At 38.1% G+C, this 72,089-nt stretch overlaps 1 protein-coding gene across 7 annotated transcripts; it reads right to left on the bottom strand.

Moving 5' to 3' along the window:
• Nucleotides 1-11,818: 11,818 nt before the first annotated feature.
• LOC107761923 (uncharacterized) lies at nt 11,819-38,657 on the bottom strand. 7 transcript variants are annotated; one of them, XM_075243590.1, is made up of 14 exons: nt 38,453-38,656; nt 38,243-38,355; nt 36,087-36,186; nt 30,199-30,342; nt 18,226-18,356; nt 17,205-17,432; nt 16,445-16,623; nt 16,075-16,175; nt 15,130-15,291; nt 13,945-13,994; nt 13,786-13,843; nt 12,526-12,643; nt 12,331-12,441; nt 11,819-12,251 (listed from the first exon to the last, which is right to left on the bottom strand). In XM_075243590.1, the coding sequence occupies exons 4-14, from the start codon at nt 30,319-30,321 to the stop codon at nt 12,172-12,174; spliced, it is 1,341 nt and encodes a 446-aa protein (XP_075099691.1). In that variant the 5' UTR covers nt 30,322-30,342; nt 36,087-36,186; nt 38,243-38,355; nt 38,453-38,656; the 3' UTR covers nt 11,819-12,171. The 7 variants fall into 7 exon arrangements, with proteins under 7 accessions (XP_075099691.1, XP_075099692.1, XP_075099694.1 ...); XM_075243591.1 differs by having other exon boundaries at nt 17,205-18,055; nt 38,453-38,655; XM_075243593.1 differs by lacking the exon at nt 36,087-36,186 and having other exon boundaries at nt 17,205-18,068; nt 38,453-38,657.
• Nucleotides 38,658-72,089: the final 33,432 nt, after the last annotated feature.

Genomic DNA, 72,089 nt, shown 5'->3' on the forward strand with positions numbered 1-72,089 from the left:
CTGGTTGGTTTTACAGTCTATTGCTTACGGTGGGAATTAGAGAACCTGGTTTTCTATACATTTTGGTGGACGTTTAGTTTCTATCACATAGGAACCCACATCATATCGGTTTCTCACATTTTGTGTGTATGCTATCAATAGAGAAAGATGAGAGGGAGACCTTTAGGGGGTGGATCTATATCCACATATTGCACTGTATATAAAGACTCGTGCATTGCACGGCAAAAACCTCATGCCAAATCAATAGTAATATCATAATTATCACAATATTCGTATGGCAACGACCTCGTAGCAAATCAATAATAAAATTACACTATCCGCACAGCAAAGACCTAGAACCATATCACTAAAAAGTATCACAGCATCCGCCGGTAAAGTTCTCATACCACATCAATAACAATATCACAATATCCGCACGTCAAAGATCTCATCCCATATCAATAACAATATCATAATATCTGCATAGTAGAAACCTCGTGCCACCACCTCAGTCTATATCCGAGAACCATATGAAGTGATGTATGCCTTTGAATGAGAGATAAGAATATATGTTGCACATGGACTAAGAAAAAACCATGCATGGATTTCCGCATGTATACAAGGGATGCCCCAAATAAGTCATCCAAATAATCAGCATGCCCAAAATAAGCATTAAAAGTCATTTCATAGTCTTTAACATGGATAAGGAAACTCAAATAGTCATACATACATTTAAGGCATAATACAAGAATAACACGTACGGGTGTGTGTTGATTATATACATGTAATTACGCCTAAAATAAGTATAACAATAACCTAAAGAATAGCTCATCTTATTCAAAATAAGGTACCATTAGCATCAACATTAGATTCAGCATGGTCTATCATACTCACGTAGTCAGTTAATTGAGTAAACATAAAATCAAATAGAACACACAACCAAATAAAGCATAAAGTAGTCTAGAATCTACCCTCGATCATAAATATTCATGGCACATGTATATACATTCATCAGCTCATATATACATCATCCCCTCATGTAGCATACAATATCAATTAGTAGGAAAACCCCCCTCAACCAAAGTTAGGAAAGACACTTACCTCATCTGGGCTAGTCCAAGGCTCCAAAATCACATTTCCTTTATAAATCACTTCTAACCGGCTTAAATCTAGCCAAACATCAACCAAGGAATTCAACCAATTCCAGAGAAAATGACCCCAATCTATATAGCTTTGACTTTGAAGAATTTTTAAAAAGTCAATACGGACTCGTGTGCCCGAAAATCGGAATCAATACCAAAATTCTATGACCCATAACTTACTGAGTCTAAATATGTAATTAGATTCCAAAACTGAGTCCAAATCAGTACTCATATTTCTAAAATATACTTTTTTAAAGTGTTGGCATAACTCCAATTTCCATCTCAAAATTTCATATATTGGGTGTTAATAGTTCATGTAGATTCTAGAAATAATACAATAAATGAGTAGAAATCACTTACCCCAAAGTCTTGCATGAAAATCCCCCAAGCAAAATCTCCCCTCTCCAAGTCTAGGGCTCAAACTATGAAAGAATAGGTCAAATCCTGAAATAACATCTTAAATTAGTCTGGCCAGGGGTACCCTTCGAGATCGCGGTAGGGGCCCCGCGATTGCGAAGCACAAAAGCAACTTGTTACACTGCCACATCTTCGTGAACGTGATGACCAAGATATCTAATGCAGAGGGAACATGATATACCTTACACGAATGTGATACCCAAAGTCCCACCTTCCTACACATCTTCGCGAACGCGATCTCCTCACACGAATGCGATGTACCAGTCCTCCCAACACTACACAAATGCGTTCCACCAGACGTGAACACGAAAAATATAGCTCCTCCATCCTACTTCTTCTACGCGAATGTGAGAACTTCCTCGTGGACACGATGCATTACTTGACACCAGCAAAACCAGCAATGCAACCTCAACCGAAATGGTCTGAAACCACCCTGAATCACACCCAAACCCCTCGAGACCCTCTCCAATCATACTAACAAGTTCAAATGCATTATTCAAACTTATCCAAAAGCTCGAAACAACACAAATAATGTCAAAATTAAGAACCAAAGATCAATTCAATCACTTAACTTTTAAACATTCAAACATTCGATGAATGCGTCCGAATCACACTTAACATTCCGGATCATAATCAAACATTGCACACGAGTTACACTCAACAAAACGAGACTATACAAGGTCTTAAAATCACAATAGGAGTCTAATAACACCGAAGTCAACTCCCGGTCAAACCTAGAAACTCTCCAATTCTTTAAATTGCCAACTTTCGACAAATAGAGTTAAAATCTTCTAGGAACATCCAAATTCAATTCCGAACATATGCTTATGCCAGTAATTACTATACAAACCTATTTAAATTATCTAATCCAGATTGCAAGGTCATTTACTCAAAAGTCAAATTTTTGTCAATTTTCCAACTTAAAGCTTCCAAACTGAAAATCACTCTACCAAATCAATCCTGGACCACTCAAAAATCAAAACTAACCATGCACGCAAGTCATAATACATTACATAAAGCCACTCGAAATGTAATAGAATTGGCCATGTCAAGTAATCGCCCATCTGTTCCCCTAGATTCCTAATGATCTTGAAGTTTCCTCCGAGGAGTTATGACTGTACAAAATAATCATACGAACCTACTGTAATCGTTAAAACAACGATCCAAGGTCATTTAAAGTTGATCTTTGTCAACTCTATCCATTTTCAAGATCAAAAATCAAGCTTTCTTAGAAAAATCACATTTAAACTTTCCGCAAAACAAAATAGACAATACACGCAAATTATAAATCATAAAATAATGCTATGTAAGGTCTCAAATCATAAAATGGGAAACTAAAACTCAAAACGACCTATCGGGTTGTTACAAATACAAACTCTTTAAAGATGTATTCAATCTATTCCAGCAACACTCACTCAAAATAAAGTAAAAATTTGACTTTTTTTTTATAAATAGTTAATTGGCTAATATTTGTAGCATTTGACTAATATTGGCACTATTTTAAGAATCGGCTAATTTTTGTACTAATTTGCTTATTTGCTAGTCCAATCACTTTAGACATGGCAAATAATGGCAGCATGGAGGGTAAATTTCACAAATGGTCATATAACTATGACTTTTTTCCACCCAAAAATCATATAACTATGACTTTTTTCCATCAACGTCACATAACTATGTTTTCTCACACAAAAATCATAAAACTTTTTCTAACTCACACAAAAATCATACTGATCGGAAAAAAAAATTAGTAGTATCTTATAGGTTTTTATTTTTTTTCAATCTAATAAATAATAATCCAGTTAAATAGAAATGATTCAACCCGACCTGGCCCGCCCGACCCAATACTCATATATATAAATTAAAATAATAGTAAATACTTCAAAACATGATACATCTATCTTTAATTTTTTTAATATTTTTATTTAAATTGATAGTTTTTTTATTTCAAGTTCTCTCTAATTATACATTTTGTTTCTTTATTTTCTTGTTAGAATCTCATGCATTTCAAACTAATTTTTTATGAGGGAAGAACTCACTTTTCGTATTATTTAAGTTACGTATATGGGTATTGGGTCATCTTAGATTGGGTTATTCGTATTTTAAGGGAAAAATATAAAATTAAACGGTTGTTCGAATTTGCTAGCCAAAATAATTATAGAATGTGTATGGTATATGTATATAACACACACACACACACACATATATATATATATATATATTATTTTATGGCTATTATTTTTAGGAGAGACCAAAAATATACCTATATTTCTTCTATTTTAATTGGGTAATTATTTATTAGACTGAAAATAAAAAATAAAAAACGTAAAATAAGAAAATACTACCGAAAAATTTATTTTCTGACCACTATGATTATCATATAAGTTAGTGAAAATTTATGATTTTTTTGTGAGAAAATAAAGTTATATGACTTTGGTGAAAAAAGTTATAGTTATATAACCATTTGTGAAATTTTTCCCAACATAGATTAACTAGTTAGAAGAGGAACAGATAGTATGATCATAAATGATAGTAGACGATAATCATGCAATTTAGCTAATATTTACACTCTAATTTCATCGCACTTATCAATGTTTGATTGTAAAAGATAACAAAATGCTCTAATTAAGAGTTTTATGCTTTGCAGGAGCCATTCCGAGCTAGGAGGAAGCTAAAAGAGTATTTTGGAGTCAATATGGAGATGGAAGGCCAATCGGAGGATAACACGATCAAAAACGAGAAGAAAGAGCAAGGACCAAATCCGTCGTCAGATCCGCCGTCGCAGACAGAAGTTGTGTCAATTTCGCGGTCTATCTATGGTCCATCCGCGGCCGCGTACTGGTTGATGTGAGCCAAAAAATGCAAGGTCAATTGTGTAATTTCCAGGACAACTCTCCTTGACCTATAAGAATCCCAGCTCGCCCAAAAAGAGGAACTGGAGGTTTTTGAAGGCAAGAAGCTAGGCGAAAGATTCGGCATAGAGTTTTTACCTTTCTTCTTCTTGTTTTTATCGTTGATCATGAATTCTATCGTTATGATTGTGAAAACAATTTTGCATAGCTAAACTCCTAATCTAGGGTTTTGATGAAACCTCTTGGAGGATGAATTTCTCATTATGATAATATAGATTTTGTTTGCCGTGAAAATGGTAATAACAATTAGATTTAATTATGTGGTTCTAAAAATACGTGATCTATTTTTATGTTAGTTGTTAGGCAATGGATGCTAAGTAAAATATTAGAAAGCAAGATTATAGTTTAGAGACGATATGATAACCAAACCGGACGGCTGGAGATCGGGGCCTCGAGCTGTCGTATACGAGGCCTCGGGGTCGAGTTGGGTGACCAGCTTAGAGCGATCGAGGGAGGACTAACAGTTATGAGAGATACGATAATGGATCTTTATGATAAATGATGAACAATAAATAGAACACAATGAATATAAGCAATAAATGGAAGTAATGAGATCAAGAGAATATGTTATTGAACAAAGAGAATGTTCTGGTATATTTAGTATTGAATATCAAGTATCTACAAAATGACAAGGATCTCCTTTACAGAGATATGGGGCTAGTATACCCATTTAATGCCTTGATTTGTTTTTGAACTAGTCCACTAAACTTTGTCAGCTCTATTTATGCACCTTGGGAACTCCCCAATTTTTCACCATAACCGCCGATCTATACTACCCCGAGGTCGGGCATCGATAGCCCCTCGGGGGTGAATTTAGATCATAGCCTCGAGCCTTTAAAAATGTGCTTACGAAACATTGTAATGACGGAAAATTGGACCCTCCGATTTTACCATGTACAGATAATCCTCGCGTTTCTTAGAGTGGAACGATAAGAAACGATTTTGATACCTATCTCTTCGAACTTCCAGCGATGATGTCATACTTATGACGTAGGCCTTTGCGATAACTGAGGCATCCCATCGGTTCATCTTCCCGGAATTATTCAATGCACTGCCAATTCTTATTCTCCAAAGCGATAATATCGCCGCCGGTCTAGCTTCAAAAATGCATCGATTGCACCTGCCGATACGTCTTTCAAAGACATTGATGGCGCTGTCGGTTATGCTGTTACACTTCCTATAAATGGAAGCCTCTTGGAACCAAGTCTTCATTCAAATGTTCTTCAACAACGTTTCATCCTTTTCTTCTCGTCATCCTTATCCATTGTTATTTCCTATGTTTGAGGCTTGTGGCCTTATGGTCACATAGCGGGTTCTTATCAGTTACGTCATGGCCTTTTTCCAGGGCCTTCCCTTACCGAGCGAGATTGTACTGACTTGTTGTTGTTGTTTTTCACCTGAGATGATGAGAGAGAAATATCAAATTATCCTCGTATTAGAGGATATGTGGACTATGAACTTCCACTCATCTATCTTAACTACCCGGTGCGGCGCCTCACTCCTTTTGCTTTCCGTGGAGTGAGGTGGTACTATCTGCTAACTGTTGCATCCCACACCGGTGAAACGTCTCAAGAAGTGGCTTCACAATAGTAGTGCTGGAAAGATCCATACTCGCCAGATTTTTTGCCCAGCCACTTCTTCATCCCTCTCCGCTCCTTCATATTTTTCTTCTTCATCTTCTCCCTTGAAGATGCCATTTTGAAAGATCGAGACGGATCCCCCGAGGAGATGGTGCTCGAAGATACTGCCGCCGAGGATGCACTCCGAGAATATATATACTTTTTTGCTTCTTTGTTTCTGTGTAAGGACCCCTCGTGGGATTTTGTAATCATATGTAAGGATCCCTTGTGGGCTTTTGTCATGATGGTTTACTAAAACAAGGATATTTCTTCGACTTGTCTCTGATTTATGTTGAATTCCCTCTTTATTTGAGTTAGTGAAAAATCTGAGCATGAGACTCTACCGGTTGGCCCAAATATCGGATCAAGGCGCATGTATTCCCTCGGTTCTTGATTGGCCGATATGGTTTTCCCTAAAACACTTTTCCGTCTCTCGGACCAAGCCCGGATTAATCTGGTATACACTTAGGCTTCCGAAACCGGCGACTTTGAATCAAGTGAGAATGAGGCCTCAATTCTTAGAACCAACATAGCTTTATTTAGATCCCATTGGTAGTTCCCGAGGGAGAATTTTCTCGAGTGTATGGGAATAAAGATAGCCCCAGGACTTTCACAGACAGTCCCCGAGTGAGATTTAGCCAAAGTTCGGAGGCCCGAAAAAACATGATTTGAACTTAGCGTGAAGGTGGCCCTACAACTTCATCAGTAATTTTTGAGTGCAAACTAGCTCGAGCTCGGGTGGCTCGATGACCAAGGAATCAGGTAAATGACCCGCATTTGCAATAGCAGAAACCCTCAAGGCAGGATGCCACCTCGAGATTGGGCTTTTATATAAGCAACTCTTTTTTATAGCTTAACTTTCATTTTTGTAGGGATCCTCGAGATCGGGCACCATCTCGAGGCCTGTAATGATATTGATAGCTCATTAGGGCCTTTCTTCTTTTTGACGGAGGTCCTCGAGATCGGTTACCATCTCGAGGCTCATAATGATATTAATGGCTTCTTGGAGCCTATCTTCTTTTTGACAGAGGTCCTCGATATCGGGTACCATCTCGAGGCTTGTAATGATATTTATGGCTTATTGGAGCCTATCTTCTTTTGGATAGAAGTCCTCGAGATCGAGTACCATCTCGAGGCTTGCAATGATATTGATGGCTCTTTAGAGCCTTTATTCTTTTTTAACGGAGGTCCTCAAGATTGGATACCATCTTGAGGCTTGTAGTGATATTAATGGCTTCTTAGGGCATGTCTTCTTCTTGGCGGAGGCCTTCGAGATCGGGTACCATCTCGTGGCTTGATTGATGTGGGGGTCTCTGACCCCAAAACATCGTATGGCGGTGTCAAGTGTATGACATGGTTATGAGATGACCGAGGCGATCCCGCTGACATATCTTCCCAAAGAGATGAAGGCTTTAGCCAGTATTTTTAATTGGCCACTGAGGCAGGCAGATAGTCGCCCATTTCTCCATATATAGGGTTGTTTTCGCCCTTTTGAAGGTTCCACTACTCTAAGTAGTTATCATCTTTTGTAGAGTTCCCCTTTCTTGCGTTAGGTCCTCAATCATTTCATTTTGATGCCCTTGCTCAAATTCTCGCTCCAGTTCTCTAGTTTTACCACAGTCATGACTGCTATGTTAGGGTCCGCTCAGCAAGAAGAAGGGAGTTCCGCCTCTGGTTCCCGCTTGCTTGGCAGTGTTCCATCGGTGCTAGGCAAGTCATCCACTACGTATTACTATCACAGACTTGGAGACAATAGTTGATGCCTTGGCCACTCAAAATTCTAAATCAGAGAAGAAAATCATGGGCTGGTTTCATGCTCTAGGGAGGGCATGTCACTTAGACCCCGGCACTATTTCTGATCAAGACTGATCTTCCAGGGAAGTTCCTTTGCCTCGCATTACTTTCTATTTTATGAAATGAGGGCATGACATCTTTTTAAGTATGGGGTGGGGGTTACCTCGTTGGTATGTTGTGTATATATAGGAATGTAGCTTGATTCTAGTTTGATTGTAGTCTTTGGTTAATTTGATTGTAGTCTTTGGTTAGTCTGATTTTGGTTTTTGGTTAGTAGTCTAAATGTGTGAATGTGTGAAAATTTTAAATTTTCGACTTGTCCCGACGACGGATATCACTCGACGGGTTTCTTGAGGGTCTAAGTCGATATAAAAAAAAGTTTTTCTTTTGTAGGTAGTGTATCAATTACCCCTTGATTTTTCTTTTGACCGCGGTTCTTTTCCAAGGGTTTTTGTTTGAACCGGGTTAGTTAGTTTTTATTTTTATTTTTAATTAGGTACTTGTGGACTAAGGGATGATATGGAAGGAGGATCCCTTAACGTCATTATGCCTTGAATACAGTAGATACTTTAGTGTGACGCTTAGGCTCAGTTGTTGATTCTTATTAGAGTTCCTTAAATTGTATGTCCTTAACTTGGCTTAAGTACTCTAACTTGAGTGTTTCGATGATCCAATCTAGAGTGAGTCATGTGCCATGTGTGTGTGAGGATTGTTGTATTATGTGCACTGCATTGGATGCTTAGAACTTACCCCATATGTTTACCAAGCAAAATAGTAGTTTGTTCAGTCTTGGAAATGATATAGGCGTTTCTTTGTAAATCCAGATATATATATTTTGCCCGCCTAATTGTTATGTATCGTAGTTAACCCCTTTGAGCATGTAATTATATTTCTTTTGACAACCACATTACAAGACTTACCCATTTGTTTGAATTAATCATCTATTTAAATCTTTTACCTCTCATGAGCACTTGAATTGGTATGAACTTTGTAAAAGCTAAAGTATGGGGTGGTTGGTTTGGATTTTGAGTAGAACTAATAAAATAAGGAGAAAGTACATTGTTTTGAGAAAGTAAGAGCCACTTGAACTGGAAAAAAATATATAGTTGAATTGTTGTGAAAAATATTCCTTGATAAGTGGTGGCTCTAATTAAGAGTTTTATGCTTTACAGGAGCCATTCCGATCTAGAAGGAAGCTAAAAGAGTATTTTGGAGTCAATATGGAGCATGGAAGGCCAATCGGAGGATAACACGATCGAAAAGGAGAAGAAAGAGTAAGGACCAAATCCGCCGTCAGGTCCGCGGACAGAAGTTGTGTCAAATCTGCGGTTCATCCGCGGCCGCGGACGGGTTGACGTGAGCCAAAAAATGCAAGGTCAATTTTGTAATTTCCAGGATGACTCTCATTGACCTATAAGAAGCCCAGCTCGCCCAAAAAGAGGAATTGGAGGTTTTTGAAGTCAAGAAAAGGCAAGAAGCAAGGCGGAAGATTCGGCATAGAGTTTTTACCTTTCTTCTTCTTGTTTTTATCATTGATCATGAATTCTATCGTTATGATTGTAAAAATGATTTTGCATAGCTAAACTCCTAATCTAGGGTTTTGATGAAACCTCTTGGAGGATGAATTTCTCGTTATGATAGTATATAGATTTGCCATAATCTTTTCTCTATTTGTTCAACTATATTGTGATTGCTGTTGATTGAAGGGTCCTCAATTGGCTGTACCTATTTAGTATGCATTACTCGGTAGAGAGTGTATATTTAGGTAGTTTTTGAAGAACACGACTCCTAATGTATATGAGGGATCAATACGAAGGGTTTAAAGGTGGGATTAGGGATAACAAAACCTTAGGTGCAATCTAAGTGAGGTGTAATAATAGCCAGCTAGAATAACTCGGGATAGTGCGTCTAGTAAATTGTCGTAATTACTCAGGAGAGAGTTATGGTAGTCAAAGTGCTCATGATCGATAGAGAAGACTTAAGCAAATTTATAGCAAACATAACGGAAAGGATTCCGACAAGAGGGGAAATCAGAACCTTAGACCATTCCCAACCTTGTTTACAAACTGAGCTAGTTCTTAATTACTACACTTTTATTACGTAATATTTAGTTAATAAATACCAAATTTGTTACTCAAATATCTCTGAAGATGGAATACGTGAATTTCTGTGAGTCCAATAGCTGTGATTGATAGGTTAATTCCATGTGGGATTCGACTCCGGACTTGTTAACCAAAATATATTTGCAGCGACCTCTTTGTCCATTTTATATGGCTTAGTTGGGCGTGATCAATACACATACACTCAAGAATGTACATTAGACAATGAGAAGTATAGCATCAATAAATTTTAGGAAATTATGAAAAGGGCTCTTGCTTCGGAGCGATATACCTCTATAAAATCTGAGAAAATATTTCATTACAGTCAGGCGATAACATATACGAATAAACAACTTAGACCATCTCCAACCCATCGAACAACACGTTGATGCGTACTTCGAGCAACGCGTTGACGCGCTGGGTATTGCTCATCCCGCCCATTATGTTATTCAAGAAAAAGAATACAATGTGGGTTATTATTTAGCTGACGGTATATATCCAAACTGGTCTATTATTGTGCAAACTATTCGTGAGGCACGTTCTCAAAAGAAGAAATATTTTACGATGAAACAAGAATCATGTCGAAAAGAGTTGAACGTGCATTCGGAGTTTTGCAATCTCGTTTTTCAATTATTGTAGGGTCGTCACGTTTTTGGAGGAAAGAAGTGTTCCATGATATATTAACTACATGTATTATACTACACAACATGATAATTGAGGATGAACGAGATCTTAATGCACCAATTCAAGATGCTTGGGAAGGTCCAACTCCAACAGTAAAAATGATAGTAAAGAAAATTACCGATTTGAACAATTTTTAGCTTGGCACAACAACAAAAATTAAGGACAAAGATACTCATTTTGCACTACGTATTGCATTAATAGAGCATTTATAGGAGCGACATACTAATCTTGTAAGTTGAATATTTATGTAAAAATTAAACTAAATTTTACCATAGTGTAATATTTATTTAATTATATCTTATCAATGATTTCATTTTTATTTGAATTATACATTAATATGTATAATGTATAATATTTGCTTATAATCTATATTTATTTAAAAATTAAAGGTATAAAATAATCTTATATTAAATGTTTATATAAGAAAGAAATATGAATTATATGGGATAATATGTAAAAAAAAAGAAAAAAAAAAGGATTTTGTTTTATAAGAAAATAATATAATATAGAAGAGAGAGAAGAATATAAAAGAAATATTTTTTTTAGTGTAAAAAATAGTGTAATTAGTTGGAGTTAGCACCATTTTGATGTTTACATTATTTTGGTGTAAAAAATGATGCAATGGTTGGAGGTACCCTTACAAAAAAATCTCCGTACGCAAAACCCACTAAGTTTTGGACAATCAACACCTAAAATTTACTTTTTGTTTTTTTCATCTCACTTGGCCCTTCAATTAACTTCTAAAATGCACTCATTTAGACACTTTGATTAAAACCCATTGATATAAATTGGTGCAAAGGTGCATAAAATCCTTTTTACTCGTAAGAGAAGTGAACATTTAACAAACTTTTTAAACTATTCCGTACTGCTCCCGCGTTGACTCAACTTTTTTTCCTTCATCTTTTTTTTTCTTCTCAAATATAGTCCTCCAACCTAAACTATCACAAAAAGTGAACGCTAAACGAGTTTTTGGCAAAAATCATCCTTAAACTATGGCTCAAACCAAGGGTACATCCTTGTCTTATCCTAGTAAACAAAAAACATCCTTATACTATTTAAAAAGTTGCAAGAATCATCCTTCCGTTAAATTTTATCACAAAAACTAACAGCATCGTCAAAAAGACCATGTCCATCACGTGCCAATAATGCTTGATAAGCCAACATATACAGCTGCATTTCCAGAAGATATATGATCAGCCAAAGCAACTAAAACAAATTAATCTAATAAACAAATCCGGTAAAACTCTGCTTCAGTTACAACCTACAATCCTGGATTTTTAAAGTTCTAGACGCCTACTCTTCTGTTACATAATATGAGAAGGAAGAAAGTCATTGAGGCAAGCCCAATTCAGTCTCAGCTCCTAATTTCAGCTATAGTCGATTTCATTAATGTCGACGAGCTTCCGTATTCTGTTTGTCAGTTTCCATTCATCTCAGGTGTACGCTGTGCATCCATTCAAAACCAGCTGATAGTCATATGTGCAAACTTCTAAAAATTCCAAGTAAGAAACCACCAAGAACACATGCCTCAAGGCCAGTCCATGAAAAACAACCCTTCTTCAGATCCAAGCCATGCACCTTGCTTATGTCTCCCCACTCCCTGGAGACCTGTCAGAAATTGGACATTTGCTATCATGGGAAAAGAGATGTATTGTTGGAGGGATATGGACGCAAAGACTGGTAATACCTTCAGTGTTTGGCCAGCATACGACTGAGGGAATCGTATCCATGAATTTATCTTCGAATAGCAATTCACCAGATTTGATACTCCATAGCCGCAAATGATAGTCCTCTCCACCTAACAAGAATATCTTCAGAAAGTAGTTCACATTTTTCTCGTACACTGAGAAATAAAATACAAGAGTCATAAAGCCATAGCTACCTGACATGACAATTGTCTCCGATGGGTCAACCCCAACCTGTATTCTACTATGAGAATTTTTATTTCCCTCATAAGATTGAATGGCTCCCCTCATTAGACGATGATCATAAAGCTTTATCTGGACATATGCCAATGTTACAAAATAACCACACATGCAAGACAGACTAATTAAGTGATCCATTACTCATTGCCAAATCACTCAATTTAAATGCACCAAGGCATTGACACGTAGTCGCATAACACACTCTCCTCCTATAATAATCCATTCAGCTTTTGACAAGATATTCAAGTTCTCGCACAAGCAGGAAGTAAATAATATCAATGTTTTAGCAGGAAATGCAACAAAGGAGAGAATTTCTGAAGGAAAACCAAAAAGAGTCAAACAACCACTCAAAGAAAGTCTAAATATAGAACTACTAGGTAAATACTAGCACACCGGGATCCATGACCAGTAGTCTCTCTCTGTCTCTGTCTCTACCTCTAGAGAAACTAAAGAATAATGGATAATAATCATAAGCTTCTTGGCACCTAAGGAAATGTGATAATTTACAATTCAGGAGTGCACAACTACATTATGTGCAAAGAGACTAACTAGTTTCCTGGTATTACCTTATATAAAAAGATCAATTCTTCTGGAGCCCTTTAACACAAACATTTAAGCGACAGGCTTGTGTGGGATTTCAGGCCATCAAGGTACTGAGGAAACCCTTCAAGGATGGTTTCTTAATTCTTCACATATTGCATTAAAGTATGTTTTATTTCACTCATCTGGAGAAAAATTCTGAACCTAGTCAATTCTCTAGTCACACAAATATCAGGAGAAACAATGTCTAATATTACTCCCTCCGTTTCAATTTAGATGAGATAGTTTGACTCGGCACAGAGTTTAAGAAACAAAAAAAGATGACTTTTGAAGCTTGTGATCTTAAAAGCTTAAGCGGTAAAAGCTTTGTGGGGCCATGATATTTGTGTGGTTATAAAGCTTCTCATTAAGGGTAAAATAGGTAAAATGAAGAGTTTAAAGTTAAATTATTTCCAAATTCAGAAATGTGTCATTTATTTTGGAACAGACTAAAAAGGTACCTCATCTAATTTAAAACGGAGTGTTTTTTTTTTACAGTTTGAAAGAGCTAAGGTTGATAGAGAGCAGCAAACTAGATGGGCTCTGGCACTGGAGGATAACAATCAAGTTAAGGATTGGAAAGACAGCCCAGAGAACGAACAAGTACATGGTCAAAGGAATCATGCTAAGACACTAACCGATCCGTCCATAGAGCTTGCCAGGAAACATTGATCATAAAGTTTCAAAGATGCCAAACTGCAACATCAGAAAAGGGACAAATATCAAGAAACGTTGTGAACGAATTAAACAAAGAAATTACAGATGCTCATGTAATATTGCAAAGAAAGCTCACTAACCAACAGACAGATGAAGGCATAGATATTGTGTTGTACATCTTCCCTTTGATCTGCACAGACAAAGATATCCACCAATTTGTATAAGCGTTCATTTACAAAATATGGTGCTTTCGTAAATTCATCAAACATGAAAATCTAAGTGGGCGTTTGGACATAAGAATTGTAAAATTTCAAAATAGGGTGAAAAAAAATTTCAAGTGAAAATGATATTTGAAATTCAGAGTTGTGTTTGGACATGAATATATTTTGAGTTGTTTTTGAAGTTTTATGAGTGATTTGGGTGAAATTTTTGAAAATTAATTTTTTGGAGTTTTACAAATTTTCGAAAATTTCCAAAATGCATCTTCAAGCGAAAATTGAAAATTTTTATGAACAAACGCTGATTTCGAAAAAAAGTGAAATTTTTTGGAAAAAAGGGAAATTTTCTTATGTCCAAACGGGCTCTAAGATTATAGCAAAATACTCATAGCCTATGAGGCCCTTCCTAAATGAAACTGATATTAATACAGGAGTCTTCTTGAAGTAACTGAACAATTCTCCTGTTGAGTACTACCATTACTGCAACATTTGAGAAAACCAATGCAATGACGATGAGTTTGACATGTACAAATGATATAAGCTTTCATGTCACTGCTCGAAGAGTTGGAATATGGATTCATAGACCACAAGGCCCTACCTAAATGAGAACTGATATTAATACCAGGAAGTGATTGGTATCTTGTTGAACTAACTGAATAATTCTCCCCTTGAATACTTCCTTTGCTGCAACATTAGGGACACTTATACCAATTTCTATAATCAAGTATGTTCAAATGATATAAGCTCCTAGTGATGCCTTTACTTTTTTACTTTGTCTTACATTAAGCATTGTAATTTGCTTTGGTTGTCTTGACTTGATATCCCCTTAAAATGACTTTGTTATTTCTCAATGAATGATTGATCACCCAATTATAAAGTGGGATTTAACTTCATGCTTCAGAATTAAACTCGAAACATCCCAACAATTGTGTCCTGTTTCAAAAGGAACTCTCAAAATGCTCATCTTCAAGTGTTAATATAACTTGAACCATGTCCATAACTTGAAACAGGTGATGTTCATCATTGCTCTGGCAAATGTGGAGGGCTGGAAGGCAGTTCACAGAAAGAAAAGAATGTACACACTCTCCTGACAAAAGCATTTGATACCTGGAAGGGATCTCTAGCAGAGCTTCTACCCATAGTAGAATGCCCCTCAGGATGGGACGGAATTCTATTTTGTGGAAGTCTACCAGAAAAATCTCCTGGTTTTTGACGGGTGTCGACGGCCAAAATCGTTCCATTTCTTAGCCCACATAAAACAACATTTTCCTGAAAAAGAAAAGAAATATCCTGAAAACACGATGTAAAAAACATCACCTCCATGATGCATAAGAAATGTCACAGCTGATTCCAAGGGACACTTCTGACAAATTTCACAAAATTCATAAAGTGAATGGCTTGTTGCAGACGACTGACATGTTTGAAGAATCTAGGCATATAACACATTCATAACCGCGGGTACCACAAAAGGAAGAAGATCATCATAGCCTTACTAATCACGAGTATCCAAGAAGAAGAAAAGGACCTTATTTTCTTTTCAAAGAAAAAGGACGACAGCCAGAGATCCTATTGTCCCCACCCCCACCCCCACCCCCACCCCCACCCCCAAACCCAAAAAAAAAAGACCCGCCGCAATCCATAAAAAAAAATATTAGTTCTTAGAAAGTTTCGGTTTTGCACAATCCCTACAATAACCTTGTTCTGAAAGCGACATTCCTTTCTTACTAACTACATTTTCTTAGTGGTTTCTCTATGAAAATACGACAATTTAGTTTCCAACAGATACATAAATGAATGTGACAATGTGCATAGCTATGCATTGACTAATTATGTAACTCTACTCTAGCAACTAAAGTTAATCAGAATTACCTATTTGGATTACTAATTCACTAACAAACAAAAAATTTACGTATCTTCATGTATTTAAAATTTTCTCAAGCGTTTGTCAATATGAAGGTTCGCAAGATTATAACTTCTGTTTTACAACTTATTGCACTTTACGTTGTAATAATAAGTACTTAAAGCACAAAGGATGAAGTCTGAGACATTTACCGAATTATCAAATCGTATGGAGAAAACGTCGCTTTTAGACCGACAAACCCAGGATTTCACTCCTGTTTCTATGTCCAATATTGCAGCTCCTCTATTGGTTCCTATATAACATTTAGCAAGATATAAGAAAGTACCTTTTTTTCCTGGAACTTCAAAAAACAAAGCGGGACAAATAAAATAAACAGACACAGCTCATAGTTCTATCTAAAAGTACTACTTTAAATGAGAGAAAAGCATGGTAAACCACGTAAATAGTAAACATGAGAATCGCATTATGAAGACCAATCCTTCTCAAAGTTGGATTTCTGTATTAGCAATGGGGCTTAATAAAGTACTTGCAAAAGAAGGAATAACAAAGTACAGAACTTGCCTACTACTGCTCGTTTCTGATCATGACTACAATCTGCTGTCCAAACTGTATGGTCAAATGAAGTAATCTCAGAAATTCTTCTTCTAAAAGTTGGTATGGTTGAACTAAAATCTAGTGGTTCACTAAGGTTCAGAATGTAGACTGTTCCACCAGATGCTTCAGCTCCCAGCGTAGTTATACTGAGCTCTAGCATTAAGTCTCACAAGTGTGACAAGAACAAATTATTGTTACCTTTCTCCGAAAAAAGAAATAAAATAAGAAAAAAGAAACAGTAACAAGAACATAAGATGTCCATCCCATTTTAGTTGTCCGCACAAATAGGTTGTCTTACTTTGAAAAGGTATGGACTTTAGAACTACTTTAGTACTGCAATATACAAGATGTGACAAAAAGTAAATGGAAAAAATAATATTTATAGAGAGTGAACAACATTTCAAAACAACTCAAAAGGTAAGTAGATAACAACCATCTTTTTGCCGGCCCGAGTATTAAAAAAATGGATCAAAGAAAGATGAAATAAATGCTTTGCACCAGCAAACATTAAAGTACCTTTATTAAATCTACACAAACAGGCAAGTAAAATCTTATATACCCGACTTCAAAGAGTAGATAAACAAATGTGTTTGTATGAGTCACCAAAGACTAAAATCAGACCATCCTACTTACTTTATTATTATTGAAGACGACAATATAACAATGAGCAACCAAACATATTTTATGCGGCTATGTATTATTAATTGCTAAACCCGCAAAAGGATACAAAACATTCTTTGAAGAAGTTTCACTGAAGGATGCAGGATGCTTTTGAGACATCTTTATACAAGATACATTCGATGGCATATGTATAAAAGCTCCTGGAGGTCTCCAGAGATGTCCTGGTGAGTCACAGTATCCTTCTCGGTATCCGACTTTTAGAGGCCAAACACGATCCGGCAAGCATTTTACCCCTTGATTAAATCCTTGTTCAACCTTTCCAACTTCAAATATACTGTGAAAGCACCGGACTTCAAAACAACGCATTGGAAAATATGTTCCATACTTTTTATGAATTTTCAAATAGAAATTATCTATAGAGTAGTGGTTAGAAGTCATGCTCCAAAAGAAACTGCAATCACAAACTTTAACGTACATATCTCATTGTAAAACACTTGGCATGAGAAATTGAACATTATAATTTGGTAAAAGATGCAAGATCGACTTATCAACTGAAGTTGAGTACAGATTTTGCTTTATCATGAGCCACATTTAAGTACTTTATATGCTAATGCATAATCTAGAACATACTGTAAACCTCCCTATGCAAATAATCACTTGTCATAAGGACATCCAGCTTTAAAAAGTCCACTAATTTATATGGGACAACTCAAAGAAATGAAGAAGTGCACAAAGATGGAAAGTATGTGAATGGGAACCCCATTACTAAACGTGAATCATGAACCTTCCAAATTAATTCGACATCAATGTTGATCCAATTAACTAAAAATAAATTTTAAGGCATCACCACTTCCCTGACAAAAGGTGATATTCACATGCAAATCCAGCTCCGTAGCAATTCTTTAATTCTTAGTACAATGCAGCAGCTCAGAAAAAGCATGAAACCTTTTACATATCCTGAACAAGGAAACTGGGAATACGCTATTAGACTCTTCACTCTTCAGACTGATGCATGGTATTATTCAATTATAAAGCAACTCTAAACTATTGGATCCATACTCCTAAATAATACGCATCCAACTCCATTCGGATTACTCTCTTAGCTTCAATCATAACAGAAGACATACCACAATGAGCCATTCATGCCACCTGTCAACAGAATATCAGTGTTCAACAGGCCCTCTGCCAAGTTTATATCAACAGTCAGGTTCTCCAAAGCACTGTCAACTACTCTTTGAGTCCCATCATACTTCGAAATCTGAATGCATAACACATATTTTTAGATAAAAATTGACTGCAGTGCATTATAGCGCATTAATAAACCGAAGACAAGGACAATGAGCAGTTGGAAAAGCGCACGGATACAATATATTTCCCTTACTATTGATTGGCTTAATTTTTAGAAGATTTTTCATTTTGTTTAATAGTTTGGTTATAGGGATTTGATAGTTGTTGTTTTTTTTTTTGGATGAAGTAAGGTGTTATCATTAAGAAGGCATCAAGAAGACGCATAAGCAAACAAAAGTTACAAAGAGAGGTGATTGTTAGCTCTATAAGTACAAAAAACTATGCTAGGATCAGAGAGCTAACAAAGTCCAAAAAGTGATCAGTGCTATTTACAGGGGTCATGAAGTTACAGCTAAAAAGACTAACCAAACATCTAGCCTTCATGAAGCATGCTGGAGTTAAGACACCATCAAAACATCTGCGATTTCTCTCTGTCCAAATACACCAAAAAATAGTTGCTAGGGTCATTTTCCATATCCTTCTGATGGCCTTATCAGCTTTCCACAAAAACCAGCTATCATAGGCTTCGTTGACTGACTGAGGGGTGACCCAGGATAATCCAAATATGGAATAAAAGAAATTTCATAAGTCAGTTGCAACTGGACAATGAAGGAATAGGTGGTTTATGCTTTCTGCGTTATGGAGACACATGTAGCATCTATTAACTAGTATAATGTTTCTCCTGGTTAGATTATCCTGAGTGAGACATGCCCCTTTCAATGCTGTCCATGTGAAACATATTACCTTAGTAGGCAGTCTGGTCTTCCATATGTGCTTCCAAGGCCAATTCTGTAATATCCCATTTTGAGAGCAAATGAGATTGTAACCGGCTTTGACCGTGTATTTGCCTTCCTTCGAGCTTCCCCGAGTGATTTTGTCTGGCTGTTGTTCTTCAATGTTGTAGCCTTCTAAAGCTTCAAAGAGTGCCAGTAGATCATTGATTTCCCAATACATCTTTCCTTCCAGGATTTCACATGCATTCCATTGCCAACTTTAAAAATTACATTCTCAAAGAACTCACTCCAATTTCTGCTAATATTTTTCCATAGGCCAACCCCATGGGGGGTTGAGCTATTTTTGGTACACCAATGGCTTTGCATTCCATACTTGGCATCAATGACATCTTTCCAAAACCCATTCTCCGGCTGACCATACCTCCATAACCATTTCCAGAGCATACATGTGTCGTGAGCTTTTAGGTCCCTGATGCCCAAACCTCCTTGTGACTTTGGTTGAGTGACCTTCGACCACTTAACCAAGGAAATTTTATGGGTTAGGCTATTCCCTTCCCATAAGAATCTCCTTCTGAGTCTATCTAATTGCTTTAAAACTGAGCATGGGATAGGGAATAATGACATGTAGTATATTGGGATGCTATCAAGAACACTATTTATTAATGTGAGCCTGCCACCCATGGAAAGGTACTGCATCTGCCAGGAAGAGAGCCTTTTCTCAAACCTTTTTATTACTCCATTCCATATGCCAACTGACTTGTGTTTAGCTCCCAATGGAAGGCCTAGGTAGGTTGTAGGGAAAGTGCCCGTCTTGCAGCCAAGAATCTCAGCCAGTTCAGCTAGATTGGAGACCTCATTAACCGGATATATGACGCTTTTCAACATGTTAATGTGTAGGCCAGATAAAACTTCAAAGATGAGCAAAGTAAGGTTGAGGTTGAGAACCTGTGACTTCTCTGCCCCACAAAATATTAAGGTATCATCTGCAAACAATAAATGTGAGACTATCACTGAGTTTTCTAAGGTCCTTCCCCCTTGAAAACCTTGTATCCATTGCAGCTGCTTTGCTTTTTCAAGCATTTTAGTTAGTCCTTCCATAGCCAATATAAAAAGGAAAGGGGAGAGAGGGTCTCCCTGCCTGAGGCCTTTTTGTGGAGAAAAAAATCCAACAGGACTCCTATTAACCAAAACAGAGTATTTCCCAGTGGTAATGCTGAATTTAATCCACCTTTCACTAAACCCCATTCTCCTCAATATGTTGATTAGATAGGGCCAGTTTAATTGATCAAATGCTTTCTCAATGTCTAGCTTGCAAAGAATACTCGTGCCTCCATTTTTGATTCTCCAATCCAAGGTTTCATTAGCAATTAAGGATGCATCCATGATCTGCCTGTTTCTGATAAAAGCATTTTGTTGGCCTGAAACTAGCTTGCCAATAACCTTCTTGAGTCTCTCAGCCAGTATTTTAGAAGTTAGCTTATAAACACTGCTTATTAAGCTAATAGGCCTGTAATCTCTTAACTCAATTGCACCTTTCTTTTTAGGGAGAAATGCAATGAAGGAAGCATTGCAAGACTTCACCATATGGCAATTCTGGTGGAAGTGGCTAAGAGCATCCATAACTTCTAACTTGAGGAAATTCCAAGCTTTTTGGAAGAAGGCCATTGTGAAGCCATCTGGCCCAGGTGCCTTGTTAGGACCACAAGTGTTCAGGGCTGCTAGCACCTCTTGTTCTTCAAAGGGTGATTCTAGCCGGTCTTTCTCCTCCTCGTTTAAAGAAGCCAGGTCTTCAAAGTCTGCAGTAGGTCTCCAGGGTTCAAACTCAGTATACAGGTTTTGGTAGTATTCCAGAATTTCTTTTTTGATGACCAATTTGTCTTCAGTAATCTCCTCCCCTATCATGAGTCTATCAATGCTACTTTTCCTCCTGTTTGAACTTGCCATTTATTGAACTTGCCATTTTCTGGAAAAACTTTGTGTTCCGATCCTTTCTTTTAACCATAAGCATCGTGAATTTTGCCGCCAAGAAGTTTCTTCAACAATGGCAATTTGTTCTAGCTCAAGCCTTAGATTGAAGGTCCTTAGTTTCTCAGCTGGGGATTGAGCTCTAGCTGGGGATTGAGCTCTGTTCTCAGCAGCCTGTTCTAGTGCTTGCAGTTCCTCAAGAGCAATGTTTCTCTTTGCTTCCATTTTGCCAAAGGTCTCCCTGTTCCAAGTTGTAATATCCTTCTTCAGCTTCCTTAACTTCTGAGTTAGTATGAAATCAGGAGTGCCCACTACCGTATAAGACTGCCACCATTGTTTAACCATCTCCATAAAACCCTGTACTTGGAGCCACATATTTTCAAATTTGAAATATGATGTGGCTGGCTCCCAATCTCCACATTCTAAGAGAATTGGTTTGTGATCTGACACTGCTCTTGGAAGTGCAATTTGCTTCACATTCTTGAAAGCATCATTCAATTCTGGGGATATTAAGAACCTGTCTATTCTGGAGGTTTGGAAAGGGTCCACCCCTCTTGACCATGTGTATTGTGCACCATGAAGTGGGAGGTCAACAAGTTCCAAATCTTGTATAAAATCTGAAAAACCATTCATAGCCCTGGATATCCTTGAGCAGTTTAATCTTTCATTGACAAATCTACATACATTAAAATCACCACCAATCACCCATTGCTCTGACCATAACCCTCTAATTGCAGCCAATTCCTGCCAAAGTTCGGCTCTTTCTGGATTGGTATGAGGTCCATATACTCCAGTGAAGACAAATTTAAAGTCTTCATGGAGATGCTCAAATCTGCAAGAGATAGAAAAGGTGCCAACTTGAACATCAACACAACTCCGGAACCTTTTGTCCCATAGAACTAATATTCCTCCGCTGCTTCCACATGATTGTAGTTCATCCCATGAACCCCATCTATTCCCCCATATTTGTCTGTGTAAAGTGACATTCCAATTTTCAATCTTTGTCTCCTGTAGACAATTTATATCCGCGCCCCATTTGCGAATAAGAGATTTGATAGTGCTTCTTTTCTTTCTCCTGTTGAGACCCTGTACATTCCAACTCAAGATCTTGACTTTCATTCAGAAACTGACTTGTGATACCTGCCCCTTTCTTTTCCCTCACTGAGTCCCCATTCTAGCTTTTTGAGTTCGGATTCCCCCTTGTTTTTGGATTTCTTTTGCGCCGGGCTTGCCAATTTTTGCTGCCGTAATTGCAATTGCCTTTTCTGCTCCATTCTTAGGATAATACCCAGGATTTCATGCTCGAACCCCATTGCGTCTACCCCAAAAGCTTTGCATGCCTTGCCCCATGCTATTTTTGTCCATCTGGAGGTCTCATACACAGTGGGTATGTCTACCACTCGTACCTTGAGATCATCTCTGCCATGTCATGGTAGAGGGAGAAAGTCATTCATTGACTGAGAAGAAAAATCAGATTCCGATTCGCTAGCAATTGATGATGTCCGAGGCCCTAAAGAAATCAGAGAAGGAATGTGGTTGTGGGTGGAGGGCTCTACTTCATCATCGGCGTCTGAAAATTCTCTTGAGGGCCCTTCTTTTGCTGGTTGTGCTTTGTAACCCTGTGCTATAATTTCCTCCGAGACTGGGTCAAAATCGTGGACATGTCTGGGTGGTGAAACAGGTTTATTAAGGCATGGATCGATAAATACATTCACCTTTTTCCACTGGGATGTCAATTTGGGCCCCTTCTTTTTGTTCTTTTTTGGGCCTTTGTAATAGAAATTTGACTCTGGGCCCAATATTGCTTTGCCCTTATTACGAGGAGTAGGTTGTGGTTGGATCTAGGCCTGGCCCAACTGCTCCCCCGTTACATTTGAATTAAAGGCTATACCCCCCACGTGCCTATCCTCTGAACGACTGGCAGATGCGACAAGAGATTGTTTCGCTATGTTCGAGGTCTCCGGCAGCTTCCCTCCTACGGTAACGATCCCTGTTCCATCTCCGGTAGGTTTTGGAGCACTTTGAATTTCTGATCTCCGATAGGGATTTGATAGTTGTACTGATTGTACTAATTTATATTGTTACCTTAATTAGCAAATAGGAGTTTATATAAATTCCCTGGCTCATGGGATGTAACATCATACTAAAATACGAGAAGCCTTTTCTTTTTCCTAAAAATCTTCATGGTATCAAAGCCATTACCACCTTTGGAGGTCACTTTTTCTCCCCTTTCACCACTAGCATTTCTTTTTTCGGAAAGAGGTTCAGTTTTTCTCCCTCACTCGAAGCTGTCCGCATTGGTATATTATATTTTGTCAGTGTTATAAAGAAGTTAATACCACCACAAAGTTCCATCTGACGACAGCGACCAAACCTCAGCAAGCCACTGCCTGAAACCACCTCGGATGCGCATTCACGGGCCACTAGAAGCTTTGCTCTGGCGACGCATCACTGTCACTTCTGGCAAAAAAGTTTCAAGATTTCTTCTTGCTTAGGGCTCGCCTACCTGTTCCGAGCATACCCATCCCAGTTCCAACATTTATTTAGCACAAGAAGTGAGATTCCCGTGCGTCAGTCCTTCTAGTCCCCTTTTCCAACGAAGGAATGTTTCTTTCTCCTTTTTGAAGTGAGCTTGCTATTTTTTCTCATCTCGGAAAGTCCAGGTTCAAAAAAGCATTTTCCGAATTTGAAAAAATTATTCTTGACTAGTATTTATTCAATGGGGGACACAAAGGCAATAGATAATACTTCAATCTCAAAAATGTGCTGTAAAATTAGAATAGGCTGGTATGTATCTTGCTTGGTCAAGATTTTATTTGTTTTTTTTATCAAGTCTAGAATGTTAATTGGTTGTATTTCCAGGGAAAAGAAAGCTAAGCACCTGTTGTGACTGGTTAATGGAATTATGATAATTCCCTATCATGACATAGCTTTTGAATTCTATGCACCCTCGAATTTCTAAACAACATTTAATGCTTCATACTACTAAAAAATCACGAATTCAACTAAGCGCACTTACTGTCATAAGGAAAAAGATGCCTAGATCTTTGAAATTCAAAATAAAATTCATGCTACTACGCAAGGTGAGTTGACTATCATAGATTATTATTCTGAGTTGAGTGAGTTATGGCAGGAGATAGACTACTATCAGTTTGGTTGAAAAGGAAAGGGTCTATGATTTTATAGCCTGTTTGAACCTAGAGTATGATAAAATTAAGGTTCAAGTTCTCTGTAAAATTCCCTTGAGGATACATACTCTTATGTTCAAGTGGAAGAGAGCCGACAAGGGGTCATGCTTTATTCAGCACCAACGGAGAAATCCGGGTTAACTGGGTCTCATGAGCAACCTAGGGCAATCACTTCTAATAAAGATCACATGCAATGTGATTATTGTGGAAAGCCAAGGCACACAAAAGAGACTTGCTGGAAACTACATGATAGACCAACTAGAGGTCACAGAGGAAAACATGTAGGTCCCATCAAAGGGTCTGGCTATAGTTCGTTATCTTTGGATGAAGTTCAGCATCTTCAGCGTCTCCTAAACAAACTTAACTCTTCTTTATCTAATTTTGTCTTTAATTTCCAAAATTGGAGGAAAGCTTTTGCATATCCTAAATGGAAGCAAAGCTATAATTGAAAGGCCTTATCAAAAAATGAGACTTGACAACTTGTTACTTCACCATTGTATAAGAAGTTGGTTGGTTGTAAATGGGTCTTCAATGTGAAAGACAAAGCTGATGGTTCGATTGAAAGATTCAAAGGAAGATTGGTGGCTAAGGGATTCACTCAAACTTATGGAGTGGATTATCAAGAAACATTTGTCATTGTTGCTAAAATGAGCACAGTTAGAAGACTTTAGTCATGTGCAACAAATCTTGATTGGGACTTACAATAGCTTGACGTGAAGGAAAGGTGTGCAAACTTAAAGCTTGACGTGAAGAAAGCATTTCTTCACGAAGACTTAGAAGAAGAAGTGTATAAGGAGATTCCTCCTGGATTTGACACCGAAAAAAGTCAAGGAAAGGTGTGCAAACTTAAAGCTTTGTACGGGCTAAGGCAATTCCCTAGAGCATGATTTGACAAATTCTGCAAAGTAATTATCTCTTTTGGTTACCAACAAAGCAATGTCGATCTTACTCTCTTCATAAGACACCAATGTTGATGACATAGTAATGACACGAGATGACAAACAGGAGAATGTCTGACTAAAGAAGCGGTTGGCCCAAGAATTTGAGATTAAGGATCTTGAAAAATTCCAGTACTTCTTAGAAATTGAGGTAGCCAAAAATAAATTTAAAAAAGGAATCTTTATTTCTCAAAGAAAGTATATTCTAGATCTCTTCTATAAAATTGGTATGACAAGTTGCAAACAAACAGAATCGTCTCCTGTGAATCACAAGTTACAACCAAGAGTTGGAGAGTATTGATAAGGTGAGATACCAAAGGTTGATTGGAAGACTCATTTATCTCTCCCCACACTATACCAGATATAGCCCATTCAGTCAGCTTGGTGAGTCAGTTCATGCAAGATCTTTAGATAAAAGAAGATCTACATCCAGTTACTATACACTCATAGAAAGGAACTTAGTTACTTGAAAAAGCAAGAAGCAAAGTAGTTGCAAGTGAAGGAGCAAAATATAGAATTATGGCACAGGTTATTTGCGAACTTCTTTGGTTACAAAAGTTACTAGAAGAATTGAGATTGTCTGGAAAAAAAAGGAGACTTTCCTTATACTATGACAATAAGTATAGCTCATAGTAATCCTCCAGCATGATCGAACAAAGCATATTGAAATTGATCGACACTTCATCAAAGAAAAAGTTAGGAGTAGTGTCTTGAATTTGTTTCATATGTCATTAGAAAAATAATTAGCTGATGTGTTTATCATAAGGTGTCAACAAACGGACTATTCATACACTAGTTTGCAAGTTGGGCATATGTGACATCTTTGCACCAACTTGACTGGAGTGTTTATCGGCTTTACTTTTTTTAGGAAGACTTTATTTTATTTAATAGCCTGGTTACAGGGTTTGATAGTTATATTGATTGTACTAAAAAAATTGTTTATTTAATTAGCAATGGAAGTTTTGTATAAATTTCATTGCTCATGGTTGTAACTCATAAAGAAACACAAGAAGCCTTCCTTCTTCCTAGAAATCTTCACTTATTTATCAAGAAGGAAATAAATGCCACCCAATGGCCCACCTATGGTGACGGTTAGTACTGAATATAATTCCCATGTTCCCAATCATAATAGAATGGATACAGATCCTATATATCAAAACGAAACTAATGAGAGAATTAATTTCACCCCTACTTCATCAAAAAAAAAAAAAATCACCCCTGAAGATGGAAATTTGGCAGGTAAACTCACTCCACTCTACCATCCATCCAACACCAAGCCCAAACAATCAAATATTGTGAAAGAATAAGTTAGAACTTGGAAAAGCAACTGATTAGATAACCCGAAAAAATAAAATTATTTATATTCATGGGATGAAGACATTTTCGGTAGGGAAAGGACAAAAGGCAATTCCTTTCTTATAAAAAAGGGATAAAAGGTAATTGAAATTGTTGAATGCTATGAAGGTGACAAAGCCCCAGGTCCAATGGCTTCACATTGATTCCTTTTCTCCAAATATCAATAGTGAAGCAGGACATACTCAAAACCATGAATCACTATCAACCATTTAAAAATATTAAAGGCACGCGGAAACACACACACACAAAAAGCATATCGTGTGTGTGTGTGTGCATATATATATATATATATATATATATATATATATATATATATATATATATATATATATATATATATACATGCTAGATTGGAAACAGTCTCTCTATTCTCACAAGGTAAGAGTAAGGTCTGCGTACACACTACCCTCCCCAGACCCCATGGTGTGAGATAATACTGGGTATGTTATTGTTGTTGTTGTTGCTACATGAAGGTAGGATGTTAGCAATGTACCAAATTTTTTAGTTCTCTAAAATGCCCTTGTTGTTTCTTGCCAACATTCAATGCAAACATTCAATGCAGGGATATTTTAGTCCTTTCTCCAAAATTCCTCTAAACCCAACTTATTTCGAAACTCCATTCCCTCTCCGCAACTCGTCCCTCTCTCTAATTGCCTCTGTCGTCCCTCTCTCTTTCCTTCTCTCAATAACGACAAAGATTTGAGAAGTTGAAAGTGAAGGAATATTTCTTCACAATTTTCCACCCATCATACACTGCCTTCCTACCCAAACGCCCCAAAAAAAATGTCTCTGCATTTTGCTCCTAAAGATACCCGTTCTTCTTTCTCCAATTCCAAGAACTTGTGGCTAGGAACAAGGAGCATTATGGTTTTGCAGTATCAATCAAAGCTTCAAAGAAATTAGTCTTTCTTAACAAGGAAAGAATGAGGAAAACATGGACAAATTGATTTACTTTCAAAAAAGACTACTGAAGACAATATTTCATTTCTTCACTTCGGGATGAACAGTAGGGTGGGGATCGGTCGGTTCGGTTCGGTTGTGAATGTTACCAGTTCGACATATTCGTTGTCAGTTTATAAATATGCTAAATTGATAACTGAACTAAATCGGTTCAGTTATCGGTTAACCTGATAAGATAACTTAATTTAGAGGGAAAAGCATAGTGCATAACGCTAATTGATCTTATAACCTTGATCCTTTTCAATTATGTTCTAAAGAGGGAACAAAAGTTTTATGGACACATGTCTACCCTCATCAAAAAGTTTGTTCAATTGCCTACAACAAAATTTGCTCAAATGTACTTCATATATTCATACGAATGGACATCAATGAGATTATGAAATGAACGAGAATGACTTCACAATATTAACTTGCATCCTACCAAGACAGTGACGAAAGAACTCAATATTAATTTTTTCATCTAATGCAACAATGTTCTATTGTTTAAGAGCGAAATATCAGATATACTGATACAGTGAAATGCACTTATCCAGCAATTGTAGCAAGAGCAACAACATATTAAAGAAAGGTGGCACACGTGCGCCAGGCTATTCGGGAGGATCAATTAGCAAAATATATCAAGCATTGGAAATACTAGAGGACCATAATTACAAAAGTTGCTTTCATATCAGGAATTTAGAGATTTGCTCAAGTCCACTTGTCCAAACACGGTTGAAACAACACAAAATAGTAGCAATTATACCTTGAAAATTAAGAAGTCCAAACATAGTACTAATAGAGAATGAAGTTCTAAGGTGGTTTTATATACCTAAGATTAAAATTATAATTTTGATAATACTCATTGGATTATCGGTTAAACCGTTAATAAAATTGGGCAAACCGAGACCCGAACCGATAATCCAATAATCAAATAACACAAAACCTTAACCGAATCATTAACCTAATAATCCAATATCGGTAACCCAATAAACGTTTTTCGTTCGGGCTATCAGTTTTACGCGAAATATACCCAGCCCAACAGATACATACTCTTCTCTTTTAGACTGAAAAAGAAAATCAAATTAACTAAACACATTATAATAAGTTATAATTGACATATATCTTTAAAATTCAATCCAGACAGTATATCTTGATTCTTGACTGCAGTTATTACTTGTTTAATGGGGAAAGAGGCCCAGAAGAGTTTTCTGGCAGTGGAGGGAGGAAATGGGATGTGTGGAGTGAAAATTGTAGAGAAGAAATGGGTGGGTTAAAGGACAAAACTGCCCTTGCCTTGGCAAGAAATAGTAAGGGCAAGTATGTTGGCTAACAAGACCATATATATATATACACACACATACCAAAGGGTGTGCCCTAGTGGTCAAAAAAGTGGGTTGAGAACCATGAGGTCTCAGGTTCAAATCTCTACAAAGGCAAAAACACTAAGTGATTTTTTTCCCACTTGTCCAAGCCTTGGTAGACAGAGTTACCTGGTACCTGTTGCTGGTGGGAGGTGGCATGTATCCCGAGGAATTAGTCGAGGTGCGTGCAAGCTAGTCCAGACACCACAGTATATATATATATATATATATAAAAGTGGATTTTCTCAAATCTCCTTGGAAAATATAGGAGAAGATCTTTGTAACTCTCCTTAGGACCTTGGTGCTGTTTCTGTCTTTCTGTTCGGTGATTACTGATTAGCAGTAAAACCTTATCTTACTTGTCAAGAAACGATTATCTCTAGAGACAATTATAAGAAATAATGACTTGAATTTGAAAAAACCTAACCTTCTATTTTGGTATTGCAAGTTAGGGAGCTGGGTGATATGGATCTGCACGTGATATCAACCTTTTTGATCTAGCAAATGCAGGAAATCTGTTTATTCTCTTCAGTGAAGCCTGACTTTTATGATATTCAACAAGAGCGCTCCAGTTTTCTAGATTAAATTTTATGCACCAGTTATTCTAGGAAATTGATACAGTGCACTGTCAAACTGTCACCCATCTAATTAACCGAGAGTAGATAGCAGTCACGGCTAGTTTATAAAATAATTAGATCAAAAAGAAAAAGAAGGCAGAACACATCAACTAGTAATACTGTCACTCTTAACTGGAGATGATAACAGTTGCATGGCTTTCAACCTTCAACATTAGGAACATTATAGTTCTGAAGATGAAATGACAATTTTGTCGAACTGAGGGATTGGCAGTGCCAAGAAAGGGAAAAATCAACAGTGAAGTCCCTTGAGAATCAACCAAACAACTCATATTGGGGCTCAATTATGATTTTCTCTGAAGTCAAGTTCCAAATGTTGAACTAAATTGAATGACAGCATTTTTGCTATCTTCATAAATATGAGGACTTGAATATTTTGTTGGACTGTTGATCTGGAAATCTGATTCACGATTTTCAGGTTTGGTTTTTGTATCAAATTCAATATGATCTTTGTTTTATGCTCGAAGGTTAAGGGTGAATAACAAAATGTCCATGACCAACTTACAGAAAACTGAACCAAACCCACTTTTCTCAGCCTTTATTTGTCAATTTTCATGTACAGAAATTCAACTACTGAACCAAAATATAATAACCAGTAAAATGGAAGCTCAACTACGGAGTATTTCCAGACTTATATACAATGTCAAGGACATGCAAAATGAAGTCAACACAAAGATTAAAGATACAGGGAGCATACCAGAGGGTATGATGCTTGTTTCTTCAGGAATTCCCTTTGAAAATTTAATTTCCCTTTTCTGGATGCAATGACTTTACCGCACAACTCCCTAATATGGAGTAACTTATCGCTCCTCGATTTCATGAATTTCCCTTTGTCTTTCTCCTAGCGTGTAAGAAAGGATTGAGTTGATTAGCTAACCAATTTGACAACAGAATTAAACAAATAGAAAGTGCAGGAAGATAGATAGATATATAATTATAAAGAAAGCATAGAATACAATAGAAGAAGAAACTAGTAGAACCACGTAATATACACTTAAACCCACTAATTAGCAATTCTTCTGCAAGAAAATCAATCCAAGGGGAAAGATAAATTGAACTCGTACATGAATCCTTACTAGAAAAATCTAAGAGACATTCAATTGAAGAGGTAAAGGATATTCCCACAAAGGGAGGCTCTCTCAAGAGAATTCTTCATCGGCAACTCATTATAAATTAATGTAAAAACCCTACATTACTCCTATTTATACCACAAGCTAAATAATAGGCTTGGGCCCAAGTCCAAGTGCTTTAAAATAATAAACGTCCTAACATAACTTTAGCAGTTGTGAGGCTAGTGGGGTGTGTGTGACGGCCATCCCAGAAACCATAATGGTGGTCAAGTCTTGGACAACTCGTGGTCAACATTGGTCAAACCTGTGATCAACACTGGTCAAACTTAGTCAACTCTCGATTAACCTTTCATAAAGCCTTTCAGTCTTCTTAATGATATAAGTTCGTCGTCATGTTTCCTCCCCTTCTTATTACCTAACCCAGTTAAGTTTGGGCGGGTTACACAGAATCACATATATAGGTTAAGCCACTTCTACTTCACTCAATCTTCAAATGTACTTCTAGCCCTTATGCTTCTATTTCAGATGTAAGTCAGAACGAGCTTCATCCCCTTCTGATGAAATCTTAGGGGTCGTTTGGTAGCTCATTACGGAGTAAGTTATTCCTGTATTAGAATTAGCATAACTAATACTATGTTTGGTAGCCTTTAGTTGTTGTGTATAAAAATCAGCACAACAAATACAATGTTTGGTTGGCATCTTATAATTCCACATAAATAAAACATGTTTTCTCTGAAACGCTCTCAGCCCAACGGTCAAAAACCACCCCCACACCCCAGATCCCCCCCCCCCCCAAAGACCCAGACCCAGATCCAGCCGGCGACTTCCCGACGCCGGCGACCACCTCCTCCAACAGGTATCTGACAGTCGTAGCCTTCTCATTTTCCGTCTATTCTTACCGTATACATGCCGGATATTCTGTATCTGTCGGTTTGAAATAGTACGAATTTGTAACGATATGCTGTTTGTGCAATTTTTAGTTTTGCTGCACTAGTGCGTTCTTTTTGGATTTTTCTCTCTTCTGCTCTATGTTCATTACTCCAATTTTCTCTGATTTTTCAATTGGGATATTCACAGCTACATTTTTGTTGCTTCTTTAAGCTTTGACAATCATACAAAATCATCAACATAGTTTAATTAAGATATAGACATTTAATTATTGTTACTATCTGTTTTTTATTATTTGGTTTTGGTTTTGGATCTTATTGTTACTATCTTAATATTTTGCTATCTCCAGCTTCTTGTAATTACCTCTTATATACTTGTATTAGACATTTTATTGTCTTCTGAAGTTTTCTTCTCTTACTTACTTTCTCACTCTATATTTTCCTCCTGATTCGTTACTTTGTTAGCTTCCTTTTTCTTGTACAGACTCATTCTATCTTTTCTCCCTGATTCTTCTCTTCCTTTTATTCATTATTGACTGTCTTTAAATCAACATAAGGTTTTATTTCATCCCTTTTTGCGCTCCTTTGCTACGGGTAGGGCCTCACCGGTGGTAGCGGTGACAACCCCTCCCTCCTTTGTTTGGCTTCGTGGTGTTGTGTGTGTATTCCAGGTTATTTCATCATTGACGGTCTTTAAATCAACTTAAGGTTTTATTTCATCCTTTTTTGCGCTCCTTTGCTACGGGTAGGGCCTCACCGGTGGTAGCGGTGACAACCCCTCCCTCCTTTGTTTGGCTTCGTGGTGTTGTGTGTGTATTCCAGGTTAGGGCCTGTGGCTATTAGCGGCGAACGGGACGTGCATGTGCAAACATTAAAGAACAGCCCGAGCGAGTGTCAGCAAGGGGACGGCAGGAGTTGGAAGCAAACGTGCTAGGCTGTCGCAACATCGTCGTATATACCAAGACAATTCCAGGTTCTACTCGCGGGAGTTGGTACCTCCCGTTTTCCTGTTTCCCTTTGTTGTGTTAGTTAAAATGCTGCCATCTTAGTTCATATTAATCTATTCACAGTATTAGTATGCTTGTAGTTGCAGCTTGTCTTCTTCTAGTTTGGTCTGTTGCCTTTTGTGTGTTAGTGATTCCCAGTAGTCTGCCATAGGTATAGTGGTTGTGGTCTGGGATGGTCGAGTGAGGTCATGTCCTCGGGGGAGCGGGGGATGGGCGGGAGGTAGGGCAGGGGTTAGGGGTTGGGTCAGGAGGCAAGGGAGGTAAAGGGGACAAGGGTGTCTATAGGTTGAGAATTGGGTCATCGAACGTAGGTACATTGACGGGTAAGTCTATAGAGTTGGCGAAGATCCTCCAAAAGAGGAGAATCAATATAGCGTGTGTCCAGGAGACAAGGTGGGTAGGGTCGAGGGCAAAAGGATGCGGACGGGTATAAGCTTCGGTACTCAGGAGTCGAGAAAGGTAAGAATGGAGTGGGTATCTTGGTGGATAGGGGACTTAGAGAGTCTGTGGTTGAGGTTAGACGAGTGAATGATAGATTGATGATTATTAAGTTAGTAGTTGGTAAGTGCACCCTAAACGTCGTTAGCGCCTATGCGCCGCATGCGAGACTGGCTGAGGAGGTTAACTGGCGCTTCTGGGAGGGGTTAGATGAGATTGTACGCCAGGTTCCGCCTGCTGAGAAGCTATTCATAGGAGGGGATTTCAATGGTCATATCGGGTCGAACGCAAGTGGTTATGGCGAGGTGCATGGAGGCTTCGGTTTCGGGGAGAGGATCGGAGGAGGTACCTCGCTGTTGGACTTCGCTAAGGCTTTTAGGTTGGTGATTGTGAACTCTAGCTTTCCGAAGAGAGAGAAGCATTTGGTTACTTTTCAAAATGCGGCGGTGAAGACTCAGATTAACTATCTCCTCCTCAGGAGGTGTGACAGAGGGCTGTGCAATGATTGCAAGGTGATTCCGGGTGAGATACTCGCGACGTAACACAGGCTCTTGGTGATGGACGTTCGTATTATGTTAAAGAGGAGGAAGGTCTGCTCGAGGAAGACCGAGAATCAGGTGGGGAACCTTAACTAAACTAAGGATAAAGTCCAAGAGCTAGAAGGGCGGTTATCGGCTATGGGAGCTTGGAGGAGCAGTGGTAACGCGAGCACTATGTGGTCAGCGATAGCAAACTGTATAAGGGAGGCTGCGAGAGAGGTGTTAGGGGTCTCGACGGGCGTCTTTGGTGGGCACAAAGGAGACTGGTGGTGGAGTGAAGTGGTCCAAGGTAAAGTGGAAGCGAAGAATGCGGCGTACCTCAAGTTAGTGGGGAGCATAGGTGAGGAGGAGAGGCGAGCGTACATGGAGAGGTATAAGGTAGGTAGGAAGGAAGCTAAGATGGCGGTCACGGAGGCTAAGATTGCGGCTTATGGTCGTATGTACGAGGAACTGGGGAAAAAAGGTGGGGAGAAGAAGTTATTCAGGCTAGCCAAGTTAAGAGAGAGAAAGGCTCGGGATTTGGACCAAGTGAGATGCATCAAGGATGAAGACGGTAGAGTATTGATGGAAGATGCCCAGTTTAAGAGGAGATGACAGACTTACTTTCATAAACTTCTGAATGAAGAAGGGGATCGAGATATTGTGCTAGGCAAATTGGAGCATCCCAAGAGTCACCGGGACTCTGGGTACTGCAGGCGTATCAAGGTTGAGGAGGTCGTGGGAGCTATACGTAAGATGAGTAGGGGCAGAGCAACCGGGCCAGACGAGATTCCGGTGGAATTTTGGAAGTGTGTGGGGAGAGCAGGTTTGGAGTGGTTGACTAGGTTGTTTAATGTTATTTTTAAGGCGAAGAGGATGTCGGATGAGTGGAGGTGGAGTACGGTGGTCCCATTGTATAAGAACAAAGGTGATATCCAAAGTTGTACCAATTATAGGGGTATCAAATTACCGAGGCATACCATGAAAGCGTGGGAGAGGGTGGTTGAAGCGAGGGTGAGGATGACAGTGTTGATATCCGACAACCAGTTTGGGTTCATTCCGGATCGTTCTACTACAGAAGTTATACATCTTATTAGGAGGTTGGTGGAACTGTACAGAGAGAGGAAGAAGGATCTGCACATGGTGTTTATTGACCTAGAGAAAGCATATGACAAGGTTCCTAGAGAAGTTCTCTGGAGATGTTTGGAGGCAAAAGGGGTGTCGGTTCCCTACATTATGGCGATTAAGGATATGTATGATGTGGCTAAGACTCGGGTTAGGACAGTTGGAGGCGACTCTAACCATTTTCCGGTTGTAATGGGGTTGCACCAAAGTTCTGCGCTCAGTCCGTTCTTATTCGCCCTAGTGATAGACGCGTTAACACACCATATTCAAGGGGAGGTGCCATGGTGCATGGTATTCACCGATGACATAGTTCTGATTGATGAGTCGTGAGCCGGTGTTAACTAGAGACTGGAGGTTTGGAGATAGGCTCTTGAGTCTAAGGGTTTCAAGCTGAGCAGGACGAAGACGGAATACCTGGAGTGTAAATTCAGCGCTAAGCCGGGAAGTGGACGTGGATGTGAGGCTTGAATCACATGCCATCCCAAGTAGAGGCAGCTTCAAGTACCTTGGGTCGGTTATTCGGGGGGTGGATCGACGAGGATGTCACACACCGTATTAGGGTAGGATGGATGAAGTGGAGGTTAGCATCTGGAGTTTGTGCCACCGATACTCAAAGGTAAGTTTTATAAAGCGGTGATTAGACCGGCCATGATGTATGGGGCTGAGTGTTGGCTTGTTAAGAACTCACATATCTAGAAGATGAAAGTAGCAGAAATGAAGATGTTGAAGTGGATGTGCGGGCACACTAGGATGGATAAGATTAGAAATGATGATATTTAGGAGAAGGTGTGCGTGGCTCCCATTGATGACAAGATGCGGAAAGCGAGGCTCAAATGGTTCGGGCATGTTCAGATGAGAAGCCCAGATGCCCCGGTAAGTAGGTGTGAGCGGCTGGTTGTGGAGGGCACGAGAATAAGTAGAGGGCGGCCTAAGAAGTATTGGGGAGAGGTGATAAGGCAGGATATGGCGAGGCTTCAGATTTCCGAGGACATGACACTTGATAGGAAAATGTGGAGGTCGAGTATTAGGGTTGTAGGTTAGGAGGTAGTTGAGTCTTGCCTTACTTCATACCTTTATGAGACTAGTCCGGTAGGATTTTTGTCTAAGATAGCTATTGGCAATATTGTGTCTTACTATTACGCTTTTTAATGCATGGCCTATTCACTACCTGTCGCTTTTGCTTTGCATCTTTCTTCTAAATTTAATATTGTTCCTATTTTTCCTATGATTTATGTGGTGATACTAATATTGTCTCCCTTCTGTCTTTTTGTTTTCTTGAGCCGAGGGTCTTTCGGAAACAGCCTCACTACTCCTTCGTGATAGGGGTAAGGTCTGCATACATACTACCCTCCCCAGACCCCACTAATGGGATTTTACTTGACTGTTGTTGTGGTATAAGTTATGAGTCAATTTATGTATTATTTTATGCAGGTAAGAAGATGGAATACATAATTCATGTATACACAATTCATTCCACATACATAGATAAAATTACTGAAATGACAAATTTACCCTCTATCACTCCACACTTAAATCTTACCTTTTCAGAAAAACTATCAGATTCATCTATACACAATTCATTGCAGAGCAAGCACGGAGATGCTGATGTTGCTCCCCGTTAGGCTCTTTCTCTTCTCAATCTATTAAACAAAAATTTTATTTTAAAAATTATATAACATATATTAATTTCTAATGTAACAAATCAAAAATCCAAAGAAATAATTCTTGCATTGTAATCTCTACATAACTTATCCCTGCATTACTTATTTCTGCATAACTAAACCTTACATAAGTAATACATGCATTACTAGTACCTGCATAACTCTAACCAGTAACCAAAAGACCCCTTAATGATTGAAAGCTATGAGTCTACTTTTTCAGCCCCCTGCCTGCTTTCCAGATTCTATCATCGGAAACCCCAACAAGGAATCTTCTTTGTGAAAAGTTGTTAGTATATATGATTACTCCATTATCCCTTCTAGTTCTTGTCTATGGAAATCTATAAGGAAAAGTTATGCCTCAACAAAATTAAATGTTTCTCCCCGACAGTTGCAAAAGGAAAATGTCTTACTCTTGATAATCTCCAAAAAAGACACTTATCATATGCAATAGATGATCTCTTTGCAGAAGAAGATAAGGAGGATGTTAATCAGCTATTTCTCCCAAATTCTACTGTTGGATTTTTTCTTGATAAATTCATTGGGCATTTGTTGGTGTATGCCAAATATATGGTGGATTTCTTTCTCTCTATCCTTGTTGCGGTTTGTTGGGTTAATTCGAGAGAAATGGTAGAGTTTTCAAAGACAAAGGACAACCTTGTTAATCTCACACTCAAGTATATTTTGCATAGTTTTTTGTGCAACCTAGTCACAGTAAATGTGTTAAGAGCCGGATGCCATTGTTGACTTTCTCAGTAGTCAAGTTCCTTTCTGAATGTACTTTCCACTAGCATTCCCTTTATTAGCTACCTAAAAAAGTTCACATTTTGCCCTTAATGCCATACTCTTGTAAAAATGACATGGCATATTGAAGACCACAATTACATCAATATATTTAGCTTATGTGTCCGACAACTTTATTTTTTCCGTAAGCCATGTGCCCAACCAAACACTGTCATATAAAATGAAATGGAGAAAGTATGCATCAAATAAACATCTTTAACTCCATACCTAATCAAATAGCAGAAGCAACCTGACAAATCTCTATTCTAGTATAATTAAACAATTGCAATGACCAATTCCAGAAAGACACAATTAAAGGACTTTTAACAGCTTCTGCTCTCTCTATATTCCCAAAGATAGCTTTCTTCTCATAACAAATTAGAAACTAAAGCAAAACCAAAACACGTGGTATGTCTAGTTTACATAAGAATGAAGCGAACAACAACTATGCTTTAATCCCACGCAAATTGAGGTTGACTACATGAATCATCAGTGACCAAGTTTCTCACAATCAAGCAAAATACAAGAAAATGGTAGTACTTGAGTTACATTCTGCCATATAACACAACAAAACTCAAATAATGATTGCCCAAGCAAATTTGCATTCTCCCAGTAATAGTATTTGTTTTCAACTTTCTCTGCCTGACAAATTGCTGTTACTGCACTATTATTGCAAATATTAATTGCACCATAATTACATAATCTTTATCACTGGCAATTAAAAGCAAGCCCCTTTTGCCCTTTTACATATATATTAAATACTCCTGCAGCTGTGACATAAACCAGTGTCTGATTTCTTAACTTTTGTCTCTTTTTTTTCCTTTTCCAAATGCAATGCAATATAAGCTAACATCAGCTCTCAATATGACACAAATTGAGTTTGCTGTATTATGCAAATATTGCCGTCCATATTAAGTAAATTCAGGTCATCAAACAGCTCAAACTCTTACAATTTTATTTGGTTTACTTTTTTATAACAGTAGTTAGTAGTGGCACAGTGTCTGTGCCAGCTTCTGCTCACCATCAGGTAAACTCTTCCCACCTGCTGCACTCAAAACAGATGGGAAGAGCATAATTTTTTGTCTTAGTTGAGATTTGAACCGTAGTTTCACATATTCCAAATTCCATCTTAACGAGAGTATCATTACCACCGGAAAAGGAATCTCAATTTGATTTTAGAACAAAATGTAAAGCAAACTACGGGTCTAAAACCCCATAAGAGTTAAAAAAAAAAAAAAATAGCGGTAGTAATTACCGTATTGGAGAGAATAGGCCGAGGCGATTTCCGTTTCCTAGAAGAGCCAGGAATTGGACCCTTCATAGGGAAATATCTGTTCTTCCCCGTATCATAGTAAAACCCAGGAAGCTCTGAAAATTTCACATGCAAGTTTGATAAATCAAAAAATCAATTTGTATTAATTAAAACTTAGTAACGGTGAAAAGGGGATTAACTGAAGACATAAACCTTTGGGCATCTCTTATCCACAACAATAGGAACCAATGCACAGAATACGTTATTCTTCAGCTCTGTAACTAACGGTGTTGCCGCCGAATTCTCCAACAGATGTCTACTTTTTGCCACCGGAGGCGAAAGAACAAAGAGCGTGAAAGAGCATCGCGGGTGGGGCAGTTCCGTTACACTGTGTTATGTAAGAATCTAATATAGGTCTAATTTATCTTCTACTTCCTAAAATATTTTATAATTTTACATTTAACATACTTTATACTATTAGAACAAAACACCCCTACTGTTAACAAATTTATCACTAATGCCCCTATCGCCAATGGAACGTCCATCTCCACCTTCCAATTCTTCTCCATCTTAGATTTTATTCCATGCAAATAAGATTTGAGAATTTTTAAAGCTTCGGTTGATTCTCCATTTGAGTTTTTATGGTGTACTAGTTTTTAGTGTACGTGCGTTGCACGTGTCTATCGTGTTAATCAATAAAATATATATAAAAAGAACAAATTTATTCTGCATGTACCCTATACACTCCTATAATTTAGGTAAACCGATCTGTATTTCAGTCATCTTCGTAGGCCGTCAGTCACACACTCCCAATTTAATCCCCTTTTTTGAATCTTATGTTTCTTCTCATCTCAAAGATTTTTATTTAACTCTAACTTATGCACCACATGAAAAAGTAGGAACACTCCAAAAGAACTCATTCCACCCAATCCCTTCCTAAATAATTATATATTCAAAGTAAATATATAACATTTCAAAATTTAGCATGTAAATAGAAAAGTTTTTTTTTAAAAAAGGAATAAAGGATTCTACTTTTTGTTTGACAAAGTTGCCGAAAAATTGCTCATAAAAAAAGTAGCTAAGAGTTTCCTTTTAATGTATTGTCCTTTTCTATTTGCGCATAGGAAAAAATAGAATTTAAAATAATTTGATTCCTTCTTGAAATATATATTTTCTTTTAATTAACTTAAGATTTTAGGAATCGAAGATACTTTAATTCCTTCTCTAAAACGTACTTTTCTCATTTACTTATGGTAGGAATTTTAGGAACGTGTTTTTCACTTTTCTAAATCAAGGTCCTAAATAAGAAAGTAATTAAATGACTATTTCTAAATATTAGGAAAGTAAATTGAATGATTAATACTATATAAAGAAAAATAATAAAATGACTATTTTGTCAAGTGTGAACTCTATTTTAAAGAGGTAAATAAGACGAACGATATTTCGCTTAGGGTCTTCGTGCTTTTAATATAATATAGATATGGTCAAAATCGGACTTGTGCGGGCCAAGGTTCGACCCCATGTTATATGGGGTTTTGACATAGTTACCCACAAAAATAAAATTATTTACACTTGTGTACCCATTTATTTTTCTACCCATAAACTAATTACATTTCCTACCCATAATAGTTTTTGTGAAATATTTTCTTTATTCTCCAATTCTTTTTTATTTCTATGCTTCTTTCCTTTTCTTTTTTTTTCTCCTTTTCTTTTTCCTCGTTTTCTTCTTAGTTTTTTCTTTTTTTCCTTTTCTAATTTCATTTAACTTCTTTTTTTATATTTTTTTCTCTTCATAATATAATTGTTTTCACTATTTATTACTAAAGAAAAAATAAATTGTGTACCAATGAAATGTAGCTAATACAATCAAAAAATATTAACTAACATATGATACCAATATAGTATATAGCTATACCAACAGGATATACAATTGTACGCAAAGAGTTAAAAAAAATAATTCAATTATTAAACTGAAATAATATCAGTTGTCAATAAAATTTTCAAAAAATTCTAAAAGGATCTAATTGTAAGAGTATACCGTTACATTATATAGCATAATATAATATTATTATTATTTTGCATTTTCAATTTGCCTCTCACGCTGGGTAAAAGCTAAAAGCAAATTAAAAGGGAAAAGACAAGTGAATTTACGGGTAATAAGTATACTATTATAGCATATTGTATACTGTTACAGCATATTGTTACAGTATGTTGCATATTATTACAATATACTATAACAATATATTGTATATTATAATAGTATATTGTTGCAGTATAATTATATACTCTATAGTATATTGTATATTGTAGCGGTATATTGCTAGGTAACTGTGTTCTTTTTCGATTATTACAATATATCGTTGTAGTATATTGTAAACTATAATAGTATACTGTTGCAGTATAGCTATATACTCCTACAACGTATTGTATACCGTAGCAGTATACTATTATGTAGTTGTGTTCTTCTTCGATTTTCAACTGAAAAATTCGATCTCAATCACCTCAAATTAGCTCCAAATGCTACCAAATTTCAGTATGAACTTCCAAAAGGTATTATAAGCAATATTTAACAGCACCCAATTTGAATATTCAAATACACATAAAAATTTTGATGGGGAGGATCGACAACACAAGTTTAAAAGGTTTATATTTGTAGCATTTATCTTCAGTAAAAAAATTCTCTCATAGTTCAATTAGATCATAGTTGGTTCTAGAAAATTTTGTCCTCTGACTTGTGCATTTAACTAGTTCTTTTCTTTCTTTTTTTAATTTATAAATTCTTAGTAATCCTTAATGGGAAGATTCTCAAAGGATGATATTAGCATGGGACCATGCAAATCAATTGGTTAGCTCAAAAAAAAGTTAATTAATTTGTCTCTGCGTTTGGGGTTGAGTCAAAAACCCATGTAGAGTTTTTTTCCCAGAAAGTCGATAAAGAGGATGATTGCCTCTAACTATTCTGTTGTTGACTTAGTAGCATCTGGTTCTTCAGGGTCGCTAATTATATGTGGATTCTTGGAGTCTTCCTATTTCGTTTTATTTAGTTTTTCATCAACTGAGGGGTTTGGATTGCAAATGAACCTTATTGCTTTAATATTATTCATTGTTTCCATCTTTGGCCAAGCAGCGACTGGAATTAGCAGGTAAATAGTTTCGGCCCCATGGGTAGGAGTAGTAAATAGTTTGGACATGGGCATTGAAGGGTAAATAGTTTGGAATTAATGCGTATAAAGTGAGATTTCTTATGTTATATCGGACTGTGGTGTAAAGATAGATTGCCGAGCTCGTGACGCAAAGATTGATCGAGATCGAGGTCGGCCAAGATCGAAACCTGACAAGATAGAGATCGAGCAAAATCGAGGGAAGTTTACCGAGCCAAATAACAGAAAGCTGAAATATCTGCAATCGGACGAGGATCACAACAGAAATCTCGGCACGTATTAAGAAGAAGTCGATTAATTAGCTAATCATGGGATTTCTTACTGTATTTAGAATTGTATCAAGGATAGGACCCCCTACTATAAAAGGGGAGCTGATCATTTGTAAAAGGCATCACATTTACGCAATACAAAGCAATATACTATCTTTCTCCTAAGCTCTCAATATTCTATTACTTTGTTCATATTTTTTCCAATAGAATACTCATTGATTCAAGGGCGGCCTAGCTCGAGGGCCAAAGATATACATTTTCTTTGGTTTGTTTTTATTTCTATTTACAGTTAATATCAATTTACGTATTTTCTCTGTTTGTTCCAAGTAAAATCAGTTGTCCTTAAAACCACGTATAAATTCAATTGTTATCCGTTTTTAGGGTAAACAGTTTGGCGCCCACCATGGGGCTAAGGATAATAGTGATTGCCTGGTACTAACTTTCACGTACTACTTTATACTTGTTCTTGTGAGTATCTTTGATTCCAGGATCAGCATTTCAAATTCTCAAGTAGCACCCACAAACATAGTCCATGGTCTCCATGACGAAAACAACAACATAGCCCCAGGAATGAAGTGCCTCTAGTTGACCTCTATGGAGCCTCGGTCGTTGACCCAATCCATGTCAGTTCCCATGTTGCCATTAATGTAAATTTGGCGGTCGATCCTAAGAGTAGCATTCGCAGAGACGTTCGATCAGCCGGTTAGAATGCACATGGCGGTAAAGAAGGCGGGATCACTTCTTATACATGTGCGATTAAGAGGAATAATTTGGAGGACGATGAGATCAAGTCCATATTGTTGAATAAATTCGAGGAGACCCTATCGAATGGAGCGATGATATGGTACTATAACTTGCCACCCAACTCCATTAATTCTTTTGCCATTCTTGCAGATTCCTTCGTTAAAGCACACGCTGGAGCTATAAAGGCCGAGACTAGGAAGTCGGACCTCTTCAAGGTAAAGAAGAAAGATACCGAGATACTTAGAGAATTTGTGTCTCGATTACAAATGGAACATATGGATCTATCACCGATCGTCGATGATTGGGCCATTCAGGACTTCACGCAAGGACTAAACATACGAAGCTCGGTGGTTTCACAACAGCTAAAGCAGAACTTTATCGAATACCCAGTTGTTGCCTGGGCTGATGTGCATAATCGGTACCAATCAAAGATTAGGGTCGAAGACGATTAGTTGGGGACTCCTCCAGGTCTGTTTATTATATCAGGCCCATCGACAGAGTCAAAAGGGACATCGACCGAGAACCATGATCGAATAGGGATCGCTACCAGCCATACAATAGAGATCGAAGAGGCAACGAACCTGGGCGCAACCTTATTCAAGGTGAAAGGAGAAATGATCGAGTTCGGAACTCTCGGGGGCTCATGAGCAAGAATGGTTTCGACAGGGATGTCGGGCCCAAAAAAGCACATGATCATTGGAGGGGCGATATTCCTCAAGGACCTGTTTTAAAACGCACCAAGGTGTCAATCACAAGGGAGAAGAGAACTCGGGATTACGTACCAGAAGGAACCTTGTCTTTCAATGACGAGGATGCAGAAGGGACCGTACAACCCCATAACGACGCACTGATAATATCTGTACTTATGAATAAGACTCAAGTTAAATATGTTTTAATTGATTCAGGTACCTCGTCCAACATCATTTGATCGAGGGTCATAAAATAGCTCGGCCAACAAGATCAGGTTGTACCCGCGACCCGAGTGCTTAATGGCTTCAACAAGGCATGTGAAACCACCAAATGCGAGATAACTTTGCTAGTGAACGTGGCTGGGACCATCCAAGAAACGAAGTTCCATGTGATCGAGGGCGATACGAGGTATAATGCCCTATTCGGAAGGCCGTGGATCCACAACATGATGGCAATGCCCTCGACCCTTCACCAGGTTCTAAAATTCCCAACACCAGAAGGAGTCAAAATAGTCTACGGGGAGCAACCCACCGCCAAGGAAATGTTTTCCATCGATGAAGTGATACCGATATCGGCGCTCTTATCAACGAAAAGGTCAAATTTGAAGGAGGTCAAATAGCAACAACAGACACTGGCCTCGACCCAATCTGAGAAGTTGGGGACTAATGAGGATGATGACTACGGGGTTCCTCGATCCTTCATAGACCCCGATGATTTCGATGCCACCAAATCAATGGTCGAAGAGCTAGAACAAATCATACTGGCCGAACATCAGCCCGAACGAAAGCGAAAGGTATGCACGAGGCTAGCCCCCGAGCTCAGGAGAAAACTTATTCAATTCCTTAAAACTAAAATGGATTGCTTTGCTTGGTCCCATATTGACATGACAAGGATCCCACCAAAAATTACCGGTAAATAAACTCAGCTTGGACTCGAAGTTTCGTCCGATGAAGCAAAAAAGAAGACCCCAGTTCGAGGTCAAACACACTTTCATCAAAGAAGAGGTAACCAAACTTCTCAAATAGGGTCCATCCGGGAAGTAAAATATCCCGAATGGTTAGCGAATGTAGTAGTAGTCCCTAAGAAGGGAAATATGCTTAGAATGTATGTAGATTACAAAGACCTAAATAAAGCATGCCCCTAGGATTCTTTTCTTTTGCCTAATATCGATCGCATGATCGATGCCACGACCGGCCACGAGATCCTATTCCGGGCACAACCAAGTACGGATGAACCCAGAAGACTAGGAAAAGACCTTGTTCTTTACTAAGTATGGTACCTACTGCTATAATATAATGCCATTCAGATTAAACATTGCTGGTGCAACCTATCAACACCCAGTAAGAATGTTTGAAGAACAAACAGGGAAATCTATGGAAGTTTATATTGACGACATGCTAGTTAAGTCCCTGCGAGTAGAGTACCATTTGAAGTGTTTGCAATAAAATTTCAGTATACTGAAGAAATACAACATAAAGCTTGTAGACATGTGATTTTTGACCCTCCCCAAGATTTTTTATATTTTAGCATGTAAATATTTAGTTTAGACCTAATATCTTTATTTCAAATAATTTTGACTCTTTTACTTTATTTTATCACAAAAAATGAAAATTACAAAAATATTTTAGTTTACGTATCTTTCATAAATTTAAATAAAAAAATACAAAAATAGTACCTTATTTTTATCTTTATATAATCTTGAAAATAAAAAAAATATAATAGTTTTATGTTTTAATATAGTTTAGATTTAATTAATTAGGATTAGTTTTTGCATTGTGTAGTATTTTTATCTTATATTAAAAGGAGTCAATTAAGGTGTTAGACCACAATTTTAAGAGTTTTAGAGCACAATTCTTGGCCCAATTCGAATTAGTCCATTAATCCCAATACCCAATACCCATTAAGCTAACCCTAGGGGCACTTCTAGACTCTTCTTTGGAATAAAAAATAAATAAAAAAACCCTAAGGACCTAAGAGCAATCAGAAAAAGAATACACAAAAATATAAATCTAGATTCTAGACTCCAAAAAGGAGGGGCAACAGCAGCGCCGCATAACACAAAAAAAACGACTCCCCTGAACTGTTCTTCCTCTTCGTTACCCCCCATCAAAATACCAGCGCGAGAAACCAAGAACCCCCCACCAAACGATCTCATCTTCTTCATGAAGATTTAATACCACAAAACCATAGAATCTAGCTCCATCTCCATATCAGTCGTCGTCGCCTTCACTACTACTGCCGACAACCACTCAAGTTTGCCGGCATCCTCCTCGTAGAGACTTCTTCCTCTCGAACTCAAACACACGCACACGCTGAAGCAATAAAGAAGCAAAGATAGTGAAAAAAGGGCTAAAAACATTGAGGATCCCAAAAGCTCGTTTAACATTCTTTTCCGGCGAGTCTCGAGTTTTTCTGGCTGAGTTTCGATGACTGAGCTTCAATGACTATTCTACTGGTTCCTTGTCAAGGTTGAATCCATCTTGGAGCTCGTTTGTGGCATTTGTTCGGCGCTAGATATTGAAGTTTCTCAGTTCGTCGAGGTCCGATGCGTCGAGGTCGTCAACCGTAGCTCTGGCAGGATTTTTCTTGTTCATTGTTTTCAAAAAAATATTGCTATATAAAGGTCCATCTCTCTTCTTTTTGTGTTACTAATTTAGTTGACTTAGAGTGATCTTTCCTTTATGGTTGAATATGTTCAATTTATGGTATTGTCACCTAAATCTATCAGATTTTGATGTGAATAACTGAAATTTTTTTTGGTTGCATGATCGTTTCATTGATCTTAGACTATTGCTGTCTCTATTCTCTGTTTGTTCCCCTCTGAAACTTGGAGCTTATTCCCTTTAGCTTGCCTTGTGGTGAGAAAGAGCTTGAACTAATGTTTTGGTGAAATAAAAATTGTTCTTCTGAAATATGGGAAAAGGGATATTCAGTTCATTGTCCTAGATAGTCATGTGGGGCATTTTGAACATATCTTTTAGTGAGATAGTATTCACATTCAGAAACACATAAGGATACTATTGTTTTTATGTCACTACTTTATTAGTTGGTCCGCTAGTAGCATGCTTAGGCCGTCGGCACGCGGGCAGGCAAACTTTTAGGCACGTAATAAAATCATCGCAACTACGAGTACGGTTCCCGTGGAGTAGTTGTGATAACTAATTAGTTTTAAATATAAACATCCATAGTTGAATGCTTTTTCCTTTAATAAATTGAGGTCTGCCATCCAACCACCTAGTATATGGCCCTCATACGATATCTTAACTAGTGTAAAATGCCATGAACTCTCATAGTTTTCTTGAGGCACGTTACTTAAATAAATTGTCATAGCTACGGGTACGGTTCCCGTGACATAGTTGTGATCCTTAATTTCTAAAATTCATGGGTACATTCATGTGACCCGACCACAATTTAAGTTTTATAAAATAAACACGTTGAGGATCATGGGTACGGTTCCCGTGACATGATTCACAAATGTGTAATCAATAATTAGTTGTACAATAATTGGACTATTAAAAGCGGTTTTTAAAAAAGAGTTTAAAATGCACATAGGTCTCGAAGATGTTTTAAAATCAAATAAATAGGCCAATAATAACAGTTTTTTTAGCGACCGTGCTAAAACCACAGAACTCGGGAATTCCTAACACCTTCTCCCGAGTTAACAGAGTTCCTTACCCCGATTTCTGTATTTCGCGGACTGTAAAATAGTGTCAATCTTTCCTCAATTCCGGATTTAAACTAGTGACTTGGGACACTATAAATTATCCCAAGTGATGATTCTGAATCATAAATAAAATAATCTCGTTTCGATTGTCACTTAAATTGGAAAAACTCCATTATACCCTTACGAGTGTAGTAAAAAGGAGGTATGACAGTTCTGGCGACTCTGTTGGGGAATAAGAACCCAGAACTTCTGGTTCAGGGTTCAAGAATTCGAGCTTAGAATAATTGTTATATTTGGCTTTATTTATTATATGATTTTTATTTACATGATTGGGCCTAATGTGCTAAATGTTGCTTTTTACTGCTCTGATATTGTTGAACTGTATATAAATTATCGCGAAACCCTCCTCTCTCTGAGTCCTCTAAATCATCTAAGAAGGGTGCACTTCGTGTAGCTTCTCTTCTGTTAGAGTCATATCCCAGTTTTAGAATGAGGTTCAGACAAGTTGCAAAGCCGGTGAAGCTTTTGTATTCCCGGTACGCTGCCCCTCCTCCCCTGGCTCGAGCTGTCCGCTCAGGTAAGCCAGGTCTAGAAGAAATAAACCTAGGTTTTCAAACCTAGTATAACATAGCCTCATGCCGGATCCCTAGTAGGAACGCTTGTTTGCATCACGTGCATTTGACTTAGGGGACTCAACACAGGGGTTGGGTCCGTCTAGGACATGTGTACCCAAAAATAAAAGACCATCCTGATGCATCCTAATGTGCTACATGTTGCAATCTTCAAGGGTGAAAGGGGTCATTTGGCGGACCAATGAGGTTTGAGGGTAAATGAGAAAGAAAAGAGGTTGAAGTATAAAAGCGAAGCAAGTGGGGCCCAGTTACAATTTTCTTTCACACTTTTCAAGGGAAAAAATAAAAAAATCCAAAAAAAGAGTTTGCACTTTCCTCGTCATTTATTTAAAAAAAAATTCAAAAAAAGAGGAAAAAGAAAATCCAAAAGATTTTACATGTTTCATCATTTTCAAGGAAAATATAAAAAAAAATTCTCTAAATTAGTTTTTTTTTTATTTCTCGCCTGTATCCAATCTGTCCGAACTACGCATACCTGATTCTCATCTTTCGGAGCGTGATACGTAGGCAACCCACATAGGGTCCGGTCTTCCTAGTGAGTTTAGGTTCTGGGCTTCGCGGGGTCTTAGCCAAATCTTGCATTTTTAGCCACTTTTAGCCACATAGATTAATTTTAGAAAAATAGTCACAACCATGTCTTGCATGTGTCTAGTAGGGAATATTATTGTCTCACATAGTGTTGGTTTCAATTTTATCATATAAGTGTGGATCTACTTACCGGAGATTGGGCATGACAGACCCCTTAGGACCATCCAGTCAAGATCGATCATTTAGGAGTTGCTTTAGGAGATTTTTTATTTTTATTTTTTATGTTTTGAGTATGTTTTTCCTTCTTATGTCGTCTTTTACTTTCTAGTTTTGTACAGTAATGTCGAGTTTTTGTTATTGCACTTTCTATTTTGTATTTGAAAAAGTGTGGTGTAACTCAAAAATCCAAAAAAAAAGAAAGATATTTCCATTAGAAATTTTCTTTAGAGTACTAATTCTAGAAATGAAAAAATATTTTGGAGGTTGTTTTTCCTTTAGGAAATTAATATCTAGAACTCAAAATAAAAAAAAATTGCTTTTATATTTCCTTTAGTATATTAAGACTAAAAATCCAAAAAAAAAAGAATTTTTTTAGTACCTCTTCCAAAGTTTTCTTTTAAGATATTAATTCCAAAATCCAAAAAAGATTTTCTTTTGAGATTCTTCTTTGGGAAATTAACGAAAAAAATGAAAAAAAAATTCTTTTATTTTCACTAGAACTGTAGGATATTGTATATAGAAGGAAAAAAAACACACACTTTATCTTTTGTTTATCTTTAAAGTTTCTTCCTTAGGTAATCAAAAACTGAAATCCAACAACATTTTTTTATCTTGTTCATTTCTTATTTCGAAATCTTCTTCAGGGATATCAAATGAAAATTCAAAATATTTTTCTTTGGTTTATTGTTTAGATTTCCTCCCTACAAAAAAAAAGAATCAAAAAAATGTTTTTCTCTTGTAGGATTTTTTCCTTAATAACCTCCCATAGAGTGTTTGTTTCAAAAAAAAAAAAAAAATGCTCGTTAAGCTTGAGTTTAGAGTAGGTTATAGAACATTAAGTTTAGAAAATTCAAAAAAAAAAAAGGATTTGCTTCTTTTATTTCTCTTTTCTCATCAGAGTAGTCATTAAAGTAAAAAAAAAAAAAGAGAACGTTAGTTTGTTTACTTTATTCTTGATCTTCCCGAACCACGCAAAGATCTGATTCATGTTGCGTCATGATACGTAGGCAACCTATATAGGGTTCGATCGAATCATTTTTTATTTATTAAAAGAAAAAGAAAAAAAGAAAAAGAAAAAAAAAAGAAAAAGAAAAAAAAAAGAAAAAAAAGAAAAAGAAAAAAAAGAGAATAAGTTATGGGATGTGAGAAATGAAAGGAAGGAAAAGAGTGATAACTAGAAAAAAAAGGGAGGACAATGAGCAAGCCAATGAGTGCTAGAAAAGAAAGAAAAGAGAAGATTGAAATGACACAAAATTGGGATGATGCCAAGTGACCTTGTGACCCTGGAAGTCATTCTAGAACCGTTAATTGTTGCTAGGTGCATTGCACGCAATGTGATATTTTTAGTTGTTAAATGCCCTAATGCTAACAAGATGACCCCATTTTTGTTCCTTTTGTTATCTTCATTCAGCAGAAGGGTGGTTGGTTTATGGTTTTTAAGTAATTCGTTCATATAACACAAGATCAAAGAGCAAGGTAGTCATGGCTAGCAAAGAGTTGGACAGAAGGGTTATTGATCCACCTAAGGAATTTGTTGAATCAGAATCTGAGTTGAAAGAAGAGATCTTGAAGTTGAAAGGATAGATGTCCGAAATATACCAAGCCCGGATTAGTGGGCACCCTCCACCATCAGTTCCCACTAACTACACTGAAAGCTTTGTCACCATTCCGCCACTATCACAAGTCCAGATTCCTACTGCTGCTAATATATCCCCACAACCTTTTCACACTCCACTCGCCAGAACCACCTCATATCCCGTTCCTTTGACCACTCATGTTTTTGTAGCTCATCCACCTCCTATCTTTCCTCGATCCTCTAGCGAGACTGTGTTCAAAATCCTCGATGCCTAACACTGTGCTCTAGAACCAACTTTCAAGGGCTCGGTTCCATACTCTTACACTCCTCATTTTGAGCCTCCCGGTGAGATTGCAAAGCCTGCTAAGACAGTGGAGCAAGATGAGATATCCAGAAAGCTGAAAGGGTTTAAGATGCCAAAGTTTAATTTGTATGATGGGCGTGGAGATTCAGAAGCCCATTTGAGGGGTTATTGCAATGAAATGAGAAATGTTGGCGGGAAAGATGAGTTGCTAATGGCGTATGTTATTGAGAGCCTGACTGGGGCAGCTTTGAAATGACATACTCATCAAGATGTCGGTAAGTGGCATACATGGGATGACATGGCTCAAGATTTTGTGCGACACTTTTAGTACAATATAGGCATTGTCCCAGACTGCTCCTCCCTATCTCAGTTGGAAAAGAAACCCAAGGAAAGTTTTAGGGAATTTTGGTTCAGATGGAATGAACAAGTTGCTCGGGACAGTCCTCTCATTGATAGAAAAGATGTTGCTGAACCTCGCTAATGACAAGATCCAGTGGGCATTCCTGCTAAACGCTTTCAGCCTCAATACCGATCCCATGAACATCCCCAAATTCCATATAATCCACCCCAGTATTATCCTCTAAACAATGTCCGACCATCTGTCCAACCACTGGGTCATTCCTCATGGCGAGCGCCAGCACCACGTAATGCACTTTTGCCTCCGCAGCATTTTCAAGCATCCAACAACCCTAGAAAACTGGGGCATGGAGGGAAACAAAGGCAAAAAGATAATTTCACGCCCATTGAAGAATCCTACACAAACTTGTTTGAAAAGTTAAAACATTCTGGCCTGATTGAGCCGCTCCTCGACTATATGCCGGACCCATATGCAAAAGGATTTGATTCTACTGTACGGTGCATGTACCACTCTAATGTCCAAGGGCATAACATTGAAGATTGTCGTGCTTTGAAAAGGGAAATTTAAAGAATGATTCAAGAATGAATAATTATCCAAGGTAGTAATACCCCAAGTGTCACACATAATCATTTACAGGTACATGACAACACACAGATTGTTGGGATGGTTTGCAATGACGAAGGGTTGGTCAAAGGAGTCAATGAGCCACTTGGTGAAGTTAATGATATTGAAATTGGTAATGGTCTTGGTAATTTTAATGTGGAACTTAGTGGCTAAGATGCCGAGCTTGGTAATTGGAAAGACGCTCCTTTCTTGGTTAGCCGGGGAGGAGTCTTGGTGGTTCATTTTGTTGTCATTTTTGTTGTCCGGGTTATTTCAGTGTTGTAATCCGGATATTGTCTTGTGACTCAAACCCTTCTATCCTTTTATTTTGCCTAGTTCTTTTAGTCATAGTAACTCATTTAGTGTTATCTAGGTTTGTTCCAGGGTTGTACCCCAGTTTATTTCTCTTGTTTTGTTGTCCAAATCCTTTCACTGTCTGTCTAATGCAATTTTCTATTTTCTATTATTTCTAGTCATTTTTGTTTAGTTCTCTTCTCCTTTTATAGTTCTTTTCATGATGGTTCTAGCGACATGACATGCACATATAATTCTAGGCATGGTCTTAAAGTTAACCTAATCATGAATCAATGAAACAATTTTGAAGATGATAGGGACATTTGTGGGAAGTAAGTAAAGAGATTTTGAGATCTTAAAACCCGAATTGTGTGAAACTGGGGCAGATAATTTGGAAAGTTAATAGGGTGACAAGAATTCATTAAAGGAGAGTGCATCCCGGATAATTTGAAGCAAGCAACTTTGAGCTCAAGTGCATCTCAAGTTACAAGATAAAGTCAAGAAACTTTTCTCAGAATTGACGGAGGGTATCCATTGTGAAGAAGAAATCACTCAAAGAGAGTTCTATACTTGACATGGCGCTAAAAAAAAGTGGAAAGCATATCAGTGATATCATTGCCGAAGCTGTAAAAGAAATGTTGTGTGTGTTGTTCGTTTTTTCATTTCAAGTTGCATGTGTTGTACTCGGCACTTTTAGAGATTGGGAGGCCCTCTTTCAGCTATCCAAGCACTTTATACCATTTGGAATCCCTTTTGAGCCAGCACCGATTTCTTTGACCTCCCCTCTTTTGGAATCAAGTTAGAGTCATACGAAAAAAAACTATTCATGTCCCCATAGGTTTATTTTAGAAAGTTCATTCCAAAAGAAAAATTCAAAAAAAGAAGAAGAGAAAAAATAGAGATAAAAAAAAGAAGGGAAAAGATAAAAAAAAAAGAAAAAAGAAAAGAAAGAAAAAGAAAAAAAAGAAAAAAAAGAGAAAAATAAAAATAGCAACAACAAAACGTATCTTTGTGAACTACGTTTGACCTGATTCTTGTCACCACAAGATACATAGGCAGCCTTATGGTTCGGTCATACCAAATAAAATATTTTGTAATCCCACGAAGTCGAGAGTGGAAAATTCCAAAAAAAAGAGAGGGAAAAATAGATTCAAATTCCCCTGTTTTAGAAATTAGGGCAAAGTTTTTAGAATGAATTCCAAAAGTTGTAAATAAATTAACCTCATTGTCATAGTTACTTTGAGCCTTTATGATATCCTTTCTTTCTAATCCTGTCCAAAAGCCATATTACATTCCAAAAAAGACCTCCCAGATAATCTTTGAGAGTGCTGAGTTTAGACATGCCAAGGGTATATAATGTTTTTACCATGGTTAATGCCTTGTCATCTGCAAAATCAGAAGAAATAAGAAGAAAAGAACAAATTGAGAGTCTTATTGGTGAAACCTTCACAGGCGCCATAAGGCGATGGTGAGTTGAGAGAAAGAACAAAATGAGAGAGGATTGATAATAAAAACCATTCAGGCACTACAAGTCGAATAAGGATCGCAAATCAGAGTGGATAATCGGAGCATTGAAGCCCAGTTTCACGATTTAGGGGTATAACAAGAGTTGAACATCAGACTTGCTTGACAGATTAGGCCACATGTGCATGTCATGATCATTAGAGTTGGTATCCATATCTGATAAGTTTTTACTTTGTAGTTTTCTTGTTAGGAATCATCTCTTTCCATTTTCTTTTTACTCAGTTCCTTTTATCTTGTTCACTTCCTCTTCCTGAGTTTGTTTGGTCAGAATAAGTGAGAAATGACTTCAAAATTTGCCACCAGCTTTCCAATTGCACAAAACGGGATCTAGCTATCACATCAAAGTGGCATAAGTCAGGAAAGAACAGCGTGCGCACTGAGTTGGTAACAGTCAACGTGCTTTGGGATTCATATGAACTACAAAGGTTTAGTATATGTTAGTTCATGAACAATGAAACAGTTACAGGTTGTTGGGTTTGAACGGATTAAAGGTATTTTCTGTGATAAGGTTGATAGAGAAAGTGGTTAACCAATAACAAGCAAGGTCTTCCAAGTGGAAATCAAAGTTATCATGGCAAGTGAAGGAGCAATAGACCTCAAGGCCAAGGCCAGTGGCATACGTCAGGAAAGATCATCAAGCACACTAAGTGGTGGCAATTGACGTGCTTTAGGATTCATGTGAAACACAAAGGTTCGGTATATGTCAATTCATGAGCACAATGCAACAGATAGAGGGCTTGGGTTTGAACGAATCAGAGGTATTTTCTATGATAAGGGTGACAGAGAAAGTGGTCAGTCAATAAACAAGTAAGGTCTTTCAATGTTGAAATCGAAGTTATCATGGGAAGTGAAAGAGCAATCGCCCTCAATGTCAAGGCTACAAACCAACCACCATGTTTAAACTCACAAGTTTTCTTTGATTGAAACAGAGCCAGAAAATTTCGTTTGTTTCGGAGAAACCCTCCGTAAGGAAATAAAGCGCCAAACAGGCTCGGCAAAAGTGCAAGTACCCTCCTAGATAACAGGATTTAGTCAGCTTTGAGGCCCTCGTAAATGACAAGGTCTAACGAGAGGTCTACTTTTGGGAAGTGAAATTTGGCATTTAAGTTTTTCACCCTTGAGATGAAGCTTGGTTTGAAATTTTCAGGATAAAAGAATTTAGTTTAGAATTTATTTTGATAACAATAATCAGTTAACACTCACAGATGTTCCCAATATCAAACTGGAGCAGAAAAATTTCTTCGTTTGTCTGTTTTGTTGAAATTAGGCACCCACTTGGAGTACAAAGGGAAAGCAACAATGTTCAAAGGAAGACAAGAATCAGGAGCCCACTTGGAGAACAAAGAGAAACAGTTCAAGTCCCAAGGAAAAATAGTGCAGGTGTTGGAAATCAGGCGCCCACCTGGAGAACTAAGGGAAAGCAGCAATGTTCAAAGGAAGATAACAATCAGGAGCCCACCTGGAGAACAAAGGAAAAACAACAATGTTCAAAGGAGTTAAGCAATCAGGAGCCCACCTGGAGAACAAAGGGAAACGGCTCAAGTCCCAAGGAAAAACAGTGCAAATGTTGGTAATCAGGCACCCACCTTGAGAACAAAGGGAAATCAACAATGTTCAAAGGAAGACAACAATCAGGAGCCCACCTGGAGAACAAAAGGAAACGGTTCATGTCTTAAGGAAAAACAGTGTAGGTGTTCGAAATCAGGCGCCCACCTGGGGAACAAAGGGAAAACAATAATGTTCAAAGAAATACGGTTCAAGTTCAGCAATCAGGCGCCCACCTGGAAAACAAAGGGGAAAAAATTCAAGTTTCAGATGGAAGGAATACAATTCAAATGTTGGTAATCAAGCGTCCACCTGGAGAACAAAGGGAAAGAAACAATGTTCAAAGGAAGACAGTTCAAGTTCAGCAATCAGGCTCCCACCTAGAAAACAAAGGGAAAACAATTCAAGTTTCATAGGAAAGGAAGAGAATTCAAATGTTGGCAATCAGGTGCCCACCTAGAGAACAAGGAAAGCAGTTCAAATTTCAAAGGAAGACAACACATGTTTCAAGGGAAAATAGGTCAAGTTTCGAGGAAAAGCAGTTCAAGTTTTGCCAATCAGGCACCCACCTGAAGAACAAGGAAGGCAGTTCAATGTTCAAGGAAAAACAGTTCAAGGTCAACAATTAGATGCCCACCTGGAGAACAAGGGAAGATAGTCCATGTTTCGAAGGAAGACAGTTCGAGTATGGGCAATCAGGCGCCTACCTGGAGAATAAAGGAATTCACTTCAGAATAAAATTCAAGTCAGCAACAAAAGAAGCTCGCGGCAAGAATGCGAGTCAATAGTCCGAGATGATCAACAAAAGTTAGTCACAATCTAGAATAAAAAAAAATAAAGGCAAGAAGTGAATCCAAATACAGAAGTTGATGAGAGATGTCAGCTGCTTAAGACATGACTAAAGTCACAAGCATGGTATGTTCGATTTTGATCCGAAAAGCTGAAGAAGAATGAACTAGCACCTGCAATTAGCAATCGTCAGGGTTCAAATCCAAAGTCTGTATGAAGAACCATTCAAGACTCAAGATCAAGCTTTAGAAGACTTATAGATAAGAATCTTGTAACTGTAGTTGACAGGCTTAGCTAGTCTTTTTGATTTTTTGATTTTTGATGTAATAATAGGACCGTAGACCGGAACCTTGGCGGAATGGAACCTCGACCGGCTCTCCACCTCAGTATACTCCATCACTATTTCTACTTCTGAACTACACGTGGCCTGATTCCTTTATAGCCAAGGATATGTAGGCAGCTCAGATACCAGGGCTCAGTCACATTTCCTTTTCTCTTAGTTTTGGTCTCCCTAAATAAGGGTGTGACCAAAAAACCTGTCTAGTCGTTCTTTGTCTAAAATACTTTATATTTTCAGTCAAAGAGGGACAGTTGTAGACATGTGATTTTTGACCCTCCCCAAGATTTTTCATATTTTTGCACGTAAATATTTAATTTAGGTCTAATATAGCTATCTCAACTAATTTCGACTCTTTTACTTTATTTTATTACAAGAAAATGAAAATTACAAAAAATAGTTTCATTAGTGTTTTGTAGTCATTTTTATTCTTGAAAAATACCAAAAATAGTTTTGTTTTAACGGTCAGTCTTATTTTAATAGTTATTTTACTTAAGTAGATTAATTAATAAATGAGATCGTATTTTTAGTCTCGTTCGTGGGAAAAGAATAAAATTTGGGCTCAAACAACCCATTTTTAAGCCTAATTTTCGGACCTAGTCCATAATTCCCAAGCCCATAATTCTTAGGCCCATACCCCCTAACCTTAAAAAACCCTATAAAACAAACAATACACAAGACCCTAAGAGAAAAATAGACAAACAATAACGTCTAAGAGGACCTAAGACCACAATCAGCCGTTTTGACAAAAAAATGAGGACATAAAAATTCTGACCTCGAGCCTAGACATATACACAAAAAGCAGTGCCGTTCACAAGGAACCCCACTCCCCTGATCGATCATTTTCTTCTATAAAGAAGAAGTAGCCATTTTCGATGGTGGCTGCTGAAGCAAAAACAGCAGCCTTCATCACCAAAACCATCCGTAAACAGTGGCTCAAACACTACTTTTTTCGCCGAGAAACAGTCTTGAAGTAGTCCCAAAAAATAGTTCAGCCGAGATTTGAGGTTGTTGGCGAGGGTGCCATTTGTAGTTTTCTGTCAGAGTTCCTATTGCAATGCTTGTTTTCAGTTTGGAGTCGACTGGGAGGAGTTCGTCGTTGTACTAGTTTACATCAATTTTAAGTTAAACTGAGGTCCAATTTCTCTTCCTTCTTACAAACTTGTTTTCCTTAGTTTGCTGCAGAGTGAAGGACTTTATGAAAGGTTCTGTTGTTTGATTTTATTGTTTGCGTGTTAATATATTCTTAATAGAGTAGTTGCTATGTTGAATCAATGTTTCTTTAATTTAGAACGTGAAAATGAATTGGTTTGAGTTGCTGTGTTTAGTTAGAATAATTAACATCAAAACAATACTTCAATCTTCTTCTTTCCTTTTTTTTCCACGGTGATGTGCATGTTTGCTTTCCTTTATTAATTAATTATTATGGAGATTGACTGTTAGTTAAAGTTGATATCTAATATAGCATGTTATGAATCAATGTTTTTTTAAAAAAAATTAAATTTGTGTTTTATGCACTGTTAGCCTAAACATCCGTTATTGTTAAAATTGGCAATTAATTTATTATGATGTGTTAAGTTGTATTGACAGTATAGTGCCCCATAATCACAGGCCTTTAAGGCATAATCTCAAAAGTAGTTTAGTAAAATTCATAAACCTCGTAGTTTGCTTTAGGCGCGCTATAATAAAATATTATAGCTATGGGTACGGTTCCCGTGACGTAGTTGTGATTTGTAATTACTAAAATCCGGGTGTACATTTCATATGACCCGATTCTAATTTTTAACAAGGTTAAATAGAACGTGTTGTAAACCGTGGGTGCATTTCATGTAGCGTGGCTGACGATGTGTTCTAAATAACCTTGAATTTTCCTAAAGAATATTAAAAGCGGTTTTAAAGTTAAAATATGCACATAGGCTCAAAAGTGTTCTAAAATCAGATAATTAGGCCAATAATAATAGTTGAGCGACCCTGCTAGAACCCGGGAATACCTAACACCTTCTCCCGGTTTAACAAAATTTCTTACCCGGATTTCTATATTTGTAGACCGTAATTAGAGTCAATCTTCCTCGATTCAGGGTTTTAAACCGGTGACTTGGGACACCATAAATTATCCCAAGTGGCGATTCTGAATTTTAAATAAAATAATCCCGTATTGACTATCACTTAAATTGGAAAAAACTCCCTTATACCCTTGTGGTGTAGTAAAAAGGAGCCCACCTGGAGAACAAAGGGAAACATCTCAAGTATCAAGGAAAAATAGTGCGAATGTTGGTAATCAAGCACCCACTTGGAGAATAAAGGGAAAACAACAATATTCAAAGGAAGACAACAATAGGAGCCCACCTGGAGAACAAAGGGAAACAGTTCAAGTCTCAAGGAAAAACAGTGCGAATGTTGGTAATCATGCACCCACATGGAGAACAAAGGGAAATCAACAATGTTCAAAGGAAGATAGTAATCAGGAGCCCACCTGGAGAACAAAGGGAAACAATTCAAGTCTCAAGGAAAAATAGTGCGAATGTTGGTAATTAGGCACCCACCTGGAGAACAAAGGGAAATCAACAATGTTCAAAGGAAGACATCAATCAGGAGCCCTCCTGGAGAACAAATGGAAACAGTTCAAGTCTCAAGGAAAAACAGTGCGAATGTTGGTAATCAAGCACCCACTTGGAGAACAAAGGGAAAGCAGCAATGTTCAAAGGAAGACAGCAATCAGGAGCCTACCTGGAGAACAAAGGGAACAACAGTTCAAGTCTTAAGGAAAACAGTGACAATGTTGGTAATCGGTCACCCACCTGGAGAACAAAGGAAAAACAGCAATGTTCAAAGGAAGACAGCAATCAGGAGTCCACTTGGAGAACAAAGGGAAACAATTCAAGTCTCAAGTAAAATCAGTGTGAATGTTGGTAATCATGCACCCATATGGAGAACAAAGGGAAAACAACAATGTTCAAAGGAATACATCAATCAGGAGCTCACCTAGAGAACAAAGGGAAACAATTCAAGTCTCAAGAAAAAATAGTGCGAATATTGGTAATCAGGCACCCACCTGGAGAAAAAAGGAAGAGTAGCAATGTTCAAAGTAAGACAACAATCAGGAGCCCACCTAGAGAACAAAGGGAAACAATTCAAGTCTCAAGGAAAAACAGTGCGAATGTCGGTAATCAGGCACCCACCTGAAGAACAAAGGGAAAACAACAATGTTTAAAGGAAGACAATAATCAGGAGCCCACTTGGAGAACAAAGGGAAACAGTTCAAGTCTCAAAGAAAAACAATGCGAATGTTGGTAATCAGGCACCCACATGGAGAACAAAGGAAAAGAAACAATGTTCAAAGGAAGATAGCAATCAGGAGCCCACCTGGAGAACAAAGGAAAACAGTTCAAGTGTCAAGGAAAAATAGTGCGAATGTTGGTAATTAGGCACCCACCTGGAGAACAAAGGGAAAGCAACAATGTTCAAAGGAAGACAACAATCAGGAGCCCACCTGGAGAACAAAGGGAAACAGTTCAAGTCTCAAGGAAAAACAATGCGAATGTTGGTAATTAGGCACCCACCTGGAGAACAAAGGGAAAGCAGCAATGTTCAAAGGAAGACAGCATTCAGGAGCCTACCTGGAGAACAAAGGGCAACAGTTCTGGTCTTAAGGAAAACAGTGAGAATGTTGGTAATCGGTCACCCACCTGGAGAACAAAGGAAAAACATCAATGTTCAAAGGAAGACAATAATCAGGAGCCCACCTGGAGAACAAAGGGAAATAATTCAAGTCTCAAGGAAAAACAGTGTGAATATTGGTAATCATGCACCCATCTGGAGAACAAAGGGAAAACAACAATGTTCAAAGGAAGACATCAATCAGGAGCCTACCTGAAGAACAAAGGAAATGATTCAAGTCTCAAGGAAAAACAGTGAGAATATTGGTAATCAAGCACTCACCTGGAGAACAAAGGGAAAGTAACAATGTTCAAAGTAAGACAACAATCAGGAGCCCACCTAGAGAACAAAGGGAAACAATTCAAGTCTCAAGGAAAAACAGTGCGAATGTCGGTAATCAGGCACCCACCTGGAGAACAAAGGGAAAGAAACAATGTTCAAGTGAAGACAACAATCAGGAGCCCACCCGGAGAACAAAGGGAAACAGTTCAAGTCTCAAGGAAAAATAGTGCGAATGTTGGTAATCAGGCACCCAACTGGAGAACAAAGGAAAAGCGGCAATGTTCAAAGGAAGACACCAATAAGGAGCCCACCTGGAGAACAAAGGGAAGCAGTTCATGTCTCAAGGAAAAATAGTGCGAATGTTGGTAATTGGTCACCCACCTGGAGAACAAAGGAAAAGCAGCAATGTTCAAAGGAAGACGAAATCAGGAGCCCACCTGGAGAACAAAGGGAAACAGTTCAAGTCTCAAGGAAAAACAGTGCAAATGTTGGTAATCAGGCACCCACCTGGAGAACAAAGGGAAAGCAGCAATGTTCAAAGGAAGACAACAACCAGGAGTCCACCTGGAGAAAAAAGGGAAACTATTCAAGTCTCAAGGAAAAACAATGCGAATGTTGGTAATCAGACACCCACCTGGAGAACAAAGGGAAATCAGCAAAGTTCAAAGAAAGACGATTCAAGTTCAGCAATTAGGCGTCCACCTGAAAAACAAAGGGAAACAAGTCAAGTTTTGAGAAAAAGCAGTGCAAGTGTTGGGAATCAGGCACCCACCTGGAGAACAAAGGGAAAGCAGCAATGTTAAAAGGAAGATGGTTCAAGTTCAGCAATCAAGCGTCCACCTAGAGAACAAGGAAAGCAGTTCAAATTTCATAGGAAGGCAAGAGAAACAGTTCAAGGTTAGCAATCAGGCGCCCACCTGGAGAATAAGGGAAATTAGTCCAAGTTTCAAAGGAAGATAGTTTGAGTATTGGCAATCAGGCGCCTACTTGGAGAATAAGGGAATTCACTTCAGAATGCAATTCAAGTCAACAACAAAAGAAGCTCGTGGCAAGAATGCCAGTCGCAGTCTGAGATGATCAACAGAAGTTAGTCACAATCCAAAAAAAAAAGAAAAACAATAAATGAATCCAAACGCAGAAGTTGAAGAAAGATGTGAGGCACTCAAGACATGGCTGAGGTCACAAGCACTGCATGTCTGATCTTGATCCGAAAAAGCTGAAGAAGAATAAACTAGCCCTACAGCTAGCAAGCATCAATGTGCAAATCTAAAGTCTGCATGAAGAACCATTCAAGACTCAAGATCAAGCTTCAGAAGACTTATAGATAGGAATCTTGTAACTCATAGTTAACAGGCTTAGTTAGTCTTTTTCATTTTGATTTTGATGTAATAACAGGACCGCAGACCGGAATCTCGACGGAACAGCACCTCGATCGACTCTCCACCTCGGCATACTCCATTATCTCACTCACTTCTTAACTAACGTGGCCTGATTCCTTTATAGAAAAGGATATGTAGGCAGCTCAGATACCAGGGCTCGGTCACATTCCCCTTTCTTTTAGCTTTTGGTCTCTTTAAATAAGGGTCGGGGTCAAAAAGCCCGTCTAGTCGTTCTTTGTCTCAAAATACTTCGTGTTTCCAGTCAAAGAGGGGCAGCTGTAGACATGTGATTTTTGACCCTCCCCAAGATTTTTTATATTTTAGCATGTAAATATTTAGTTTAGACCTAATATCTTTATTTCAAATAATTTTGACTCTATTACTTTATTTCGTCACAAAAAAATAAAAATTACAAAAATATTTTAGTTTACATATCTTTCATAAATTTAATTAAAAAAATACAAAAATAGTACCTCATTTTTATCTTTATATAATCTGGAAAATAAAAAATATAATAGTTTTATGTTTTAATATAGTTTAGTTTAATTAATTAGGATTAGTTTTTGCATTGTGTAGTATTTTTATTTTATATGAAAGAGAGTTAATTAAGGTGTTAGACCACAATTTTAAGAGTTTTAGAGCTCAATTCTTGGCTCAATTCGGATTAGCCCATTAAGCCCAATACCCAATACCCATTAAGCTAACCCTAGGGACCCTTCTAGACTCTTCTTTGGAATAAAAAATAAATAAAAAGATCCTAAGGACCTAAGAGCAATTAGAAAAAGAATACACAAAAATATAAACCTAGATTCTAGACTCCAAAAAGGAGGGGCATCAGCAGCGCCACATAACAAAAAAAAAAAAACCCCTTGAACTGGTCTTCTTCTTCGCCCCCCATCAAAAGACCAGAGCAAGAAACCAAGAACCCCCCAACGATCTCATCTTCTTCATGAAGATTTAACATCACAAAACCCTAGAATCTAGCTCTATCTCCATATCAATCGCTGCCGCCTTCACTCCTACTGTCTACGACCACTCAAGTTCGCCGACATCCTCCCCGTCGAGACTTCTTCCTCTCGAACTAAAACACACGCACACGCCGAAGCAACATAGAAGCAAATACAGTGAACAAAAAAAGGGTTGAAAACAGTGAGGAGCCCAAAAGCTCGTTTAACATTCTTTTTCAGCGAGTCTCGAGTTTTTTTGGCTGAGTTTCGGTGACTGAGCTTCGATGACTGTTCTGCTGGTTCCTTCTCAAGGTTGAATCCATCTTGGAGCTCATTTGTGAGATCTGTTCGGTGCTAGATATTGAAATTTTTGAGTTCGTCGAGGTCCGGTGCGTCGAGGTCGTCTACTGTAGCTCTGGCCGGATTTTTCTTGTTCATTGTTTTCAAAAACATATTGCTATATAAAGGTCCATCTCTCTTCTCTTTGTCTTACTGATTTAGTTGACTTAGAGTGATCTTTCCTTTATGGTTGAATATGTTCAATTTATGGTATTGTCACCTAAATCTATCCGATTTTGATGTGAATAACTGAAATTTTATTTGGTTTCGTGATCGTTTCATTGATCTTACACTATTGCTGTCTCTATTCTCTTTTTGTTCCCCTTCGAAACTTGGAGCTTATTCCCTTTAGCTTGCCTTGTGGTGAGAAAGAGCTTGAACTAATGTTTTGGTGAAATGAAAATTGTTCTTCTGAAATATGGGAAAAGGGATATTCAGTTCATTGTCCTAGATAGTCATGTGAGACATTTTGAACGTATCTTTTATTGACATAGTATTCACATTCAGAAACACATAAGGATACTATTGTTTTTATGTCACTGCTTTATTATTTGGTCCGCTAGTAGCATGCCTAGGCCGTCAGCACGTGGGCAGGCAAATGTTTAGGCACGTAATTAAATCATCGCAGCTGCGAGCATGGTTCCCGTAGCGTAGTTTTGATACCTAATTAGTTTTAAATATAGACATCCTTAGTTGAATGCTTTTTCCTTTAATAAATTGAGGTGTGCCATCCAACCACTTAGTCTATGGCCCTCACATTGATATCTTAACTAGTGTAAAATGCCTTGAACTCTCGTAGTTTACTTTAGGTGCATTAATTAAATAAATTGTCATAGCTATGAGTATGGTTCCCGTGACGTAGTTGTGATGCTTAATTTCTAAAATCCAGGGGTACATTTATGTGACCCGGCCACAATTTAATTTTAATAAAATAAACACATTGAGGATCGTGGGTACAGTTCCTGTAACATGATTTGCAAATGTGTCATCAATAATTAGTTGTACAACAATTGGATTATTAAAAGCGGTTTTTTAAAAAAAGTTTAAAAATGTACATAGGTCTCAAAGATGTTTTAAAATCAAATAAATAGGCCAATAATAACAATTGAGCAACCGTGCTAAAACCACGGAACTCGGGAATGGCTAACACCTTCTCTCGGGTTAACAGAATTCCTTACCCGGATTTCTATGTTTCGCGGACTATAAAACTGAGTCAATCTTTCCTCGATTTGTGATTTAAACTGGTGACTTGGGACACCATAAATTACCCCAAGTTGTGACTATGAATTTTAAATAAAATAATTCCGTTTTGATTGTCACTTAAATTGGAAAAAACTCCCTTATACCCCTTCCGGGGGTAGTAAAAAGGAGGTGTAACAAAGCTCAACCCAGAAAAATGCACGGTCGGGGTTGGCTCTAGCAAATTTCTCGGCTTCATGGTATCCAATCTAGGAATTGAGATCAACCCCGACAAAATCAAAGTTATCGAGGACATCACAATAGTAGTCATCGTAAAGGCTGTGTAGAGATTAACAAGGCACATAGATGCCCTTGGGAGATCCATCTCGAGGTCCTACGATAAGAACAATGGATTCTCTTTGTTGCTGAAGATGAAGAATAAGTTTACATGGACTCCGGAATGCCAACAGGCCTTGGAGGAGCTTAAACAGTACTTGTCGAGCCCGCTACTACTTCACATGCCGAGTGCAGACGAATAACTTTACTTGTATCTGGCAGTATCGGAGATAGCGGTAAGTGGAGTCCTAATCCGAGAAGAACAAGGTACACAATTCCCTATCTTTTATGTTAGTCGGACCTTAGGTGAGGCCGAAACTAGGTATCCCCATTTAAAAAAATTAGTGCTCGCTTTGATAAGCGCCTCTAGAAAACTAAAACCATACTTTCAAAGTCATCCCATATGTGTCGTAACAAGCTATCCTCTTTGAAATAATTTGCATAAGCCCGAGCTTTTGGGACGATTGGCCAAATGGGCCGTAGAAATCAGCGGTTGCGCTATTGAGTATCGACCCCAAACAACCATCAATTCTCAAATTTTGGTAGACTTCATGGCTGACTTTACACCGGCCCTGGTACCTGAGGTTGAAAGAGAATTATTAGTTAACTCGGGTACATCTTCGAGAATCTGGACCCTCTTTATAGACGGTGCTTCGAGCGTAAAGGGGTCCGAACTCGGCATCGTGCTAAAACCACCCATAAGTAACGTGGTTAAACAATCTATTTGAATTGTAAAATTGACTGACAACAAGGACGAATATGAGACCAAATGGTAGGTCTTGAACTAGCAAAGGCTTGGGAGCAGAGGTGATCGAAGCTAAAAGCGACTCCCTCCTCGTTGTGAATTAGGTTAACGGAACCTTTGAAGTTCGAGAGGAACAAATGCAAAGATACCTGGATAAGCTACAAGTAACTTTACACCGATTCAAGGAATGGACTTTGCAACATGTGCCTCGAGATCAAAATAGCAAAACCGATGCCCTTGCAAACCTAGGGTCATCAGTTGAAGACAACGAACTCAATTCGGGGGTTGTTGTACAACTCATGAGGTCGGTGGTCGAAGAAGTCCATGTCGAGATAACCTCCACAAGTTTGTCTTGGGATTGGAGAAACAAATCATAAAGTATTTGAAGAACGAAAATCTTCCCTCAGACTTAAAAGAATCGAAAACACAAAAGAAGCACGATTCACCTTGTCTGAAGACGGGACCTTGTTCAGAAGGAAGTTTGATGGTCCCTTAGCAATATATTTAGGACCGGGAGATACCGAATATGTTCTAAGGGAAGTCCACGAGGGCACTTGCAAAAATCATTCCGGTGCCGAATCATTGGTCCACAAAATAATCAAAGCCGGATACTACATGATCGACATGGAGAAAGATGCGAAAGAGTTTGTTTGAAAACGTGATAAGTGCCAAAAACATGCATAAATGATTCATCAACCCGGGTAGCTACTCCATTTGGTCTTGTCCCCATGGCCATTTATGAAGTGGGGAATGGAAATCGTTGGTCCTCTTCCATGAACCCCAGGTAAGGCTCCATTTATTTTATTTATGACTAATTATTTCTCTAAGTGGGTTGAAGCACATGCTTTCGAGAAAGTCAGGTAGAAGGAAGTCATCGACTTCATTTGGGATCACATCATATGTCGATTGGGGATGGCTTCCGAAATTGTATGCTATAATGGAAAGCAGTTCATTGGCAGCAAGGTGACTAAATTTCTCGAATATCACAAGATCAAAAGAATCCTATCAACATCTTATCATCCCAGTAGAAATGGACAAGCCGAATCGATCAACAAAACCATCATCCAAAACCTTAAGAAGAGGCTAACCGATGCAAAAAGAAAGTGGAAGGAAATTCTACCCGAGGTTCTTTGGGCATACCGTACAACATCAAAGTCTAGTACTGGGGCTACCCCTTTCTCATTAGTTTATGGTGCCGAAGCTCTGATACCGGTCGAGGTTGAAGAATCGAGTATCAGGTTCCAATATGCAACAGAAGAATCAAATAACAAGGATATGAATACGAGCCTAGAATTATTAGATAAAAGATGTGAAGCCACCCTCGTCTGATTGGCCGCCCAAAAAATAATGGATCGAGAGATACTACAATCGAAGAGCCAATATTCGATATTTCAACATTGGGTATCTGGTACTAAGGAAAATCACCCTCAACACCCAAAATCCGAATGAAGGGAAATTGGGCCCAAACTAAGAAGGACCGTACCGGATTCTCGAAGTCACCAGAAAAGGATCCTACAAACTCAGGATGATGGATGGAGAAAAATTACCGAGCAATTGGAACGTATCTCACCTAAAATGATATTACTACTAAGGTACGATCATTTCTATTTCTTTTTGTTTTAAACTAACACTTGTAGGTGGTCAACAAGAAACAACGATGGATTTATCGGCATGAAGTCTTTAGGTCAAAAAGCATGCGTTGCACTCTTTTTTCCTTAGACCGATTTTGTCTCAAATGGGTCCGGTGAGGTTTTTAATGAGGCAATAGTGGATCATGCTAACTTAGAATCAAAGGCAGATCACGAATCGGTATCAAAGACTGTGTTTGCAGTATCCGAGATTTCTCTTCAATCAACCCCAAATACCGGGGGGGGGGGGGGGGGGGGATTACCCTCGGATATCGAATTGTTCTAGCAAGGAAATTATTTCGAAATAGAAGGGTGTTGATAGGTAGGATCTATTGTAAGGGCCAAACGGTTAAAACAAACTGTGCCTACATAGATTCCTCGATCCGTGACATAAAACATGTACGCATGTGTGACTATTTTTGACAAGAATAAAGAGGTGTACTTTCATTGCAACTATCTTATGTCTTGGAAAAATTTCCACTTTACAATCCCATACTTTCGATCGCTTAAGAAAAGGCTCACGGGCTAATTATAATCAATGTTCGGACGGTCGCTCTCTCACTCCGGGACTATCATTTGGAAACCGACTTCGAAATAGATTGAGTTATTAAAAAATCGGGGATGCAAGACCTATTAGGAAACCCTCGAATATTAAAGGCCACGACCATATCCACTCGGGGACTGTTATCTTAGGTAAGCCTGGATAACTGGATGAAGCAAGCCGATTGATCTACACCCAAAATTAAAAGTCCACTGCCATATTAGCACGACTTAGAGACGTTTAAAACCGTAACAAAAATAGGCCTTAAAAATTTACATAACCAGTTCTAAAGGCTAACCCTTGGCAAAAACTATATTTTGAAATCACTTATTTTGGGAGAAAGTTCCTGATGACACCAAATCCAAAACGCCTCAAAACTAAAATGTGAAGGCATGATTTGTTCAAACTTATACAACTTAAGTTGTCTTGTTCTAAGAGACTCTGACCTTTGTGAATACAAGAAATGAAACAAAGGAAAAGTTTGAGAGTCGAAAAAGGTAGAAAGCCTCGAAAAAGATAAAAAAGAAAGCAAAAATAAAAGGCCTAGTAGCCTGGTCTTCGTCAGAGCATCATCTCCATTCTCAGGATCTTCGCCATCTTTGGATCCGCTTAGGCTCTCGGAGTCTTCCTCAAGAAAGGCCAGCTTCCAAGCTCTGTCTCCTCTGCTTTGGCAATCTCGAGTTCAGCCACAACATCAAAACCTTGAGCCTAAACCTCATCGAGGGCTGCCCTTCGAGCTTGCCATTTCGCATCATCCACCATACTCCTGGCCTTTTCCTAGATGGTGTAGACGTCAACCTTAAATTGGGCCACTTTAGCAGTAGCTTTAGTGTTGTCCATGTCCACCTCAAATTTGGCCACCTCGAGTTCGTTGGCCAAGTTTTCCTTATTAGAGACGGCCAAATCCAGTTAGGACTGAAGCTCCTCAATTTTCATGGCCTGCACTAAGGTTTTCTCCTTTGCAGCCCGAAGTTGAGACTCGACCGACTCCAGCTCTGCTTGGACGACCTCTTTTTTTGAAGCTAAGATATCCATACACCCCTTGAACTTTTCATCTTCGACTCGTATGTCATCTATTTGTCTCTGAAGGTCCTTGATCTATTCGAGCCTCTATCGAACCTACCGAATTGGATCTTTAGTTATTGTCTACAACTCATCTTCACTATTGTAAAGCACTCGTAATACCTGCTCAGCCATCTCAGCATGCTCATTTTGAGCTGTTACCAAATCTACCTGAAGCTTCTTACTAAGAAGCTTGTATGTATCACTTTTCTCAATGAGGTCCCAAACCTCAGCCTTATGCTCCTCCCAGATTCGAAGGAAGGCCTCGTGATACAACGCCGAAGCCTACAAATAAGGAAGAAAATATTAGAATTATCTACAATTCAAAGATTAAAAAATATAATGAAATCTCCCTTTAAGTTACCTGATTCAATGTGTGCTGGGCCTTGTTTAATAGACAAGAAACTTCTACCGCATCCATCGCGGCTTGGTCCTCTTTGGTCACCAAGCATCTCAGGTAGCTAGCAATCCCCACGTGGGGAGAGAAGACCCAGACATACTCTAGGATAGTAAGCACTATGGTACACCTACGATCAAGGTTAGCAATGGGGGTCGGGAACTGGTCCACTAGTTTTGCGCTCGATGAAGACCTAGCGACGTCTGGTGACAATGTTTTCTTCGGCACCAAAAGTCACCAAGCTCGATGATATCTCCTAAAGCTTCAAACTCTACCCCATCCAGGAAGCCGTGGATGTCAACTTGCCCCTGAAGACCCTCGCAAGAGCGACCTACCAAGTTAGCGGCCTCGCAGATCGTGGCGTCCAAAATTGAAGGGACTCGGAGATATCAATCACTCTGAGATCATCCCTCGGGACATCTTCAACTATTCAAGAAGCCTCACCTCCGGTTCCTTCCTCTATCATCTCAGTTTAAGACGGAGTGGACTCGATTTTTTCTAGCTCTAGAACTTCGACCGAAGCTCCCTCGCCAATTTCCTCCAGTTCGGGAGGCTTTTATGTCGAAGCACCAACCCGAGCATGGTCTACCAGCTGGGAGTTGTCTTGTTCCTGCTCTTCTTCGGACTTATCCCTCAATCAGCGTATTGAGTCCAAAGGCATAGTAACGGCACTCCCCTTGGGCATGCGAGATCTCCTCGCCGGTCTTTTCTTCTCTGGGCCCGGGGAACTCGGAGCCTCTTTCCTCTTTTTCTCTTGGGCCTGCTTCAAAGAAGGTGGTTGGGGAAGGACTTCTTTGTCACCACATGGAGGTATCATTGTAATATCCTTCCCAAGACCTACAAAAGAAAAAGGATGAGTAATTTTGAGAAGAAGTGTAGGTAATAGCCATTCCAGGGAAGAAACCTACCATGATTACGGGCCTCTTATTGGCCCTTCGACAACTCTATCAAGTCACGCTCGGAGTAGGGTCTCTGTGACACTAGGCTTCCGACCCATTGCTTAAGTTCCAGAATTGGTTCGGGCATCTGGGCCACAGTTGTAACACCAAAACATATATGAGCAAAGGAAATATGAAGTAAAGCAGCAAATTAAACATTCAAGGTGAAGTGTACTTATGTTTCATGTTCCACTTCTCAAGGAACATCATATCTTCAGCAGGGATCAGGTCTGAAGTCTTTTTTCGGACAAATCTACCCATCCAGCCTCGATCTCAAGGCTCGTCTATGCTAGAGAACTGGGCTCTATTGGCCCGGTGGACAAGCTTAATCAGTCCCCCATCGATAGAGCAGGGGACTATAGAGGCGCATAAGGTGATCGAGGGTGAATGAACATCCCTCAATTTTTCTTGTGAAAAAATGGAGGAGAATGACTATTCTCTAAAATAAAGGGTGGATTTTGCCAAGGGTGACATCGTACCTCATGCAAAAGGCGACGATGATGGGTCTAAGGGACCCATTGTGAAGGGGTAAGTGTAAACACTCAGATACTCCTCCACGTGAGTGGTGATCAATTCCTCAGGAGTAGGAACTATTACATCCTTATTCACCCAATTACACTCATCTTTTACCCTTTTGAGGATGTCTTTGGTAGTGGTGTATATATACCTCGAGATCGGTTCACATCGGCCCGGCACCGCGGGAGTCTTTTTGAGCTTAAAGTCAGCGATGGTTTGGCACCCTAGCGGAACGAATTCCTCAGGGTAGGGTTCCGCCGGAGCCTCATCGCTGGCGGGTCGTGATGAAGAAGCGGCCTCCTTTTGTGGCAGATTTTGGAAGTTTTAGACATTGATGAACAAGAGAAATGAGGATTAGGATGATACACGATTTGATTAAGGTTCAAGGAATTTGGGTGTGAAGATTGTAAAGTAGAGAGACTTGTTGAAGAAAAAGCAAAGCTGTTGATACTCAATTATTCCCTATATATTTCTAATATACATAAATGCTTTCAAAATAGCATACATATGCATATATAAGCATGCACAATGTCTTTATCATTTTTTTTTGTAATTTTTAAAGGTTTTAAGTTGATTTACTTCTTCCTTTTTACTTATAAAAATTCCAATAATTATCCTTCAAATTATTTTTATAATAATTTAACCATCTAAATCCTATATTTATGCCAAAATATTGCTTAAATATTTTTTTGCGCATTTTCTACAATTGTATTTGCATTTTTAAGGCCAATTTGTATAAAATTGCAATATTAGCCTCATTAGTGTACAATTACGTTTTATATGCATAAAATGATCTTCTATACTTTTAAAATGTTAAATATTTATTTTAAACATTTTTAGTACACGAAATTATTTTTAGAAATCATTTATCATTTATTATAAATTGTATAAGGTTAAATTGGCTATTTAAAATTTAGCCAAATCATATTTCAATTATAGCCTCAATTAAACCCAATACCCATCCCAATTTCAGGCTAAAATACCCGACCCGTACCCTAAACACACTTACCCGACCCAGAACCCATTAGACCATGGCCGTTGATCTGAACCCGTATTGATTCTTGCCTTTTTTAACTCTAAACGACCCCTAACCCTAACTCATTATCCCAAACCCGCCGCCTCTGTATTCTCTCATCTCCTCTCCTCACCCTCAAACCCTAGGCCTTAAGCCATCGACTTCACATCTCCGGTCATCTCCGACGACTTCTCATCATCTTCTAAGCCTCCAATGGCTTCCCTCATGCCATGCCTGCCTTCCCTAAGGTCTTCAAGGGCCCAAGGCCATGCCGACATGCATCTAGGGTTCGTCACTTGTCTGTTCTTGGCTACTCCATCATGATTTCAAGCAAAATCATACTGTATTTGCAACGATTCTTGGGTTTTTTAAGCAGGTTCTTCATCTCTATGTGGATTTCTCTCGAAACCCTAATCTCTTTTCTATACCTCCTAGATCTGTACAGATATAAGACGATTTGATTTTGTATCTTCATTGTTTTACACTATCCTTGAGATTCTTTGCAAGAATCGTTGATTTTAAGTGTTTTCACCTCCTTCTAAGACTAGGGTTTTCAGAACTTTTTTTTAAATCTGATTCTTTGTGTTTAAACTTCTATTTCTTGCATATTTTTGACTCATTCTATGATTTTACTACCTCTTCAACTCGTCTATTTTGAAAGCCCTAATTTTCTAGGTTTCTTCGTTTGGTTCTGTATATTAGCATGACTGATCGTTTCTTGTTTGAGTTTCTATGACTATCTTACCTCAAGTATGTTCCTAATGTGTTTTTAGCCTAACTTATATCACCTCTATGTGCTTGTATTCATCTTGACTATTTAAGACTTGCCTACTTCTATCAGTGCTGTTTAACCTTCATGTTTGCTATATCTGGTTATTCTTATCTTACTCTATTTATATGCTGAACACTGAATCATGACTTTCTCTTTGATTGATTATGGATTCCCTATTTAATGGTGTGATTGGAAGACCTTCCTTTAAACCTTCGATTCTTACCCTTTCTATTCAAATTGATTGATTCGCCTACCTTGTCTACATTGGTATTTTATTCCTACTAACTATTTCCCTAATTAGAGTTTTCTGAACTTAGCCCTAATTATTTACCCTATACTTACTGAATTTGAAATTTTTCCTTATTGGTCGTACATTGATTTCTTTCCTTATTTGTTATCTGTTCTTACCATTTGAACTAATTCCCTTAAGTTAAGGAAGTACTTGTACTGATTTTACTCTAATTGGGTCTGAGTTCCATAATTACTATACTATTGTGATTCTTGCCTTATTTTACCTAGTTTCGAACTACTATATATACATACTTGTTTACCGTGAAAATGGTAACAACAATCAAATTTGTAAATAGGATTCTAAAAATACGTGATCTATTCTCGAGCTAGTTTTTACAGCAGTTAATGCTAAGAATACTAGGTTTAATGATAAAATGCGAGGTAAAAAGAGGCAGTAACCAAACCGAAGGTGGCCTGTTCCCGGATGCAAAGCCGGTCGACGGGGACCTCGGGGCCAAGGTTCGAGCTGAGCTCGAGCTACCGAGGGCAGTTGGGAATGGGATAACAGGCAGAGATATGATTAAGCAAGGCTCTATGTTACCAATATTAAACAATATAGTGAGGAACAAATAGGTGAATGATAAATGCT

Source organism: Nicotiana tabacum, chromosome 22, assembly GCF_000715075.1.
Source record: "Nicotiana tabacum cultivar K326 chromosome 22, ASM71507v2, whole genome shotgun sequence".
Taxonomy (NCBI): Eukaryota; Viridiplantae; Streptophyta; class Magnoliopsida; order Solanales; family Solanaceae; genus Nicotiana; species Nicotiana tabacum.

What these genes read in the sequence shown, in the direction of transcription:
- LOC107761923 (XM_016580216.2), bottom strand. An exon ending in ACTTCTTCAAAGAATGTTTT is followed by an intron (nt 16,624 to 17,204) that starts GTATCCTTTTGC and finishes GCTAGAGCTCAG; the next exon opens with TATAACTACGCTGGGAGCTG. An exon ending in TCAGAAACGAGCAGTAGTAG is followed by an intron (nt 16,176 to 16,444) that starts GCAAGTTCTGTA and finishes AATGTTATATAG; the next exon opens with GAACCAATAGAGGAGCTGCA.